The sequence below is a fragment of the Oryctolagus cuniculus genome, chromosome 2, assembly GCF_964237555.1.
Source record: "Oryctolagus cuniculus chromosome 2, mOryCun1.1, whole genome shotgun sequence".
Taxonomy (NCBI): Eukaryota; Metazoa; Chordata; class Mammalia; order Lagomorpha; family Leporidae; genus Oryctolagus; species Oryctolagus cuniculus.
In genome coordinates, this window is record NC_091433.1 from 91,676,557 (window position 1) to 91,746,915 (window position 70,359).

General features: G+C 57.0%; 1 protein-coding gene across 1 annotated transcript; it reads right to left on the bottom strand.

Annotated features, from left to right (window-relative positions):
• Positions 1 to 16,376: 16,376 nt before the first annotated feature.
• SFRP1 (secreted frizzled related protein 1) lies at positions 16,377 to 49,463 on the bottom strand. The gene is made up of 3 exons (XM_008273926.4): positions 48,611 to 49,463; positions 44,459 to 44,536; positions 16,377 to 19,453 (listed from the first exon to the last, which is right to left on the bottom strand). The coding sequence occupies exons 1-3, from the start codon at positions 49,134 to 49,136 to the stop codon at positions 19,131 to 19,133; spliced, it is 927 nt and encodes a 308-aa protein (XP_008272148.3). The 5' UTR covers positions 49,137 to 49,463; the 3' UTR covers positions 16,377 to 19,130.
• Between the last annotated feature and the right edge of the window lie 20,896 nt (positions 49,464 to 70,359).

Sequence of the window (70,359 nt, forward strand, 5' to 3'; positions counted from 1 at the left end):
GTCGGCACACCGGGTTCTAGTCCCGGTCGGGGCACCGGATTCTGTCCCGGTCGCCCCTCTTCCAGGCCAGCTCTCTGCTGTGGCCAGGGAGTGCAGTGGAGGATGGCCCAAGTGCTTGGGCCCTGCACCCCATGGGAGACCAGGAGAAGCACCTGGCTCCTGCCATCGGATCAGCGCGGTGTGCCGGCCGCGGCGGCCATTGGAGGGTGAACCAACGGCAAAGGAAGACCTTTCTCTCTGTCTCTCTCTCACTGTCCACTCTGCCTGTCAAAATAATAATAATAATAATAATAATGAAATCCCATCACTTCCAGCAATGTGGAAGCAACTAGAAGCCATTATGCTAAGTGAAGTGAGCCACACATGGACAGACAAATGTCGCACGATCTCCTGCATGTACAAGACCAAAAGATACTGAGGGGCAGGGAGAGACTGGTGAGCAGGTGCATGGTGCTTTATGACACAGGAGGGTGAATCTGCTCAACAGCGCAACAATGCTGCATTAAATATTTCAGAACAGAGGAATTTTGAATGTTCTCACCACAAAGGAATGATAAACGTATGAGGTGGTGTGTTTCTATGACTTAGTGTAGGCATGTGTTGTAACATCACACGGCAGCCCATGAAAATGTACAATTATTGCAAATCAATTAAAAGTCTTTTTTGAATTTTTTAAAAATACATGTCTTTAGCATAACAATCAAACCATGTCAATTAGCAGTCAACAGCATGAGGGCAAAAAAAAAAAAAAAAGACAAATCTACATGGAAGGGGTCGGTGCTGTGACGTAGCTGGTAAAGCCACCACCTGCAGTGCCGGCATCCTATATGGGTGCCGGTTCAAGTCCTGGCTGCTCCACTTCTGATTCAGCTCTCTGCTATGGCCTGGGAAACAGTAGAAGATGGACCAAGTCCTTGTAGGAGACCCAGAAGAAGTTCCTGGCTCCTGGCTTCGGATCAGCACAGCTCCAGCCATTGCGGCCAATTGGGGAGTGAACTAGCAGATTGAAGACCTCTCTCTTTCTCTCTCTCTCTGCCTCTCCTTCTCTGTGTGTAACTCTGACTTTCAAATAAATAAATAAATCTTCAAAAATAAATAAATAAACATCACAATGCACTAATTTTAAACATTCAATAACCTTTTGAAGAAATTAAAAAATGAAATTGAAGATGCCTTTTTTATTAAATCATACAAAAAAAAGTCTTCCCAAAGGTCATAGTAATGCACACTCTGAAAAAAGTGCATGGATTTCAGACGTATCTTGTGCTGAATTAAGCTTATCTTTTCATCTCATATTGCTGCCAACTTTAGCTTTTGGAACTACCATTGTGTGCTTTGCATTTCTGGAACCACTCATTCCCTCTGGGGAAATCAAAGTCTCACTTTTCAGATGGTGCAGTTCTCCTGGATAGAAATCCCCTTGGCCTCTGTTGGACTGTGAAGTCTTGATTTTTCTTACTCTGGAAGATATTCTTACTGGGAGTACAATTCTAGATTGAGTTCTTCCCCCCCCCCCCCCATTTTAAAGATGTTGCTCCATTGTCATCTGACTTCCAGTAAAGATTTTATTTATTCATTTGAGAGGTAGAGTTACAGACAGTGAGAGGAAGAGACAGAGAGAAAGGTCTTCTATCTGCTGGTTCACTCCCAAGTTGGCCACAGTGGCCAGAGCTGAGTCAATGAGAAGCCAGGAGCCCCTGTGTGTCTCCCACGCAGGTGCAGGGACTGCAGTGCGAGGGCCATCTTCCACCGCTTTCCCAGGCCATAGCAGAGAGCTGGATTGGAAGAGGAGCAGCTGGGACTCCAATGAGCGCCCATACGGGATGCCGGCACTGCAGGCAGAGGATTAACCTACTGCTACTGTGCCACAGCGCTGGCCCAGCCTTAATCTTATATTTGCTCCTGGGTTCTTAATGCAAATGATTGTTGAGGGGGGTGAGGGTCATGGCTGCTTTTCATTTTCTTGTTTACTTTCGGAAATTTCTTTATGATATGCTCTGCTGTGTTTCTCTTTGCGCTTTCCTGCTCGGCGTTCCCAGATGGGTACCGTGAGCTCCTAGAGATAGGAGTCGCCTCTGACTGGGTCTCCCTGGAGATGTCACTGAACTTCCAGCCACCAACCGTCCATTACAGATTCCTGCACCCTGGCGCTGACCTCCACAGCCCAGCTGCCTCGCCTGGTGAGCTGTGATTCTCAAAGCAGGACAGAGTGGTTTGCCCTAGGATCTCACATGTCTCCTGCATCTGAGATTTGTTGACTTTTCCAGGTTTTTTTCTAGCTCTTTGCTTGCTGTCATTGTTACTTATTTATATATTTATTTGTAAAGCAGTTTCAGAGAGAGAGGGGGGGGGGATCTTCCATCTGCTGGTTCACTCCCCAAACAGCAGCAAGGACACAGACTGGACCAAGCATAAACCAGGATCCTGGATCTACATCCTGGCCTCCCACATGGGTGGCGGGGACCTGAGAACGTGGGCCATCTGCTGCTGCTCTCCCAGGAGCTTTAGCAGGGAGCTGAACTGGAAGCAGAACTGCCGGGACTGCAACTGACTCTCCAATAGGGGACTCCGGGGTGCGAGGCGACGGCTTAACCGGCCCCAGCACACCGGTCCAGAGTGGCAACGTCTGAACTCCCTGCATGCAAACCAGAAGCCAGAAGTTGCATTTTTCATGTCAGATTTTTTTCAGCCCAGGATACTTTGTTTCTTTTTGCGTCTTCCATTTTTGTATGCACAATCTCAAGACTTTCCACTAGATTTTTGAACACATCAATGATGCGTAGATTTTTTTTAATAATTTTACATCTGCAGAAAAAGTGGCAAAGCTAGTTCCAGTTTCTGTACACCACTCCCCTAGTGTTCCTTCCAGAGGCCATCTTGCATAACTACAAGTTTTGTGGCATGCTTTTCTTCATATTTGGACTCCCCAAAAGAAGGTAAGTTAAAGTCCTAACTCCTGGTACCCATACATATGATCGTATTTGGAAATAGAATGGGCATTTGGCTTAGCAACTGGGACACTCATGCCCCACTCAGTGGCTTGATTCCTCACTAGCTATCTGCCGCAGTGAGGGCTCAAGTAGTTGGGGCTCCTGCTCCCCTGGTGGGAGACCTGCGTTGAGTTCCCAGCTCGTGGCTTCAGCTCCAGCCCCGCCCCGGGCCACTGCAGGCAGCTGAGGGGAATCAGCCTATGGGCGCTCTCGCGGAGGCCGGAGGGAGCCGCAGAGGTGTGAGGTTTGCGAGTGAGCAGCAGCAGGTGGGAGGAGGCGCTATCATTTCTCCCCGAGAGCCTTCGGAGAGAGAGTGCGTCCTGCCAACATCTGACTTCCAGATTCCAGTTCCGAGAACCGTGCAAGAGTAAGTGTCTGGTTGGAAGCCCCCCGTTGGTGACCCTGTGTTACAGCAGCTGTAGATCGGGTCGTTACCATGAACTAAACACCAGCCTTCTGCAGATTCTCCCGCCCTTCCACCCTCGTCCATTTCCTATTCCAGAGCCCGTTCCAGAACACCACCCCGCAGCCAGACGTGTTTCTCCCTGGTCTCCCTTGGCGGCAGGGAGGACTCCCAAGCTTGCTCTGCTTTTCGTGTCTTCAAAGTGCTAGCCTGCATTTTGAAAATGTCCCTCAATTAGGGTTTGCTAATATTTTTCCTGACGTTACACTGGGTCTGTATGGATTTCCTGGGAGACTGCTACAGAGGTGAAATACTTCTGCTAAAATCATAACAGGAGATAAGTAACAATCATAAGATATCACAGCAGGCCGGCGCCGCGGCTCACTAGGCTAATCCTCCACCTTGCGGCGCTGGCACGCCGGGTTCTAGTCCCGGTCCGGGCGCCAGATTCTGTCCCAGTTGCCCCTCTTCCAGGCCAGCTCTCTGCTGTGGCCCAGGAGTGCAGTGGAGGATGGCCCAAGCACTTGGGCCCTGCACCCCATGGGAGACCAGGAGGAAGCACCTGGCTCCTGGCTTCAGATCGGCACAGCAGGCCGGCCGTAGTGGCCATTTGGGGGGTGAACCAACGGAAGGAAGACCTTTCTCTCTGTCTCTCTCTCTCACTGTCTAACTCTGCCTGTCAAAAAAAAAAAAAAAAAAGACTGGACCAGCCATGGAAACTGTAGCCATTTGGGTTGTGAACCAGAGGATGGAAGATCTCTTTCTGTGTCTCCTCTGTGTGTCACTTTGCCTTTCAAAAATAAAACAAATTTTGTTCAAAAAAAAACCTCTCAGCTAATCCCATCACGTCTGCTATTTCTGGGTATGTTTTGTTGCTGTAATCTTATTCTCCTGGTGCAAATCTATAGTTGTGAATTTTGCATTCTTGAAATGCAATTGTGATCCATTTCTTTTTTTTTAAAGACTTATTTATTTTATTTGAAAGTCAGAGTTACATAGAGAGGGAGAGGCAGAGAGAGAGAGAGAGAGAGAGGTCTTCCATCCGCTGGTTCACTCCCCAACTGGCTGCAACGGCCAGAGCTGCGCTGATCTGAAGCCAGGAGCCAGGAGCTTCTTCTGGGTCTCCAAAGTGGGTGCAGGGGCCCAAGGACTTGGGCCATCTTCTACTGCTTTCCCAGGCCACAGCAGAGAGCTGGAGTGGAAGTGGAGCAGCCGGGACTAGAACCAGCGCCCATATGGGATGCCGGCACTGCAGGCGGTGGCTTTACCTGCTATGCCACAGCGCCGGCCCACAGTATACATTTCTCTAAATAGCATCGGACTTCCTTCTGTCATCCAGGTAGGTTACTTGCACCTCAGTTCAATCCTTGGGACTGTTGTTTCATCTTTGAAGACGTCTAGAGAAGTTTCTCCTGGGCTAATTCAGTTCCAGTGCTACTGTACCTTCTGGCCTTCAGTGTAGTGACCAGGGTTTCTCCACTCCGCTGGAATCCAAAGCCCCTGCTCCTGTGTGGGCTCTGGGAACAGCTTGTGCAACGGCTTGAATGATTGCTGGGTCCTTTTGTGAACTCCTGGAACGGTTTGTCCAGTGGCTCCTCAGCAGGTGTTCTCTCCACGGCCCCTCGTCTTTGCCCAGAATTGCCATCTTCTTGATTAGCCAAAGCCCCGAGGGGAGCCCTGCGCGCCTTTGTGGGTCCCTTCCTTGCACAGCGCCTCCATCTCCAGTGCTCTGCCTCCTAACCCTTGCCAGCTCGGCCTCCGGCACGGGTCTCCCTCCTGAGCCGTGTCTGCTTGCCCAGCTTCTGGGGTCTAAATGAGGCCCCCGGGTCCTGGGATCAGCCGACAAGCAGCGACGGTGACGAGGTGGGACACAGACACCGGGTCGTTTCCCTAGTCACAGCCCAAGTGTAGTTCATCCAGCACGCCATTTACAGCGTCCAAACAGCGTTCAGAGAAGCTGACGGGACCCCAGAGGTCACAGACAGAGAGCAGGCTGCAGCTTGGCCTGGCCGGAGCCCCCACAGTGCGTGCCTTTCCTGCAGGCTTAAGGCAGGCCTGGGGTCCCCCATCACCCTCCTCCACACCGGAGGTGTCCTCATGACACCAGCCCCTATTCTCACAGCTACCTGGAGACTGCCACCCCTGCCCCACACCCGGGACCCCGACACAGGTGTGCAGAGGTAGCCTGAGCCACGCATGCTCCTTCTGGAGAGAGAACTTCCCGACGTCACCGATGCTGTGTGGCTGGAGGCTGGCCCAGGCGGAACGGCTTCTCAAACTGCCTGGTGTGAAAGACCAGGTACTACGTTTCACTTTCCAACCTGCCACAGCTCTGGGTTTTGTAAAAGAGCGATTGAAGCAAAGTGACTAGGGAACCGGCATTTGGCCGAGTGATTAACACACCTGCTTCCCATGCGGGAGTGCCTGGGTTCGAGTCCCAATTCTGGGTCCTGATGCAAGCCTCCTGAGAATTCAGACGCTGGGAGGCAGTGACGATGGCCCAAATGACAGGGTCCCTGCCACCCACGGGGGGGACCCCAATTGAGTTTCCAGCTCCTGGTCTCCACCTGGTGCAGCTTTGTCCATTATGGGCATTTGCAGGAGTGACCATTCTCTCTCTCTCTCTCTCTTTCTCTCTCTGTTTTGACTCCACATCTACATAGATATCTCCTTAGATATAAATATATCCATAGATATAGATGTATAGGTGTAGCCATATCTCCATCACCTCTTTCTCTTTCTATCTCTTCTCCTCACCGCTGTTTCTCTGCCTCAAATAAATAAAAAAATGGTTTTAACAATTAAATAATGAAAACTAGAAATAGTTGAAAATAAATAAAGCCTACAGACCACACACTCGAAATCCGCATGAGTAGATGGGACAGACATAAAATCAAATGGCAATTTCCGCACTTACTCCTCGGAGGACGGGTGATGAGCAGCCCAGTGACCACACCATGAGCAGCGCTCACACAGCCGGGGACGCTTGCAGCAGCCACGCACAGCCACTGCACTTCCAGGCACCTGTCACTAAACTGGCAGGACGCTCCGCTGATTGTGCCCAGCCTTTCTGCTGCTCCCTGCCGGCCTCCCAGTCCCCGGGAAGCACTTCTGCTGAGGCAGTGGTTCCCCCACGTCGGCTCCCAGCCCGGACACTCCCTGCTCCCTCTGCCTGCGGTACGCTCTCCCAGCAGTGGCACAGCGCTGCTGTCTGGAAAGCACTTGGCCCCAAGCTCACACACGCACTTATAGCTGAAACCCCAGGGCCTGGGCTGGTGCTTTGGCGCAGCAGGTTAAGGCACTTTCTGTGACACCCATATCCCATATGGGCGCCTGTTCGAGTCCCAGCTGCTCCACTTCTGATCCGGCTCCCTGCTAAGGCACCTGGGAAAGCAGTGGAAGATGGCCCAGGTGCCTGGGACCTGTTCCTTATGTGAGAGACCCAGTGGAGCTCCTGGCTTGGACCTGGACCAGCCCAGGGCCATTGGGCCCATATTTGGGAAGTGACCCAGTAAATGGAAGATCGCTTTCTCTGTATATCTCTCCCTCTCTTTCTGTTACTCTGCCATTCAAATACATAAAGTACATCTTTTTAAAAAGAAAAGTTTCAGGGCTGGCACTGTGGCATAGTAGGTTAAGCCTCTGCCCTTGGCACTGGCATCCCATATAGGCACTGGTTCGAGTCCCAGCTGCTCCACTCCCATCCAGCTCCCTGCTAATGCACCTGCGAAAGCAGCAGAAGATGGCCCAAGTCCCTGGGCCCCTGCACCCACAGGATGGAGTTCCAGGGCCCTGGCTTCAGATTGACCCAGCTCAGGTCCTTGCAGCCATTTGAGGAGTGAATCAGCATTTGGAAGATCTCTCTCTCTCTCTCTCTCTCTCTCTCTCTCTCTCCCCCTCTCTCATCTTTCTCTCTCCCTCTCTCTCTGTCTCTCCCTCTCTCTGTCTGTAACTCTGCCTCTCAAATAAATAAATTTTTTTAAAAAATAAAATTAAGAATAAAGTTTAAATCCCAAGTCTTAACACTAATGGCACTAAGAGGGTGGAAATGCAGTCCTACTACATGGTGTCAGAGGTGGACCTTAAGACCCTGGGGGCGTGCCCTTGGGAGGCAGCGCCTTGCCAGGGCCAGCCCTGCGTTCTCTCTCCTCCTCACCACGGGAGACCCGTCCACACCAGGCTGTCAGCAATGGGGCCCGCCCGATCTGGCCCAGGAACCTACAAGGTCATGAGCTCAAACCAACCTCTTTCCTTCCCAAGTCACTGTTGTCTGGTGTCTGGTTACCGCGATGACTGGGGAAACAGGTCCCCAGGCCCTGCAGCCTTGCCTCCTGCTGCAGAGGGCCCCACACCGCTCCTACCATACCTTCCACGTCCCACCCGCCATGGGGGCTGACCTTCCTAGGAGACTGTGGGACACCTGGGGGCAGGGCTCACTTCCCTCTTATCTTTACCTCCTTTGCAGCAGCTGGGACAATGGCTGTCAGCCTGACTTTACCAATAACTTGAGGCCGTCCGTGGGGCTAGGGGTCTGTGGGCCCCGCAGACGGAGCTGGGATGTCCCTGCACAAGCAGGTTGCAAACTATGGCTGGGAAGCTTTTATCCAGGCCGGCCGGCCGGCGTCCCCCCAACTACAGCCTCCTCTTCGGTATGTGTAAGCCTATTTGTGTGTGTGTGTGTGTGTGTGTTTTGTTTTTTGACAGGCAGAGTGGACAGTGAGAGAGAGAGACAGAGAGAAAGGTCTTCCTTTGCCATTGGTTCACCCTCCAATGGCCGCCGCGGCCGGCGCACTGCGCTGATCCGATGGCAGGAGCCAGGTACTTCTCCTGGTCTCCCATGGGGTGCAGGGCCCAAGCACCTGGACCATCCTCCACTGCACTACCGGGCCATAGCAGAGAGCTGGCCTGGAAGAGGGGCAACCGGGACAGAATCCAGTGCCCCGACTGGGACTAGAACCCGGTGTGCCGGCACCACAAAGTGGAGGATTAGCCTAGTGAGCTAACCACAGCTTCAACCAAGTTGCAATCTTCCACCTAGAAGCCAGCAGAGGAAGGGGCTGAGCCCCTAAGGGGAGTCGGGGCTGTCTCCAAGAGACCCCCAGCTGTCTCCAAGCGTATGTAACATAGCGTATTCAACCCCGCTCCCTGTCCAAAGGGCACCCCCATAGAACGACCCAATGAAAAGACAGCAATGCCTTAAAAACCCCAGGCACTGCCTCAAAGCCAGAGTCCCGATCTGGGCTCTCCATCTGGTCTCCTCTCAGACTGGATGTTTCATTATTGCTTTGCAAATCAAGATAAAGTTTTTGCTTCCTTTTTTGCAAAGTGTTTCCCGGCTTCTTATCTCTATACAAAGCAGAAGCAAAGAACCCACGAAACTTGCTCTGGCAACCACTCTCCTTTCTGCGACCTGTGACATAACCAACTGTGCTATGGGCTGGATGGAGCAGGCTTGTCTATTCCTCTTCCCTCCAGTGCCTAAAGCTCCAGGATCCAGGGAACCCCATCAGTACTGGGGGGCAGGGGTGGTTGCTAAGTGGGCACTTTGGAAAGGACCCCATGCCTCGCCAAGCTCTCCAGGAAACAGGGACACCAGCTGTCTCCTGTCCCAGTCCTGTAGGACAGATCCTTCCAGCCCGCAGGGTGTCTGAGCCCAGTGTCAGCTGTGCCAAAAACCAGGAAACAGACTTGACAGATGGAAGACGGACTGGAGACCCCTTTGGTGCAAACCCCCTGGTGCATGGGGCACAGAGGCGTGACTGCAGAGCCCTGGGCTGGGGAGAGAATGCTATGCCCAGCAGGAGAGTGATTGGGGCTTCCTTTGGTTCCTGCATCTGAGAACACACAGGAGTGGTGGCAGCCAGCAGGCCCAAGAAGCCACATTGTATCCCTACAGGAGCCAGGCGGGGCTCCCTCCCACCTCTCTGCCTGGGATTCAGCCTGAACCGCCCTGTTGTAGATCAGAGGAGCCTGACAGTCTGAAGGAGCCTTTGGGTAGGAGGCTGCCCTTCCTGCCAGGGCAGGGCCAGGGGACCCCAGCCTGCCACCCCTCAATGCTAGGAAGGCTGGAGCGAGAGGAAAGAGAAGGCTGAGGCTGCAAGCAGGGGAGAGCCCGAGGAAGCAGCAGGAAGAGATGGCGGCCTTTCCCTGCAGGGACAGACAGTGGCACAGTGCTCACGACACTGGTTAAGACACCTGCACCCCGCTTTGGAGTCCCTAGGTGTGATCCCTACTCTGACTCCTGACTCCAGCTTCCTGCTAGCGCACACCCTGAGAGGCAAGGTGATGGCTCAAAGGATCGGATTCCACCAGTGTGTTACAGGCACCTGGGGCGCGGACCAGTGGGCCACGTGGTTCGGAGCTCTCCATCTCTCTGTATGTATTCTGCATATTAATCCATTGTCAGATACATGATTTGCAAGTATTTTTTAAAGAATTATTTTATTTATTTGAAAGTCAGAGTCACACAAGAGAGAAGGAGAGGGGGAGAGAGAGAGAGAGAGAGCGCGCACTTCCATTCCGCTGGTTTACTCCTCAAATGACCGCAATGGCCAGAGCTGAGCTCATCCAAAGCCAGAAGCCAGGAGCTTCCTCCAGGTCTCCCACACAGGTGCAGGGACCCAAAGACTTGGGCCATCTTCCACTGCTTTCCCAGAGCATAGCAGAGAGCTGGATTGGAAGAGGAGCAGCTGGGACTTGAACCGGCACCCATACGGGATGCCAGTGCTGCAGACTGGGGCCTTAACCTGTTGTGCCACAGTGCTGGCCCTGATTTGAGAGTATTTTCTCCCATTCTATGGGTCACCTTTATGTTCCGGTGGTTGAACAGGAACTTTGAATGCTGACATAACCAAATTGATTTATCAGTATTTCATTTCTTTCATGTGTCAGTATTTCATTCCTTTAATTTTTATTTATTCATTAGAGAGAGAGAGATAAACAGAGAAAGAGAGCTGCCATCGGTTGGCTCACTCCCCAAATGCCAGCAGTAGCCAGGGCTGGATGAGGCAAAACGCGGGAGCCAGGAACGCAATCCAGGTCTCCCAAGAGAGTGGCAGGGGCCCAACCAGTTGGGCCATCACTGTTACCTCCAGGGTCTGAATAAGCAGGAAGCTGGAATTCGTAGCAGGAGCTGGGAATCAGACCCTTGTGCTCCAGCATGGGACGTGGACATCTTAACCATTAGGCCAAGTACCCGCGGCAGGAACCGTGTCTGAAGCCAACTCCAGTAGAATAGCTCTTCTCAGGATGCCACTCGGCGAGAGAAAGAGCGAGACAAAATCATGGACCGTGTGTGCCCTGGGGATTCGGAGCAACCCCAGGGGAGCAGGCACTGACCAGCCTTGGAGCCACCCTTGCACCCAGCTTCCTTCTCTCCAGAGTTTGTGCCTGAAGCCATCCGGAAGCCTTTCTGTCTGGCCCCCATGCAACACAGGGGCTGCACCCCTTGGCCATGTTGCTCTGACACTGGGGGCGTTTTCCTCCTGCTTTCTGAATCTGGCTTTTCAGGCCCTACTGCGAGGAACCTTGAAGGATTCACTTCACATAAAAGGCCCCCAAGGAAATGTTTCAGAGATGCAAGCCAGCTGGTGTCTTGGCTCCCTGCACTGGGGGGAGGGGAGCCGAGCGCAGGCACTAAACTGGCCTGGAAGATGAGGGGATGAAAACACCCTGCAGGAAGGGACTCGGCATTCCGGACCCTGGCTCTGTGCTTTAGGAGCCCTGATTCCGATCCAGCGTTCACCCCTGAAGCCTCTGACAAAGACATGCTGGAGGGTCCGGCGCTGTGGTGTAGCGGGTAAAGCCGCTGCCTGCAGTGCCGGCATCCCTTATGGACGTCGGTTCAAGTCCCGGCTGCTCCACTTCCGATCCAGCTCCCAACTTATGTGCCTGGGAAAGCAGCAGAAGAGGGTCCAAGTGCTTGGATCCCTGCACCTGCATGGGAGACCTGGAGGAGGCTCCTGGTTCCTGGCTTTGGGTCGTCCCAGCTCCAGCCATTGCAGCCACTTAGGGAGTGAACCAGCAGATGGAAGATTCTCTCTCTAACTCTGCCTTTCAAACAAATAAGTAAATCTTAAAAAAGATAGATAGATAGATAGATAGATAGATAGATAGATAGATAGATATAGATAGATAGATAGACAGACAGACAGATGATAGATATAGAGAGGAAGGGGCCGGCGCCGTGGCTCACTAGGCTAATCCTCCGCCTGTGGTGCCGGCACACCAGGTTCTAGTCCCAGCTGGGGCGCCGGATTCTGTCCCGGTTGCCCCCCTTCCAGGCCAGCTCTCTGCTGTGGCCCGGGAGTGCAGTGGAGGATGGCCTGAGTCCTTGGGCCCTGCACCCCATGGGAGACCAGGAGAAGCATCTGCTCCTGCCTTCGGATCAGTGCAATGCCCTCGGCAGCCATTGGGAGGTGAACCAACGGCAAAGGAAGACCTTTCTCTCCGTCTCTCTCTCTCTCTCTCACTGTTCACTCTGCCTGTCAAAAAATAAAAAAAAAATCAAAAAGAAGGAAGGAAGGAAGGAAGGAATATTGGAAACCAATTCTCCCCTAATGTCACTGCAGTGGCAACAGCTGACACATATCACCTGGGTAAGCCAGGTCAAACTTCAAAACATTTGTTTAAGATTTATTTATTTATTTGAAAATCAGAGCTACAAAGAGAGAGGGAGAGACAGAGCTTCCATCCACTGGTTCATTCCCCAAATCTCAGTAATGGCCAGGGCCAGGCCAAGCCAAAGCAAGGAGCTTCCTCCAGGTCTCCCACATAGGTGGCTGGGTCCCCAAGGACTTGGGCCATCTTCTGCTACTTTCCCCAGGCCATTAGCAGGGAAGCGATCAGAAGAGGAGCATCCGGGACTTGAACCGGTGACCAAATAGGATGCTGCCATGGTAAGCAGCAGTGTTGCAGCCGGCGGCTTCACCCGCTACCAAACGACATGGGCCCTGGGATGGATTTTTTTTGAAGAGGAGTAAGTTAGCATTCATGGGAGGCAGGTTCTAGAATTTCGTGTGGAGAGGAGCCAGACGTGGCCCATGAGCTGCAGGCTCCTCCAGAGCTCTGTGCACACACACTGATTGCTGTCCGTGGATTCTGGTCTTCCTTTCATGTGTCCTGGCTCATTCTCAGCACAGGTCAAGGTCAAATGCTTCGTGCAGCCTGGACAGTAACCGGGCTTGAGGCAGCCCAGGTGGTTCTGATTAGGTCTGGAAGCATCAGACTCGTCCAATCCTCCCCCAAGCTCTGGGTCCCTGTCCTTGCCTGCTGGTGCCAAGCGTCCCTCCCCACGAGACCTAACTAGCCAGTTCCAAGATGAATCCTTTGATTCCGGCTCTCCACCTACCCTCCCCACAAAGAGTCGTCAAGAAAAAAAAAAAAAGAGAGAGAGAGAAAGAAAAAAAGAGAAAAAAGTTTGGCTTGGGATAGAGCCCCAGAGATTGGGTTGGCCAGCCTGCATGCTTTGTAGATCAACATTTTAATGAGTTAAGTGCACAGGAATCAGAAAGACAAGGGTCACATTTCCCCCGACATACTTGGGGGTGGGAGTGCAGAACGCACTCTGATTTTGGCCTAATCCCAAATCAGGAGGGCTGCCAGGTGCTTGTCTGTCTTGATGTTTGGTCCAGCAGCTGGGCCAGTTCCCTGCCCCCTCCCCGCACACATACACACACTCAAGGGCTTCAGCCTGTGAGGGACAAGCACATGCAACACAGGGCCCTGAACGCCTGTGGAGACAGGACAGGGACATCCAAGGGCCAGGCAGAAATGGAGGCAGGTGACAGTGCGCGCACCACGAAAGGGTCTGCCATGGAAAAAGTCAGGAAGACACTGACCATTACACTCCCAAACACCTCTCACAGCCATCTGCGCACACAACAGGGATGATAAAACGACAGCAACAAAGACCCGGAGCACTGTGCTCCCTGGGCACAGGGGCGACCCTGTGCCGGGCACGCGTGCGTTCTCCCTTTTAAGGCACCGTGAAATTTTTTTTTTTTTTTTTGCCTTGATTTAGAAGTTGATCTCGGGGCCGGCCGCTGTAGCATAGCGGGTAAAGCCACCGCCTGCAGTGCCGGCATCCCATATGGGCACTGGTTTGAGTCCTGGCTGATCCACTTCTGATCCAGCTCTCTGCTATGGCCTGGGATAGCAGTAGAAGATGGCCCAAGTCCTTGGACCCCTGCACCCATGTGGGAGACCTAGAAGAAGCTCCTGGCTCCTGACTTCGGATCGGTGCAGCTCCAGCCGTTGTGGCCAATGGGGGAGTGAACCAGCAGATGGAAGACCTCTCTCTCTCTCTCTCTGCCTCTCCTTCTCTCTCTGTATAACTCTGATTTTCAAATAAATAAAATAACTCTTTTAAAAAAAGATGATGAAGTTGATAACTTTCTCCTGCAGTTGAAGCCATTTCCTTTAAAAAAAAAAATTATCTACAGGCAAACAGGGAAGGAGGAGGAGAGAGAGAGAGAGAGATCTCATCTGTTGGTTCACTCCCCCAGATGGCTGCAATAGCTAGTGCTGGGCTAGGCCAAAGCCAGGAGCCAGGATCTTCTTCTGAGTCTCCTACATGGCTGCAGGGATGCAAGGGCTTGGCCATCTTCTGCTGCTTTTCCCAGGTGCATTAGCAAGGAGCTGGATCGGAAGTGGAGCAGCTGGAACAGGAACAGATGCCCATGTGGGATGCCAGCACTGCAGGCAGTGGCTTTATCTGCTACGCCACAGCGTGGGCCCCGAAACCACCTCTTTTTTTTTTTTTTTTACAGGCGGAGTGGACAGAGAGAAAGGTCTTCCTTTGTTGTTGGTTCACCCTCCAATGGCCACCGCGGCCTGCGCACTGCGCTGATCTGATAGGAGGAGCCAGGTGCTTCTCCTGGTCTCCCATGGGGTGCAGGGCCCAAGCACTTGGGCCATCCTCCACTGCACTCCCGGGCCACAGCAGAGAGCTGGCCTGGAAGGGGGGCAACCGGGACAGAATCCGGCGCCCCAGCTGGGACTAGAACCTGGTGTGCCGGCACCACAGGCGGAGGACTAGCCTAGTGAGCCATAGCGCCGGTTACCAAAACCACTTCTAAATAAAAACGATTGCCTGGTGGTGAGGAAGCATGCTTCAGGAGAGAGAGGCTTTTCTCTGGACCATGGACTCAGCGAGGGGTCGGGGGTGTTCTGGAACTGTGCTGCACCGGAGCTGTGCTGCCCAGCTCGGGGCAGAGGCAGGGTCACCAGGAAGACGTGGAGGAAGGGGAGGTTTCGCTAGGAGCCCAAGTGGGCAGAACACACCAGCTGTCACTTTGCTTCCTGTGAGGGCCCAGCCAAGCCAGCGCAGAGTGGGTGCTTTCCCTGTGGCCAGCTGACTGCACAGAAACGCGTCTCTGGGTCCAGGGGACACCTAACCTGTCCCTCCTCCGTCTCCATCAGGGGAACACCTCCGTCCCCTATCTCCAGCCTCTGTGGCAGGAACAGCTGCCAGTCTGGCAGTGCGAGGGCAGGCACCCAAACAGGAGGCAGCAGTGTGCTTGGAGAGGATGCAGGATCTGCGTGCGGTCTGCGCTCGGGGACACACACGCTGCCATTAACTACCATGATGCTCCAGTCCTCTCTAGCTCCTGGCTTCCTGCCACCTCCTCCCACCCTCCTCCTCCTTCTCTGCAGGAGCCTTGGGGCCTTCCCCAAGCCTGGCCCAACACACGGCCTGATTTAACTATCATGGCCAGCTGCCAGCCTCGGGGGCAGGGGTGCTGACCCTATGCCACCCGCCTTTGGACCCTATGCCCCGGGCCTTCACTCCTTCAGATCGTGGGCCTCCTTGTTAGAGACAGAATTATCCAGATCTCCCTAAGAGTCACGGGAGAGTGAGGCAGCATGCCCCCGCCCCCACCCCCACCCCATGTATGGTTGACAGGGAGTTGGGCCAGACTCCCTGGTGGGTGGGGCCTCTGTGGCTCTGCCCATAACCCGAGTTTCAAACCGCCCAGATGGGAGCCAATGGAGCATGCAAGTCCCAATTCTGCCATCAAATCCCCTGAATTCCTCAGCCATCGGGCAGTTCCACCAGTTGGTTAACTATGCAGCAAGCCCCAGCCTGTCCAGGGCTGGGGTTTGGGGATGGCTGCAGCCCAGGGTCCTAGGAGGAAGCTGGAGACGAAATGCAGCTCCCAGGACCAGTGCTGGGCCTGGCAGATAAGACATGGGTGAAGACGCCCTTGACCTACGTGGGGAGCACCTGGGTTCCACACCCAGCCCTGGCTTCTGGCCCTGGCTTCCTGCTAATGCACCCGACAGGGAGGCAGCGGTGAAGAGAGATCAGGAGTTCCTGGCCCCCAGCTCAGGCTGTTGCAGGCATTTGGGAGTGAACTAGCAGCTGGGAACCCCGTCTCTTTGGTCTCCCTCGGTCTCTGGGCCTTAAGCAGTGTTTTAAATGGTGTCTCTGTGGCTGGGTGTGGTTTGGAGGTAGCAGGAATATTTGCACATTTCTACCTTGTGCTTGGAGGTGACTTATTAACCAGGGACCTACGTCAGTTGAAATCATCCCCCCATAATTGCTTAGAGTTCAAAGTCAGGCAGAAGCACTCCTCAGGCAAGAAGCTGAGAACCTAGCAGGAACCAGCTCGGGCTGGGCGGAGCTTCAACAGGTGTCACTCAGGCATGAGACCCACACACGGGAGACTCGGGAGCCCCGCATTCCCAAACCCCTGGCCACATCACACCCTAGAGTCTTCACTTGCCAGTCGAAGGGGTGGGCGCGGTCGGAAGTTCTCAGGCAGGTGCAATTCCCCTTGGGGAGCAGATGGTAACGGCCAAGGGGCTGGTGAGGGGAGGGCGGCCCGCGGTGCCCACCAGGCTCTCCTGTGGCCCACCCATGCCCAGACGCCATCTAGAAGCTGCGGAACTCAGGTGAGAAGGCACCACAGAGGACACCCGGGACGGAGCTGTGTGGCCACGGGAGGAGGCAGGGGGGAAATAAATCACCACTCACATGGTTGTTGATTAACTGAGTGATTTTAGTCATGTGATACTGATACATGGCAGGAAACAAAAAAAAAAAAAAAACAACAACAAAAGCATGAGGATAAAATGCACACATTTGGGAATGGCTATTAACATAAGCGATACCAAGCAGAACATCTGGGGGCGTGCAGTTTAAGAAAAAACACCGCAAATGAGATGGAATGGCAAACCTTTTCACAGTATTCAAAGCTTTCCTAACAAGGTCGGGGCTCCCAAAGGGGAGGGAGGGTGACAGGGAGGGAACCGGACGGAGCAGGCACTCCACCCGCGTCCTGGGCACCCGCAGGAGTCGCCACGGGGGCACTTTGAAAACAGACCGTGCGAGCCCTCCAGCTCTGGGCATGATGAGAAGACCGGATTCGAGGTTCAGGGGGTGGGGTGGCTGTAACCGCACGACTGGTGGACCCGAGTGAGAACGGGCGCTCTGGTCAGAACCTGCCTTGGGGAGCGGGGCTCCGTGTGCTCACCCTCAGACACAAGAGCCAAGGGCCACACGGGCTACTTCAGTAGCGAAACGTCCTTGGAATCCTCACCTCACCTTCTGCCTCCTAAACAGACTACCAGCATCCTCCACAGCCTGAGCCACGTGTTGCAAATCCCAGCGAGCTGTAACAACCTCCGTCCGGTTTGGAAACCGATGGCGACGGCGCCAACAAGCCTGCACGCTGGTTCTCTTACATCCTTTGTTGGGAGAAGCAGGGGCTCATGGCGCAGCTCTGGGCCCGACGGCAGCCTCCCTTTGGGTCCTGAACTGGCTGACGTGAGACAGAGAGAGCTGGTGTCCCCTCACCCCGGAGACTGCTAGCAGCCTGGACGACCCCTCCCCTAAGGCTCACTCTGGGGAGGGCGGGGCCCGCGGCTGCCCAAGGCACTTTGGCAGAAGGAGCAGGCAGCCCCAGCCCCCTGATCTCTGCACTCACCACCCCCCTCCCTGCCAGCCCGGCCCCAGGCACATGTGAGACTGCTCTGAGTTTCAGACCAATCAGAGAAGAGGAGAAAATGTCTACTTAGCTAATACGTATATACACGCACGCACACACCTGAAACCACAGGCCAACCAGGCATCCCCACCCCCGACGCTGTCTGATCCAAGGTCAAAGAACTAGACAAGGCTGCCGGTGCCTGCGAGCCGGTCACCACATCAGAATGGCCTGGGGGCAGGTGACCGAGTTGCTGTGCTGGTGTTCGGACTGCAGTCTCTGGGAGTGATTGGAAACATCGCCCACGTTCTGTGTGGGCCTGGGGCCGGGCGGGAGGGGGAGCTCCCGGGTGACACCTGGCAGCGCCCCTGCTGTGATCCGTGTCTCGGGGGCAAACGTACTGGGGACGGTCACTGAAGAATCTCAGGTGACAAATGTTCCTGGTTTGCACCGGCCAAGAGCAGCGAACCTAAGTGAGCTAGTCACTTGCCCCGCCCATTAATCAGGGAGCTCTGGGGAGCATCTTAGGGCACCTGGGGAAGGCTTGGCCTTTGATGCTGTCTCCTCGGATGGGGACTGGTGCCAGCTTTCCCACTGCAGAAATGAGAGAGAGGGAGGGAGAGAGACGGAGAGAGAGGGGGAGAGAGAGAGAGAGAGAGAGAGAGAGAGAGAGAGAGAGAGAGAGAGAGAGAAGGGCAGGAGGCAGGAAATCCCTTTGAGCCGTAGACAGTGGAATTGAAAGGAGTCCATTTCTTCCTGGCAGGAAAGGAAAGCACCCAACCAGGAAGACCCGAGGAGGGAGCAGCACAGCTGACCACACCTGGGTGCCCTCCCTCCCGTCGGGGCCCTGGACACCTTTCAGATGCTGAGTGTCGGCTTTTCCCGGAACCTTGATGAGGAAGTGGGCTTTGGGAGCTGGTGGGAGGGATGCCGAGACACGAGCAAACAGATGAGATAAGACAACGAAGCCGCACACCCAGGCTCACCACCCAGCCTGTCTTTTTGGAAAATCACTCTTCACTGCCTTCTCGGCCTGAGCAGCCCCATCTCCTTCGCCCCTGCCGCCTTTCTCGTCTCCCTGCGCAAGGGCAGGTTCTGGGGTCCCTCCACGGGTCTGAGGCAGGGCCGTGCCTCCTCCACCGTGTCCCCCAGGCCTCTGAGACTGGCTGAGTCAGAGCAGAAGATGGCCATGTGCAGAAAGCTGAGGGCAGAGCAGGCGGGGCCCTCGGCTTCCCCCATTACATCTTGTGCGTGTACCTTCTTCCATCCTGCACTCGTGACTACATCCCGCAACGGGGCTCGACTCCTCAGCGTGGGGTGAGTCCCCTTCTGTCCGGAGTGGGCAGACAGGGAAACCGCTCTGGAAGGGAAAGCGACGTGACTTGCCGATAGAATGTTCTAGTCCCAAAGGCACAGATCGGCCAGCAGAGCCACACGCGATTTGTGACGACACCAAGAAAGGCACAGCATTTCGTCTCCGATGCCAGCCCTCGCTCTTTTTTGTGTTTGTCTTCCCCAAACCCCTTTGCGAACTGGCCAAAAAAGAAATTTCTCTTAGGGACTCCATGCGTCTCTGGTTATGCACGGGGACTGCTGTTCCCTTGTGCGGGTCTGAGGGCCTTTCCTAGTCTAAAGGGCACTCACTCGACCTGGACGTGGCTGGACTAGGGGGTGTGAGCCTGGCTACTGTGGGGGCAGGGAGCGAGGAGGCAGCAAGAACAAAGCCAGCTGGGTTTCAGGGCTCAGTGAGAGAACCTCCCACCCCAGCATCCTGGGCCGGCCGCGCCCCAGCCCGCCCCGCGAGCGTCACTTGAAGACCGACTGAAAAGTGGGGCACTCGTGGTTTTTCATGCGCTTCATGAAGTTCTTGAACTCCTTGTTCCTCTTGTCCCACTTGTGAATGGCGGTGAGCAGGTACTGGCTCTTCACCTTGCGGCCCATGATGAGGAAGTGGTGGCTCAGGTTGTCCAGCTGGTGGCAGGGGCAGTCCGCCCCGTTCTTCAGGTACAGGACCAGCTTCTTCAGTTCCTTCTTCTTGATGGGGCCCAGCTTCAGCGGCTTCTTCTTCTTGGGGACGATCTTCTTGTCGCCGTTTTCTTTCTTCACCTCCTTGATTTTCATCCTCAGTGCTAGACAGGAGCGGGACAGGGAGAGGAGACGTTAGGACCCAGAACATCAGCCACAGCCACAGCCCAACCCATGCACCCAGAACCTGAACCACATCACACAACCTGTGTACCCCAGTGTCTCAATTACAACCACAGCCCAACCCGTGTGCCTGGCACCTCAGCCACAACCACAGCCCAACCCATGCACTCAGAACCTCAGCTACCACATCAGCCCAACCTGTGTACCCTGAACCTCAACTACAACCACAGCCCAACCCATGCACCCAGCACCTCAACCACAAAATCAGCCCAACCTGTGCACCTGGCACCTCAACTACAACATCAGCCCAACCTGTGTACCCAGCACCTCAACTACAACATCAGGACAACCTGTGTACCCAGCACCTCAGCTACAACATCAGCCCAACCCATGCACCCAATGTCTCAGCCAGAACTACAGCCTAACCCATGCACCCAGCACCTCAGCTACAACTACAGCCCAACCTGTGCACCCAGCACCTCAGCTACAACCTCAGCCCAACCTGTGCACCCAACTACAACCTCAGCTCAACTCATGCCCCCAGCATCTCAGCTAGAACCACAGCCCAACCTGTGCATCTGGTACCTCAGCTACAACCTCAGCCCAACCGTGCACCCAGCATCTCAGCTACAACTACAGCCCAACCTGTGCACCCAGCATCTCAGCTACAACTACAGCCCAACCTGTGCACCCAGCACCTCAGCTACAACTACAGCCCAACCTGTGTACCCAGCATCTCAGCTACAACCTCAGCACAACCTGTGCACCGAGCATTCTAAGACAACAACCCAACCATGTGGCAGCATGAGAGGGTAAAATGAAAAGGCAAAAATCCAGTGACAGAAGGTACTTCCTGTGTGAAGTCCAAGGCTTTTCCCCAGGGGCGAACCCTGCTCCTGGTCCTGCCCCGAGTTTGTGGTGCTGAGTGCTGTCTCAATCCTTGCTGGAGGCAGCTGTGAGATTCTCTGCTTCCCAAAATCGACTCACACAGGGGGCTTCCACACGCATACGCACAGACAATGCCTGCGATCTCTTCATCACACTTCTCCACCCACGTTTTTGATGCCCCCTTGTATTTGTCTCTTTTTATTGTTTCCTTTTTCAGATTAAAATGAGGTCTATTGATGTTCTGAGTCCAGTATAGGGATTGTGAAATGCTTCAGCTACAGCTAGTGGATGCTTCTAATTTATTATCAGAATTACTTCCCCGGGGGCCAGCGCTGTGCAGCAGTGGGTTAACACCCTGGCCTGAAGCGCCAGCATCCCATATGGGTGCCAGTTCGAGACCCAGCAACTCCACTTCTGATCCAGCTCTCTGCTACGGCCTGGGAAAGCAGTAGAAGATGGCCCAAGTCCTTGGGCCCCTGCACCTACATGGGAGACCTGGAAGAAGCTCCTGGCTTCTGGCTTCGGGTCAGCACAGCTCTGACCATTGCGGCCAATTGGGGAGTGAACCAGTGGATGGAAGACCTCTCTCTCTCTTTCTCTGCCTTTCCTCTCTGTGTAACTCTGCCTTTCAAATAAATAAATAAATATTTGTTAAAAGATTTGAAAGACAGAGTGTCATAGACACTGAGAGACTCTTCCACCCAACAGTTCACTCCCTAAATAGGCCACAGTGGTTCAGGCATGGCCAGACTAAAGCCAGGAGCCTGGAACTCCATCCAGGTCTCCCATGTGGGTGCAGGGGCCAAGCACTTAGGCCATCCTCCGCTGCTTTCCAGGCGCATTAGCAGGGAGCTGGATCAGAAGTGGAGCAGCCAGGACAGGAACTGGTGCCTATACAGGATGTCGGCCTCACAGACGGTGGCTTAATCCATTGCACCACAACCCAGCCCCAAGAAGACTTTATTATTTGCTATTTAGTTGACTGGAGAAGCACAGCCTTGGCTAATCCATGAATAACCAGGAGGAAGCGCTCAGAACAAACCTCTAACGAAAGCATCAACATCAGCCAGTGAAAGACTCTCTCACTGCCTGCTTTTTCTTACAGCGCTCCAGACCCTGGCGCCTCCTTAACTCAGACCCCCAGTTCCACCCTCGGCCTGAGACAGGCCTCACCCCCACCTGGGGCAGAAGAGAGCTGGGCCCTACTGACCAGAAGGCTCCAGGCACCCCGGGATCAGCCCTGGCCCCCAGGCTGGCTCAAGCTGCCCAGCGAGTTCCTTCCTTCAAACTCTTTCCCCTACCCTACGCGTGCACTGGCCCCTGCTTCTGGGTGCACTTGACTCTCCCCTCACATTGCACTGGGGCACGGTGAGGCCAGCAGGTGCACGTGCAGTGAACGCAACACAGCAGAGTCCGCTGCTGGACAGGCACAGCCACGGGTTCCACGTCTATGGTGTACCCAGCTGTTCAGTGGGGGGTCACGATCACACCTGCTCCACTGCACAGCTCATTAAGCGTCTGCTCCCTGCCTGCCCCTTGCAAAACACACACATGGGAGTGGGAGAAAGCACTTGTCACAAGCAGGCCACAGGCAAAGGAGTGAGGACCTCCAAGGGGTAGCCTTGGCTTGTGCACTAAGTCTCAAAGGCTCAGGCCGGGAGTCCTCCCTGCTGTCGGATGGCTACGTCTCTCCTGCAGGGACGCGGGCCCCCACCGACAGCAGCTGGGAGAGCTGCTCCATTGGTGCCTCCCTGGCTGCTGCCCACAGCAGTCCTGTTCAGAAGGCATCGCGGGGCAGGTGTTTAGCCTGGCAGTTTGGGCGCTGGCTAGGATGCCCCCACCCCCTGCTGGAAGGCCCCGATCCAATCCCCAGCTCTGCTGTGCACTCTGAGAGGCAGCAGATGATGGCCCAAGTACTTGGGTCCCTACTACTCATGTGGGAGACCTGGGTTAAATTCCAGGATCCAAGCTTTGGCCTGGCCCTGCTCTGGCCATTGTGGGCATTTGAGGAGTGAACCAGTGGATGGGCGCTCTCCCACTGTCTCTCTCATAAACACACAAAAATAAACTCTGAAAAATGTTCTGAAAACAAGCCACCATCATTCTATTCCGGGTCAGTAGAAGGACTCAGGGTAAGTAAGAACAGCACAAGAGAATTGGGATTAGAACCCACACCTAACCCCAGACACCATGCTCTCTCACCCACACCATGACTCAGTTTAAAAAGACATGGCTGGGACCACGGTGGTGGCATAGCAGGTAAAGCCTCCGCCTGCAACACCAGCATCCCTCATGGGCGCAGGTTCAAGTCCCGGCTGCTCCACTTCCAATCCAGCTCCCTGCTAATGCACCTGGGAAAGCAGAAGATGGCCCAAGTGCTTGGCTCCCTGCACCCACGTGGGAGACCCGGATGAGGCTCTTCGCTCCTGGCTTCAACCCGGCCCAGCTCTGGCTGTTGTGGCCATCTGGGGAGTGAACCAATAGATGGAAGATTCCCTCCCCCATCCTCCTCTCCCTCCCTCTCCCCATCCTCCTCCCCCTCCTCCTCTCCTCCCCTCTCCCCCTCCCCTTCCCTCTTCTCCCCCTCCCTTTCTCTGTCTGTAAGTGTGCCTTTCAAATAAACAAGTGAATCTTTTTTAAAGAAAACATGATCTTGCTTCAGTGGAAATTACTTCACTCTTCTGATTGTGTAGCTTTTAATCACAACTCGAATCACAACTCACTGCTCTTTCCCATGACCGTGTATAAGGAATGCGACGAACATGGATGGGGTGGGGGAGGGAGATCCGGGGAGGGAAAAACGTGTTCTGCATTAGACTCTCTCTTCCTCGCTCTTTCCTGAGCTGGGGAACACTCGCTCTGCCTTTCAAAGCTCTATTTGGGGATGCAGACCCCAGCAAGGCTTGGTCAGGCTGACTTCCCGTGCCTTCAGGATGTGTGTGCAATGCTTCACCCAGGGCCTGTGGAACAGCCTGGCCCAGGAACAGCCTGGAACTGACCACTTTGTTCCTGATTCGCCCTCGGCAAGGGCCAGGACCCCAGTGTTTCCCCCACCATGGGCTGAGTCCGCAGTGCAGCAGCTGGGGCAGGAGCTGCACGGAGCACCAGGTCCTGGCACCCAACTGTGTGACCTCGAATCCTGGCTTCGGAAGTCCCAGGCCGCAGGGTGCTACGTACGGAGTGTACAGGGCATCTGAGCGCCAGCCTGGGGCCACACCCGGCTGACCAGGGGCCCGCTGAGTCCTTTGGAGGCATGAGGGCCCCCCTCCCGCCCCACCACGCTCCCCGCTCCCACTTACCCTGCGGCAGATCCGGAGAAGCTTCCTCTGCCCAGGGCCAAGTGGACATCCATTAGGACATCATCCGGCGACCACACCAAATGATCAATTCAAAAATCAGCCTGATGCAGGTGCACGGAATCCCGAGACCCCCCGCAGCTGCCTTGGCAGGGCCGGCCCGATGCTCCAGGGACTCATCCAGCCCCCAGACTGGCTTCCCCCACCCCAGCTGGGGGTTGAGGGGGACAAAGAGACAGCTCAGCTCCCCACTCTGGCCCTGAACTGAAACAGAAGCCTTTCTTTGAGCAGCAAGGGCGGGCCATTTCTCTCCACTCTGCATCACCACCACCAAGAATTCGGAGACCCGGGATCTCTGACCAATCAGAAACCTGAGGCAGCAACTGGGGGCCGTCTCGGTCTCTCTCAGCAATCTTAAATAATCCCCCACAGTCGACGAGCGTGTTAGTACAGTTTCGCTCCATGACAGCCACCCAAACCTTATTTTTTCTGCTCACAAACGACACTCCTTGGCGCCTCCTGCAAAGCCTTATTTTTGAGGCTGAAATGAGACTACAATGGTGAATCCAAACTGTCTTGGAAACCATCCATTCCTGGGTGCGGGCGCTGTGTGGCGCAGCAGGTTAAGGTACCACCCACAACACAGGCATCCAGCATGGGCGCCCCCTCCCCCCGCCCCCTGGGGAAATACCAGTTCTCAGACACAGGACGAACACAGGCCGCAGACACCCAAAGGAAACAAGAGCCCAGCAGGAAGCAGGTGGCTGGCGGAAGCTGATTTGACCAAAAGGAGAGGTTGAGCAGGCTGCTGGCAGACGGGGACCCCAGGAAGACACAGGTCGAGCCACACCGCAGGACCCAGCCACGCCCCCCGAAGCCCACTGTCCGGGTGCTATCAGGTGTGGGGATTGGTGTGAAGTCCGCACAGTGACGCTCAGATCCACTCCCCCCGCCACAAACCCTTGTGACACCACCAGCGGCAACCGAGACGCCTCTCTGGGGGTGCCCCGGCTGCACGGGCAACAGCTTGGGGAGGGGCCGCAGACATGAGGGTTCTCAGAGCGAGCCCCCCGGGGGTCTCCAACTCCTTTTACCAGCTCTGGTCACAGGGCCCGGTGGTTTCTGCCTACAAAGACAGCAGCTCCAAGGACCAGAGCAGTGAGCCCCCAGCGACTCAAACATGAGCTCCGACAAGCCAGAGTGCTGCCCGAGTACACGGGCTCCCCAGGCCGTGCCTCTCCGCAATTCAAGTGGACACTCGAAGCGTTGGCAGGCTTTCAGGAAAGTCTCCACATATGAATGACAGAAGCCAAACCACATAAAACAAGCAGAAAATACTCACAAATCAGAGATAATAGAGACAGCGCAGGGAACGGAAGAAAACGTTTTAGGGGCCGGCGCTGTGGTGTAGTGGGTAAAGCCCCGGTCTGCAGCACCAGCATCCCATATGGGCACCGGTTCAAGTCCCAGCTGCTCCACTTCTGATCCAGCTCTCTGCTATGGTCTGGGAAAGCAGTGGAAGATGGCCCAAGTTCTTGGGCTCCTGCACCTGTATGGGAGACCCGGAAGAAGCTCCTGGCTCCTGGCTTCAGTTTGGCCCCGAGTTGGCCATTTGGTGGATGAGCCAGTGGATGGAAGATCTTTTTCCCTGTCTTGTTCTCTCTGTCATTCTACCTTTCAAATAAATATATTTTTAATTGAATATTAAAATAAAAGTGTGATATAAAGATACAAGGGCACCTCAAAAAGTTTGTGGGGAACGGAAAGAAAAGTTGATTTAGAAATAATATCTAAACCCATGCATCTGAAAAAGCTTCAAAAAGCTTGTGAAAAAAAATTATGGCTGGGCTTTATTTCTTTGGTACGGAAATAAATTTATCTTTTCATTGCAATTTTCACAAACTTTAAAGTATACTCAGATGAGAAAGACAGTGTGAGAGACCTTTTAACTTCCATAACAGAATGTCGATAAATAATATCTAAGCATCAAAATTAAGACGCCAAGTTACAAGTATCACAAGTTTGCAAGTATCACGAGAAAAAGCCGAAAACATTGAAAATCACTTTTAGTGGGTGGTAGAAATTAGGAGCGGGAAGGCACGGACCAGGGCATTGAAAGTTTTTTGTTAAAGTTCTTTTATTGCTTTCACTCTTTTAAATGATTTATTTATTTATTTACAGAGAGAGAGAGTGAAAGACCGAGAGAGATCTTCCATCTGCTGGTTCACTTCTCCAGTGGGTACAACAGTAGGGGCTGAGCCGGTCAGAAGCCAGGAGCCAGCCAGGAGCTTCTTTCGGGTCCCCCACATGGATGCAGGGGCCCAAGGACTTCAGCCATCTTCTACTGCTTTCCCAGGTGCATTAGCAGGGAACTGGATTAGAAGTGGAGCAGCCAAGACTCAAACTGGTGCCCATATGGGATGCCAGGGCCACAGGTGGCAGCTTTTCCTCAATGACTCTTTCAGAAAGTGTTGGAGTTGGTCCGCTGCCAGCCGGCTTCATCCAGCCACTCTGAGCCGGCCAGGGCAGCACATCAGGCCGTGGCCCCTCCTCTGCCTGGGGGCGGGGGTGGGAGGGTGGGGGGAGGAGTCTTTGGGTGATGAGGCCCCCAGAAGTCCAAGACAGGGATCATCTTCCCACTTCCCTCACTCCCTCGAGTGGGCAGGAAGCTCCAGGTCCAGATCCAGCCGTGCAAAGGAGACGGTGACCCTGGCAGCTCCGGGCCCTTGGCTTGGAGAGATGGCGGCCTCTGTCCAGCACTCTCAGAAGCCTGGGCGCCCTGGGGAGCTGGCTGAGTGCTCTCCAACAAAGGCCTGGCAGTGGCCGCTTTACAACCGCTCTGTTCCCAGCAGGAGCCGGTGTTTGGGCATCGTTAACTCACTTAGCAAAGAAAAGCGCTTATGCTTTGTCACAGAAACTCAAGACTCTCTGGAGCACAAAACCACAGACGGCAGGCAGCACACACAGGAGAAAGGCACTCCACAAGCGGGGCGGGAAGCAGCTGGCCCCCTCGCCTACAGAAAGTTACGTGTGCAGAAGACCGCAGCATTGCATCTGCAGCAAATGGTCACACTGACCTTGACCTGCATTCCAAACCCCAGACACGGGCAAAGGAGGAGAGTTTGCAACATTAGGGGCACCTGCCCAGCTCGCTCATGCTTGCCCACTCTCTCTCATGCACACACGCGTGCATACAAACGCACACACCAGCAACATCCATGCCACTCAGGCGGCATCCCGCTAATTGCTTGGTTTCATGGATTGTGTTCAACCCCCACTGACTGAAGCTGATGGTGCGAGATGAACTTTGCAAGCACAGCACGGCCTGCTGGAGTTTGACCGCAGCGGGGCGAAGGCGTGCGTGCGTGGGCGGCTCTGGCAGCCAGCGCCCTGGGTCTCAGAGGAAGGCAGAGAATTGCTGTGGCCAGTCCCCTGCCTTCGCCCCCTCGGCCAGCTGTTCACAACCCCGCAGGAGGCAGTGAGAACAGCAGAATCACTTCCTAAAGTCAATCGCAGCAGAGACTGGAGCTTGGCTTCCAGCTCCGGCAAACCTGCCAAGGCCAACAGCTGCTCCCAGCACGGGCTCCCTGGCCCCCAGCTCCTCTCCATTACCCACCAGTGTTCACCCCAATGGCAGGCTGGAGTGTGCAGTGGTCTCTTGGAAGCAAAAAGATGGGAGGGGAGGAAGGGATTGGGGGTAGGGGTTGAGCTTCTAAAGCCACAGACTGGAGCAGCCCTGAGCCCGCCCCGGATCTGAGATATTTATCTAGAGCTCAGTTCTCAAAGGCTGGCAGTGCAGAGGCTGCTGACTCCACCCCCCCACCCCTCCTCCCCCCAAACCCCCCAAACCCCCCCACCCCCGGCCAGAGAGGTTGTGACTCAGTAGCAACAGGGCCAGGGTAGGCTCAGGAATGTGTACCTCTAACAACTGCCCAAGCAGGCTGATACTGCCTGGCAGCTGGGGACCACAGGTGGGCGTGGCTTGGTATGGCTGTATCTCCCCACCTCACCCCCGCCCCCGCAAGCCTCCCCGGACTCTCCTGGCTGACCCTGGCTGACCGATGGCTTTGCATGAAAATCCCCTATTGGGTCCCTGTGGCTCATGGTGGGAGACCCAGGCCAGCAGCAGCCGGTGTCCTGGGAGGCCCTTCTGATGCCCCGGACAGGCTGTTTGGCAGGCTGGGGTCAGAGAAGATTCTCAGCCAGTTCCCTCCCTCTCAAGGACACACTGGGCATAAAAGCATGCAGGGTAGGGAGCACAAATGCCCCTGCCCATATCCTGCACTGGATCCACCGCCCAGGCTCTCCCCAGGGCAGCAGCAGCAGCAACAGCAGGGTGGGGGTCACAGCCACACCCTCAGGATCCTCGCACGCATTTGCAGTCCTGACCCTACCTCCACACCTGGACTTACTCTGCAGCCCTTCTGGGGCCTGAGACCAATAAAGCCTCACGGGGCACGCCACTGCCAGCTGGAATCCAATGTCCATCACACAGATGGAGCACTCACACCCGGCCTCCTTGGGAAGCCACGTCTTAGAAAGAAGCAAGCGTGGGATACACTCCCTGTGGCGGGGGGTTGCCAAGGAGACCCTCCTAGAGTCGGGTGGACCACAAGGGAAGTCCTGGGAGTCACCAAGCGGACAGCACAGGTGTGCAGCCCACACCCAGAGGCACCTGCCCAGGCCCCAGCCCCCCACTCCACCACTCCCAAGACAGGTGCAGGCTGGGGGATATTTTCCAGCTCCTGGCTCCACACTCACAGCTTCTCTGTTAATGCATCATGAACCTCTCCATCTGCACGGCTTCTCTTCCTACTGAGAGCACACGAAGTCCCAGCGTTGGGCCGGGTGTGGGGGGCATGGCGGCGGGTCTCACAGGACAGTCCCATGAGCCCCCATCTCCCCCAGCAGGTGCACCCATCACAGATGCGTGCAGCTGGCCCTCGGAGCTCCCTGTCCCACCCTGAGCCCCTTTCCCTCCTCATGCAGTGCGCCTACCTCTCATTCCTGGGCTTCTCCCTGGTGCAACACATGAGGGGTCCCTTCCCTACTGTCCTCTCCAGCGCCCTGGGGGGCTCACCACACCACACCCCTGCAGCCTCAGCAAGCGAGTCTCACCATGCTACAAAGCCGGAGACCCCACAGGGATCTGCCAGAGGGACCCCCACTTTCTCAATGGGGCACGGCCAGGTGGAAGAAGGACAATGAATTTCACTCCCACTGAGCTCTGTGAGGCACCAACAAAGGCCCACATGACGCATGCACCGGTGGCAGGCACTGGGTAACACATCTGTAGATACACACGCCCATCGGCCACAGAGTGTGGGGTCTGGAGACCACCCTTCCCATGCCACACGCGCCGTGGAACACTGTGACTCCTATATGCACAGGGTCCAGGGGAACCCACCACGGGCAGCTCCCTGGGAAACATCCAACCTTCCCGATCCAAGCTCCCTTCTTGGGCCTGCTGCCTGCTCTGTGGTGCTAATCTTCGCTGGCTGTGACCCCCACCAAGGGCCCCTCAGGAAGACACCTATTTAACCTGTTGGTAACAAATACACAGCTGTCAGAGGGCCTGTATCTGTCTCAAGAGCTTAAAATGAACGGCAGGGGCAATCCCAGAGCGCTGGAGCCCCTCACGGCACACAGTGTCAGGTGCACAGAGGGGGGTCCCCGGTACAGCCTGGCTCCCACCTGGGCATCTGTCCATCACTATTGCCCAGCTTGGGGGCACGGCAGATACCACCTTGTCCCGACTACTGGGACACAGGTATCTCATGGCTGCATCCCCAAAGCAACACCCCAGTCTCCAGCTAAACAGCAGTAGAGACACTGGCTAAGTGCAGAGCGGTTCTCGGCTCCCAGCAGCAGCTGACCACAGCAGCATCCTGGGGTCACCACTCGGGACCATACGTGCTTCCCTCATTGGCCACCAGCGGCGTGGCCACGTGCTGGCTGTGTGAACAGCAGAGAGCTCACCACCCCGCCCCGGGAGATCACCAGCCCCTGCCCACACTGGCCCAGGCTGCCCCTGGGACCCCCACCACTGAGGCCCTGCCCCATTTCACCCTCACGACTAGGTTAAGCAGGCACTACCACCTCCCAAGCTTTTACAACTGCTGGATCTAGGCATGTCTCCCCGAGACAGCAGCTAGCAAGAGACAGAGGCAGGATTCAATCTGAGACCTGGGATAAGCTCAACACTGCTCCTTTAAAAAAAAAAAAAAAAAAAAAAAAAAGTATGCACTTGGAACCTCAGAGTAGGACCATTTGGAAACAGGGCCTTTTGCAGATAGAATCAATTAAATTATGGTGGGGTCCAGACCAGCGTTGTGCTGTGGAGAGCTAAGCTGCAGCACCAGCATCCGAGATCTGAGCGCCAGCCTGAGTCCTGGCTGCTCTGCTTCCAATCCAGCTCCCTGCTAATGCGCCCGGGGAAAACATGAGATCGCCCAAGTGCTTGGGCCCCTGCACCCGCGTGGGAGACCCAGATGAGGCTCCTGGCTCCTGGCTTCAATCTGGCCCAGCCCTGACCAGGGAAACAGCGGGTGAGGGCTCAAGTAGGTGACTCCCTGCCACCCACGCAGGAGACCTGGATGGAGTTCCTGGCTCCTGGCTTCAGTTAGGGCTCCAGCGGGTCACGGCCGACATCCGGGGAGTAAACCAGCAGATGGGAGATGTCTCTCTGTGTGGAGTGCTTCTTCCCCTCGCCCCTGTCTCTCTCCCTCTCTCTCTCTCTCTCTCTGTGTGTGTGTAGACATCTGGATCCACTTCCCCCTCGTTTCTCAAGATGCTCTCTACAAACGGTCTCCTTCCCCTATCATCCCACTCCCAGGGGCGAGACTCCAGACTCCGGCTCTCGCAAAGGGAAGCACCACTTGGTGTTCCAGACCCCAGTTCTCGCAAAGGGAAGCACCACTTGGTGTAGACGCTGGCCTGGGGTAACGTTCCCTCCCCACCCTAGTCCTCCCTTTCCTCCTAGTAAGGAGAACTCAGGATCTTTATGCGCAGAACATGAGGATACAGTCACATCTTTGCTACACAAAGCAATAGTCCTCTCCTCCCCTCCCCCTCCCTGTCCTCTTGCCTTCTCCCCCCTCCCCTTTTCCTTCTCCTCCCCCCCCCTTCTCCCCCTCCTTCTCCACGCTGCCCTGCAAAGCTCACAGACCCTCCCTTTGAGATCGGATGGGGACACTCCTCGTTAAGACGACAGTAGGCACCAGACTGCTGTTCTCAGCCATCGCCAAGATTTACCCAAAGACACCCGGGAGGCCTCGCAGAGGCACCTCGCTCAATCAGTAGCTGAGCCAGTCCAATATGACTTTTTGTAGAAGTTTAAAAAAAAAAAGGGCCATTCCTCTGATTCGCTTGTGTGTGCCGATGCACTCAGCGAACACGCAGAGTGGACTGGAGCTCGCTCCCCGGCTCCACCAGCGCCCTGCCACCCACACGGCGTCCTGTGTGCACGTGCTAGGAGCAGGTGGGCAGCCTCCTCCCTGCCCGCCACCTGTGGCCGACTGACCGGCTCCGCGTGCGCAGAAGGGTCTCCTGGCGAAGACGGTCAATGAGTGCAGGCACACCCAGAGGCACTGAGCATGGACCTGGAGCTGCAGGAGAGACCAGGAGGAGCCTGGCCCCGTGCCCCGGTGCAGAGGCAGGACCGACAGCCAGGAGCCCGTGGCCAACTCCCCAAATGTTGCTTTCTCTGCTTGCAGAGGGGACAGTGTCAGAGGGTGACCCCCGGGCTCCCCCCACGCCACCCCGCCTGCCCTTCTGCGCCCTCCTAACTCCAGTGCCAGAACACAACACCAACCCTGCAGAAAACCACGCCCCACCTGCAGCCCAGGCCCTGGGTCGGCACAGCCTCCCTGCCTGTCCATTGCTGAGCGCCCCTTGCCCGGGGCCTGGCCCTGGGAGTCCCTGGCCACCTCTCCTTTGTGAGCATTGCGGGCTCAAACCCTGCAGCAGGAAGGCCCAGGGGGAAACCAGGGACCCCTCGTGGCGGCCTCAGAAGCTGCCCCTCCTGTGCCAGGGTTGTGGGGGTGGAGCACTTGCAAGCTGAGCCTTCCTCTGCCCAGGTTTTGCATCCAAAGGAACCCGGAAGGCAAGAGGACGGGGTGGGGGGGAAGGCAGAGTTTGCAGCAGGGCCAGGCTAGACACCTCCCTCCACCCTACCCCCCAAAGAGCAGGGACAGTGGGCGGGCGTAGGGTTGGGGGTGGGGTGCAGCGGGAGGCAAAGGAAGGCGGCGCCTGGTGCTTTCCTCCGCCTGCCTGCTTCGGGGGGCCCTGGGCCATCACTCAAAGGCAGGAAACCTGCCAGAGGATACATTAAGTCTGCAAGAAAGGCCGGCGCAGGGCCAAGCGCTGTCACTCACCGAGGAGAGCCAACACAGTCTATTGATTCCACCCAGGGCAGCTTCTCTCCCCCCACCACTCGCACACAACTGTGCAGGCAGAATGGGGTGGGGGTTGGGGGAGCTTTTGCCCAGCGGAGGGAGCTGGGAGCAGGGCAGGGGAGGGGGGCCTGGATCCAGGTTCCCCTGGGGCCCCTCCTGGCTGTGGTCACCAGTGCTCCAAGGCCTCTGGTTTTCATTGCCAGGTAACCACATCTGCAGGGTGAGGCTCCTGCATGGCCAGGGGACCCCACTCTGCCCTGCTGTCCTGTGTGTGTGTGTGTGTGTGTGTGTGTGTGTGTGTGTGTGGCAGGGCTGCTTCCCCCGTGGAGTCTCCGGTTCGTACTCACTCCCCTTGTGAGGCCACAGAGATGGCTGGGGTGGGCCAGGTGGGCCTGCATTGTCAGAACCCCTAGGACTCCTTCCCTTCGGCACCACCATCAACGCTGCAGACTCCGTGTATCCCTCAGGTGCTCCCCCTGCGTTCTTCCTCGCACCCCTGCTTGAACGAGAAGCCCTCCCTGGGGGACTTGGTGCAGAGCTGGTGGCCGGCACTCGGGACTGGTGTCGCAGGGGAGTGACACGTGGGGTGCGAATACTTGCAGACTCCAGGACTCCTGGCCGCCCTGTCACAGGATCCACACAGCTGCCCTGCGGAGCCTGCACGGCTCGCCCTGCTTGGTGCGCGAGAAAACCGTGCCTCTGAGCCCTGCTCCTGTGCAAAGCCAGGTGGCTGGCACGTCACTGGGGGACAGGCACGCAGACCCGCTCCGAGTCTGAGAAAGCAGTTGCTTAGAGAGGACCTGCAGCCGGCGCCGCGGCTCAATAGACTAATCCTCCACCTAGCGGCGCCGGCACACCAGGTTCTAGTCCCGGTCGGGGCACCGGATTCTGTCCCGGTTGCCCTTCTTCCAGGCCAGCTCTCTGCTGTGGCCAGGGAGTGCAGTGGAGGACGGCCCAAGTGCTTGGGCCCTGCACCCCATGGGAGACCAGGAGAAGCACCTGGCTCCTGGCTTCGGATCAGTGCGGTGCTCCGGCCGCAGCGGCCATTGGAGGGTGAACCAACGGCAAAAGGAAGACCTTTCTCTCTGTCTCTCTCTCTCACTGTCCACTCTGCCTGTCAAAAATAAAAAATAAAAGAAAGGACCTGCTCCACACCGCCCAGCCTCTTGCCTCACCCATGGCCAGGGGCTGCTGCACACCGTCCACCTCTGCATTTCTGATCAAGTCCAGAGCAGCCCGGGGGGGACAGAGATGGAGAGCAGCCCAGGGGAAGGGGGCTGAGGCAGGACATCCGGCAGCCACCAGCTCTGGGTCTGGAGCACATGGAGCTACACAATTCACCACCCTGTGCCGTGGTCCCAAAGACCCCCACTCCACTTCACCTACGGCGTCAACTCACTGCCCCTCTGTTCCAGCCTCTTCTACACTGCCTAAGAGGAAGGCCAAGTGCACCCGGCGGCCGTGCATGGGGAGCAAGGCAGTGCCTAGCCATGCTCTGCCCTGGGCTCTGCCCTTGGCTCTGCCCTTGGCTGACAGTCCCTGCTAACTGCCGTGGAATCTCAGCTCAGACCGGCCTGGCCAGGCTCACCGTGACGACGCATTGTGCACACACAAACACACGGACTCACACAGACGTGTCTACACCTGTGCCTCCCACACCTGCCATGCCCACAGAGGTGCACACACACATGGCCCCGGGTCTCACACAGTGGTCTCGCAGACACACACACACACACACACAGTGGTGCAAACACACACGGGCACCCCCCTGCCTGCCCTGCCCCTTGCCCCTGACTGTGGCTGCACAGCCGCCCCCTCCCAGCCGCCCCTGCCCTGGGCCCTCACTCCCAGTCTCACGATCACCAGCCCGGCTCCACCAGCACAGCATCTGCTGCCCGCCTGGGCCGCTAACGAGGTCTGGGGAGAAACGCCGGGGCCGTTTATGACAGCTGCTAATGACGACTGCTCTCAGTAATGACCAGCTCTGCGGTGACCCAGGCATGAGCAAATTACAGGCCCCTGGCTCCCATTCAGCACACCCAGAAGGAGGTTTCCTGGGGGCACTGACCACACCACATGGTCCCTCCCCCGGCCCACTGGGACGGCCAGGCCAAGCCAACTTCATCAAGCCGAGGGCTGCTCCCAGTGGGTGGCCCTGAGTTGGCCCAGCCCCAGCCAGCTCTGCCCTGAGCCACACTCTCCCTCCTGCCTCTAAGTTAGCACAGAGCTACCTTCTGGCCAACAGCAGGTGGCCGAGGGGCTCGGCCGCGGAACTCTGAAGCAAAAGCCCCTTCTTGGCTGCTTTGCTGGGCTTTTCCTATAGACAGCCTCTCGTGCCAGGCCCAGGGAAGAAAAGCTTCAAACCCCCTGCCTGCAGCTCAAACCTCGCAGGAGGATAACTCCAGAGTCAGTCTCTGCCTTGTGGGGACCAAGCAGGACTCAGGGCTCAGCGGAAGCCCAAGAACTCTCTGCTGAATGCAGTCTACAGGAGTGTACACCTGCCATGCATGGCCAGCGTCTCTCACACACACACACACACACACACACACACAACAGTCAGGAGGCTCCCCGGCCAGTGCAGTCCCCCTGGGGAGCAGTGGCTGCAGACTCAGCCCCCAGTGGAATGAACACACCTGTTCACCTCAACTGCCGTGCCACAACTGGGGGCACAGAGGGGACCCCAAAGCTCCACTCCCTTCTGCCACACCGCAAATCAGCCTGCAAGGCCCCAGGCCTTGGCTGCTGCTACCAGAGACAAATGCCCAACAAATGGCAGACGTCTTTATCTGTACAAGGGGACTTTAAAAAGTTCACATAAAATGGAATGCAAAGATAAGGTCGTGCAGAGGGCATTCCATATCAGAGCCCCAGTTCGAGTCCCGGCTGCCACACTTCCGATCCAGCTCTCTGCTATGGCCTGGAAAAGCAGCAGAGGATGGCCTAAGTGCTTGGGCCCCTGCACCCATGTGGGAGACCCAGATGGAATTTCACTTGGGTTTGGGCCAGCCCTGGGTCACTGGGGCCATTTGGGGAGTGAAATAGTGAATGGAAGATCTTTTTCTGTCTCTGTCTCTGTTTCTGTCTCTCTCTGCCTTTCAAATAAATCTTATTTTAAAAAATAAATAAATTCCTTTTGCTGAAAAACATCTTTGAAATTTGTGCATATAAATAAAGGATTTTCCAAAACTTCCTGGACAGCACCTATTAAGAAAAAAAGAACCACGCACAAGTTTCTAATTCTTTTGTTCCCAAACTCATCTGCGATTCTATCTTCTGTGAGCTTTTTCAAGTCTGTTCGTACCTACGTACCTGAGCCAGGTGCTGTCACTTTAAGAACTGCTCCTCCTGGTTTGGGTCTTGCCTCCCCTTTCCCGCCTTTCTTGACCCTGGAGCCTGGACACTCTCCCCAGCCCCCACGGAAGAGCCGACCCTCCCTCAGGCCTGAGAGCGGGCACCGTCCGGCACATTTGAGATGAGCCGGGACCCCCAAAGCTTCAGCCAGGCCCAGGTGCAGGGCTGGGTGCTGAGGAGGCGGGACATGCTCCGGGAGGTTTCTAGAACTCAGCCAGGCCTCTCTCGGGTGCAGCCACCAGCCACAGAAGCACACGCCGCGGCTTCCCCTCCATGGACGACCTGCCGTGAAGGGAGGATACCACACACACACACACACACACACCACCCCCACACACACACACCACACACACCAGACATGCAAACATACACACACCACACACACCCCCCAGATGTGCACACACACACACCCCAGATGGGTGCACACACACACCCCAGATGTGCACACACATACACACACATATCACACATACCACACACCACACGCACACCCCAGACATGCACATACACACACACCACAAACACACCAGATGTGCACACACACACCACACACCCCAGACTTGCACACACATATACTACACACAGACCACACACACACACACCAGACATGCACACACACAGACTATACACACATACCAGACATGCACACACATACACACACTACACACACACCCCAGACATGCACATATGCACTACACACTCATACCAAATGTGCCCACATACACACACACCACACACCCCCCAGATGTGCACACATACACACACCCCAGATGGGTGCACACACACACCCCCCCAGATGTGCACACACATACACACACATATCACACATACCACACACCACACGCACACCCCAGACGTGCACACACACACACCACAAACACACCAGATGTGCACACATACACCACACACCCCAGACTTGCACACACATACACTACACACAGACCACACACACACACATGCACACACACAGACTACACACACATACCAGATGAGCACACATATACACACCACACACACAGCTCAGACTTGCACACACATACACTACACACACAGACCACACACACCAGACATGCACACACACAGACTGTACACACATACCAGACATGCACACAGACTGTACACACATACCAGACATGCACACACATACACACACCCCAGACATGCACATATGCACTACACACTCATACCAAATGTGCCCTCATACACACACACCACACACACACATATACTATACACACACACCCCACACATGCACACACACCCCACACATACACATAAACTCCAGACACACATAAACACACACCTCCGACATGCACACACACCAAACACAAACACACACCAGACACAAACACACACCCAGGTTTATGTCCAAACAGCCAACAAAGGAGGAGGCGTCGGAGGTGTTCCCTAAAGGGAGCTTCCTGCAGGAGAGCTGACGGCCAGGCAGAGAGAACCGGAGGGAGAGAGCCCCCGGCCCCACCCGAGTGGGAGGATGCTTCCCCACCACCGGCCTGCCCCCGAGCTAACAGGCACAGCCTCGCTTCAGCCCCGTCCTAAAGCAAGATCCAACAGGAGCCCGGCCCCCAAGCCCAGGAGGTCAGAGCGAGAGCACCGGGCGTGGGGGCCGGGTGAGGGGGTGCAGGTGCCAGCTCAGCCGTCCCTCCCAGGAAAGCCGCTCTCACCACCAGCACGGAATCTCCCCTGGAAAGATCTAGAAGGCCCTGCACTCCATGGCCACTCACTCCATGCCTTGCACCTGTCGTGAGCACCTCCTCTGCCTTCCCTAGTGGGAGCTCTCTTGGCCAAGGGTCAAGGGAAGCCCCAGGCAGCGTCCCCCCACCAGCACTCCCCTGAATAATTCAAAATCAGTACAAGCCACAAGGTAACTTCAACCCTGCTCGCCTTCCCCTCTGCCCTGGCCCCAGCCCCCTGCCTGTTTGAGTCAACTGGTTCCCAGGAAACCCAGCAGCCGGCTCTGGCAGGTCCCGCAAACCCAACGCTCCAAGTCCCAGTCCTTCCTCGGGGTCACCCAGCCACTCGGAACCAGGTCCTCCCAGGCACAGCACGTGAGTGGACAGCACTAGCACCCGGGCTGGGTCTCTTTCGCAGCCATGCTGTCATTTGAATATTTATCGTGTGCGTCTGGCTTTCACATGGGATTTGCAACCTACCAGCTACCCGTGTATAACCTCGGTAGAAACGCACAGGCACTCTCCATCAGAACGGGCCCAGGGTTTATTTTCCTGCCAGATAAACACTTGCTTTGATAAATCATCCGTGCGACAGTGTCCCTAAGGGAGTAAACAAAGGTTGCAAGCAGGATCTACCGGCCTTTGAGACGCCTTCCAACGCTAATGCAGGTTTAATTGGCTGCGCTAAGCAGGCTGGGGCAGGACAAGGGTCTGACATTTCTTTGGCCATTTGTTCTCCTTTAAGGGGAAAAAAATAGATTGCAGCTTCTGGCTCGTTTCTGCCCAACTGGATGAAATCTACCCACATTTAAATACCGCTTTGCTTCTGCATCAGCCCTGTTTTTTTGATTAAAGGGAGCGGAATATCACAAGGAGGCTATTTGGAAAGGAAAAAGCCAAGTGCCCGCTGGACCAAAAAGCCAAAGAGCTACTGATTCTCTCTTGGGCAAACCTCAATAAATGATGTGCACCACACAGTAAGTGCACCGTTTCTAAAAAGCATACACACACACACACACACACACACACGGGAGGGGGGGAGAGGAGTGAGCGCTCTGGTGGGACGTCCCAGCTCTGTGTACCCCGCAGTCTCGAACAACATCTGAAACTAAAACTCAGCTCTCCGGACTGCTAGACCCGCCAACGTTCTTGCTCGCTTTTGTTAACTACGGCACCTTGAAGCCACATATTGCATACACATCCCCAGCCCTACTTGGTAAAGGAGGAACCAGGCTCAGGGTGAGCGCCGCTCCAGGAAGGAAGCCAGCAATCGCTGACTCCTGTGTGCTGGGCACAGACACTGGCCCAGTCCCACCCCACAGAGGGAGTAAAGGCGCACCTCACCGCCACAGCCCAGGGAGCGCCTCCTGCACGGGAATGCGCAGAGCACAAGATGGACAAGAGCGAGCGAGGCTATGAGCTCTGGGCTGGGACTCGCTGGCAGGAAGGAAAGCGCCATTTCCAAGGGGAGCAGTCCTGGTCTATACAAGGACTAACCACAATAAAGGCGAACCAGAAAGCAGGTGCCTCCTCGCCCTGCTTCCCTCCTCCCCAAGGGTTTACGCATGCCACAGATAAGGAGGGCAGGGTGCTGAGTAAATCCAGCCAGACACAGAGAGGAAAACTCTGCTAGCTCCCTGGGGAGCCAAGTTCACAGACAGGAGGGTCGGGGTGGGGAGAACATTTAAACTGCAGACATTTTCAGTTTGGATGATGAGAAATCCAGAGATGCATGGTGGGGACGGTCGCATGGCCACGTGGATGTCATTCGTGCCACTGGCTGAACACTTAGAAAGGGTTAAAATGGTAAAGGTTAGGGCCCGCCTCTGCCTGCATCACCAGCATCCCATAGGGGCGCCAGTTCACATCCCGGCTGCTCCACTTCCAATCCAGCTCCCTGCTGATGCACCTGGGAAAGCAGTGGAGGATGGCCCAAGTGCTTGGGCCCCTGCACCCGAGTGATAGACCCAGAAGAAGATCCTGGCTCCTGGCTTCCTGATCGGCTCAGTTCCTGCCATTGCAGCCATTTGGGGAATGAATGAGCAAATTAAAGACCCCCCCCTCTAACTCTACCTCTCAAATAAGTAAATAAATCTTTTTAAAAGATGGTAAAGGGTATGCATACATGGAGTCTTCAAAAAGTCACTAGAAAAATGCAATGCTAAGACAAATTTATTCAGGTGCAGAGATTTTCAATCCATGCATGGTTTTCGTAAGAAGCACTTTCCATGAACTTTTCGAAGGCACCTCACATATATTACTTCAAGCTTTTAAAACATTGATAAGGAAGGGCAGTGCAGCAGGGTAACCCACCACCTGAGACACATCAGCCCCCTATGAGCACCAGCTGAAGTCCCAGCTGCTCCACTTCCAATCCAGCTCCCTGCTAATGCGCCCAGGAAAGCAGCAGAGGATGGCCCAAGTGCCTGGGCTCCTGCACCCACATGGGGGATGTCAGGTGTCAGGCAATCCTGACCCAATCATGACCAGACCTAAGCCACACCAGCAGGATGCAAGGGACAGGGAAGCCGGTATGGGAAAGATATCAGGCACATGCAGAGGACAGCAGGGCGTCTGAGGACCCCTGGAAAGAGCTCCACGCCGAGCACCCACCAAGGATGCCCACAGGGGGGGCCCGGGCCTGCCTTCCTTGCTGACACCATTCCACCACTCCACACCGACACCTGCACCTGGTACCGTCTGCCATCTCACCGAGCAGAACTATTTCGAGCTGTACCCGGGGCTGCCCGGCACCCCTGCAGTGGGCGATCAAGGACTGGAAGGCAATGCCCCCACCCTGGCTTCTGCTTCCTTCCTCAATCTTCAGCTCACTTTCACTGCTTGCAAAGGAGATTCCCAAGGCAGTATGCTTTACGTGAGTCTCAGCCCGCCAGCCGGCCGCAGGTGTAGCCAGCAGAGAATCAGCGATGGAGGTAGGCTGCTCCTTGCTCACAACATCACGTCCTCACGCTTCCTCCACATCTAACCTCAGCCCAAATTCCTGGGGACGGGTTTAGCAGCACTCGGGGGTCCCCAAACCCAGCGGGTGGAGGAGCAGGTGACATCACACACAACCCACCCACCCCAGGCATCAGGTAGAGGCAGAGACCGGAAGGAGACCAGGGCTGCAGCTGAGACCCCACGAGGTTCCTGGATGTTATGGCAATTTTATATTTTAAGGGGTACATTCGGTCACGCAAAACAGGGCACGCACTTTTTCTCGAACTTACTAAACAAGCTGCCCACACTGGTAGAAAGGAGCTTCCTCCCGGATCAACAAGGAGCCCACGGAGCCAGCCCTTGTCACACGCACGCTCACCTGACTCGCTGGTATTTTACACCTGCCACGTGGGAGCCGCTGTCCCCACCCCGCGGAGCCAATGGAGTACAAGTGGGCCTTGGACGTGCGTTCTGAGACACAGCTCAGCACAGACTCTGCCCGCTTTGTCAGGTGCATACATGGGAACAGCTCATCTCACCAGGAACACAGGACACCAGCAAGCACAAAAGGAAAGGAACCTCCCAACCCGCTGAGGAAGCCCAAACCCAGGGGACTGCAACAAACTCCCGGCAAAAGGGAATGAAATTGTGAAATGAAACAGTTAAGTTTACTTTGTTGCAAAAAAAAAAAAAAAAAAAAAAAAACTTTGACCTCCACTGCACCGTTTCCTGTTTTTATCTCTAATATGCATCCTCCAAGATCTTCCTGGAGGCTTTGCTCAAAGTCTCTCAGGTTTCGAAATTTTCGGCTCCAAAATGAACTTACTTACAGGTTAATTCCCTTTTCCAGGAACTTTGTGAAGCGCACATATATTGTCATGCAAATATATGCCAGAGGAGCTTAAGGATTTTACAGATACAGAGAGGAAGCTGGAGAATGGATGAAGTGTCCAGAGAGGGAGGTTGGGTGGGGGGGGGGTCGAAGGGGGCTGCAGGCACTGGTGTTACCAATAAGACTGGTAGTGGGGCAGCTGCCGAGAGGATGCGGGCCTGATTCCTCAGGCCAGGGCAGCCAGAGCGGACCACCGCATCCTCACTCAGGTGTGGCTGGCAGGCTGGGCGCCGTGCTGAGTCGGGACACCGTGCCAGCTAACTTCTGGTTTCCTGCATCGGTTTCGTGGTCCAGGGCTGCACCAGCAGGAGGCCGAGGGTGCAGAGCCGAGCGCTAACCCTGCCCAGCTCCCAGGGGCACTGCAGGAGCCGAGCGTGCCTGCTGACCCGGAAGGAATGCACCCCTTATCCCTGGAGCTCACAGAGCGCCCAGAAGCAGCGCGATGTCTTCCCACCAGGGATGTCAGGCCCAGTGAATGCGAAGTTTGATCCCTGGAGTAGGGGAGTCAAACGTGCCTTTTCTTCTCCGTGGCATGTCAGCCCGCATTGTGGCACGGCTTTGTTTCCGAGCGGAATCCCATCAGCGTGGCTGACTGCCTCACTTACTTGAAGTGAACTGAGCTAGGAAACAAGTTTCTCAACAAGGCTGCATTCTGCAGAGTGCGAGGAAGGGCAGAGTTAAGCTCAGCCCCTGCAGAGAGAGAGGACAGCAGTAAAAAAATCCCATTTACTGTGTTCTAAGAACATTACCAAAAAAAAAAAAAAAAAAAAAAAAAAAACACCAATAGGGCGCTCCTGCATTCAGATCAAGGAAGCCTGGCCCAGCCCGCGTCTGTGCCCAGGAAGTCAGAGCAGCTCCAGGCAGCCTGCAGGTTGTCCGTCACCTCCTGGGGGAGGTGGGCAGCACGGTGGCGTGCAAAAGCGTCCAGCCCTGGCCGGGAAAGTCGGAATCCCTCCTTACCAAACAAGATGTCCTCCGAGGTTTAGGAGGAACTCAAAACCTCTGTGAACCCCAAAAGAAAATCAGACCATATCGCACAAGCTAAGATGCCGCCTGCTGTGCTGACTTTCCATTTCAGAGGCGCCGGTTCGAGTCCCAGCTACTCCACTTCCCATCCAGCTCTCTGTTGTGGCCTGGGAAAGCAGTGAGGGATGGCCCAAGTGCTTGGGCCCCTGCACCCCTGTGGGAAACCCGGAGGAAGCTCCTGGATCCTGGCTTTGGATCAGCCCAGCTCCGGCCACTGTGGCCATTTGAGGAGTGAACCAGCGGATGGAAGACCTATCTCTCTTTCTCTCTAACTCTAGCTCTCAAATGAATAAATAAATCTTAGAGAAATAAAAGAAAGGAAGAAAACCATCTCAAGGCTAAGGGGACACAGGCCCAACTGGCTAATTTCTCAGACTCACTGAGGCCTGATTGGATATTAACATGAGACCCCTCTCCTATATGCAAGCAGTACCTGGTGGCTTGCTAAACCTATAAGTACTGGGCATGGCGCTGGGCATAGTGGGCTAAGCTGCGGCCTGCAGTGCCCGCATCCCATGTGGGTGCCGGTTCGAGTCCCGGCTGCTCCATTTCTGATCCAGCTCCTTGCTAAAGCGCCTGGGCTCCCTACATCGAGGCCACACCTCCAGTTTAACCAGCTGCCACAGATACGGTCAGGAAGCATAATCTGGCCCAGCCACGGGGTCACAGCAGGGAGGAGGCCTGGTGGTGACTTCCCAACAAAGAGCCTGAGCGTCCAGACCTAAATGCGCTTCTTACAGTGCCTCGGTGTCCACCTGGGCCCCCGGGCCGCAAGCCTCTGCCTTAGAAAATGAGGCCGTGACTCCGCGAAATCATCACGCTGAAACCCAGGGATTTCTGGATCGCAGAGCGCACTGCTATACTTTGTGCCTTTGTGCGCAATGCATGCGCAATGCATGCCGAAGGTGCGGGGCGCCTGTGTCCAGGAGTGGTGAGTTCAGTTCCCCACACATGCACAAGAAGGCCCCGCCTGCCCGTCACCTCCACGCGTCCAGTCCCAGGGTTTCCCATCGCTCCTCGCCGTGGCGCGGGAATACACGCCAAGGGGGCCCCTGGACTTGCTCAAGTGCCCAGGGAGTATCGCGACTCAGGCAGCTCCCTCCGCTCCTCCCCTCACCCCCCCCCCAAGGTCCGGTGGGATGGCAGGCACATCTGAGCACACACGCCCCCCTGGCCACGCAACAAAAGGCTTTTTGTCAAGGTTTCTGAGATGGCGCTTTCACGTCCCGTCCCCCCTTAGGTCCAAAGGCATGTTTGCAAAGGAACCTGATTCCCGGATGAAGAGCTGGCTGCCGGGCAGTGGTGGGGGGAGGGGGGCGCGCACCCACAGATTTTTTTTAGGAGCCCCAGGTCGGGGGGGGGGCGCACCTCTGCCCAAGCCGGATCGCTCATATCCAGAAAGCAAACAGCCGCCACCTAGGAAGACGCCGCCGGGGCTACTGAGTCTGCGCGCGCCCTCCTATGCAGCTGCATCTGAGTTCATCAAACATGGCAAGGAGCAAAAATGGCTGTGACTCGAATCCCAGCTGCCGAGCAGAGCGTCTGAGACCCGTGGCGTACCCCCACGCCGCGCAGGTCACACCCTAGGACTGCACCTTAGCCGGAACACGTAATTTGCTTGGTGCACCACGCGCCCAGCAGTGGCCTTTGCTGCAGCAATAGCCCCCCACCCCCACCCCCGTGCACCTGACTGCGCCCCGTGAATGCAAACCCGGAGCAGCGGTTCTGACTCACATCACCTACCTTCATGCTTTTCCCCGGCAAGAAATCCAACGTGTGAGCTACAAGCAGCATGCTGTTCAGTACGCAGGGGGCCTGGCCTGAGCCACTCGCCCCTCCGCACAGGCAGGGGAGAGGCGAGGAGCTGCGTCTCTCTCAGTCTCCTCTCCCAGCTCCAGGCTGGGGCGGGGGTGGGGTTAGTCTAGGTCTCCTCTGCCATTCTAAGTGCCACTCCCCAGCCATTCTAAGTGCTGATTCCAGAATTCTCTTTTCCCCTCCGAGTGATTTGACAAGAAGGGAGAGAATGCATGCTTTCTGCAGGAGAGGGGGCCCTCCTCTGAACACCCCCCACCCCCCCCACCCCCACCTCCACCCCTGCAACAAGGCACCAGCCATTTAAATTCTGGGCAGAGTAGCGCTGACACCTAGGGGTGGATGTCAAAAGGGCAGGACCAGGAGGAGCCCAGCCCAAGCTCCCCCTGGAGCAGGGGAGAGAGGACCCTCCCTCCTGGAGGCTCCCAGGGACTTGCTGCTCTCCCCTCATCCAGCCCCTAAGTCCACCTCCCTCCACGTGGATGCCCTGTGTGGAAGGGCAGAAGGGCGGAAGCGTTAACAACCACCCAGTTCTGCACCCCACCATGTCCTCTCTCGGCCACTGGGAGAGGACGGAGGCAGGGTCCCAAGACTCCCAAGCAGATGCAGCCCAGGATCTGGGAACACAGACCGGGAAGGAGGGGCTGGGGAGTCCCCACCCCGGGGTGGGGGGCGGCCGGGAACATTCTCTCACCAAACTCGCTGGCGCACAGATGTTCGATGATGGCCTCAGATTTCAACTCGTTGTCACACGGAGGACACACCGTGGTGCCTGGAGAGAGAAGCGGGCACAGAGAGCATTAGACGCGGGGGAGGGGACCTCTGGGGGGGGGGAGCCCCTCTGCTGGGCTCCTGAGGACGGCCCCCAGAGACCCGGCTGTGAAGGCACCCACAAACCCAGCATCCGTCTCTGTAAGTGGTGGCTGGCCAGGGTGCCACGGGTCCCTGGGGACACGGCAGGCTGGTTACCCTCCAAAAAGATCCGCATTCTGGCTGTTCCTTTCCTGCTGCTTCTCCTCCCTCCTTGAAATGACGCCACCGTGTATCCCAGAGACCTGCCCCTTCCAACTTGCAAACTCCCAAGAAGACAGATCAAGCTGAGCAGCCCTCAGTCGCCCCCAGCACCCCCCCGCTCCCCCATGCAGGGGCTACAGCAGGGTCTCTGGCGGGGCAGCTGCAAAGGGGCGGGAAAGTGCCAGCCAAATGGGAGGACGAGCAGGATGGAGACAGCTCCGCGAAGGCTCTTTCATGAGCAACTGTGAAGCACTTTGAAGAGGAGCGGCGGGGCGGGGAGGGGGCTGGGGCGGCAAGCCCCTGGAAGGCTTCTCCAGGCCACGGGGTGCTGTCCAGGCCTCCAGGAGGCGGCTGTGGGGTAGAACCCGCCCAAGGCGGAGGTAGCTCGTCACCATCCTCACCCTGCATCAGGCTGAGAGGTGAGAGAACAACCAGGCGGAACCCAAGGGCTCCACACCCACCTTCGCTGGACTGCAGCTGAAGCCCCCGAAGACCAGCCTGGAGCCGGAGGGTGCAGTTGAGAAGGGGGTGGGGGGGCGGTCGGTACACTGAGCGCCCCCTGCTCTCAGTCCTCACCCCTCACCCCTACCCAGCCTCTTGCGGCAGCATCTCCCACCCCGCCGGGTGACGGGGAACTGAGCAAAGCCTTCCACGGTGGAAGAGCAGGAGGGCGCTGGCCCTCCCCCCTCCCCATCTTCTCCCCAGCTCCACGCAGGGTGCCGAGTGGCCCACAGACACCCCCGTCCCGTCTGCATTGGAATGTCAGGAAGTTCAGGGAACACAGAACTGAAAGGTGCTTGTGTGTGGTGCACACGTTCCTGAGATCTGCGCATGCACAGGCTCTGGTGTCGAAAGCATCTATCACGGGGAATAAAATAAAAATTGTGAATGGACTGCAAAAGTTCTGGCACCAAAATGAGCATATCTCCTCAGCCGATTTTCCATGAATCTTACTGACACGCTCCAGTATCTGCAGCCAGCACCAAACACTGTCCATATTGACAGCAGTGAGAACCACACGCCAGGGGCCAGGTAGCCACCCGTGACACCAGCATCCCACATCACAGCAGTCCCAGCTGCCCCACTTGCCATCCAGCTCCCTGCTAATGCGCCTGGGAAAGCAGCAGAGGATGGCCTAAGTGCTTGGGCCCCTGCACCCACGTGGGAGGAGACCCAGAGGAAGCTCTTGGATCCTGGCTTCGGATCAGCGCAGCTCCAGCTGTTGCAGCCATTTAGAGAGTAAACCAGTGGATGGAAGACTTTCTCTCTCTCTCTTTCTGCCTCTCTGTAACTCTGCCTTTCAAAGAAATACATCAATCTTTAAAACACACACACAGTGTGGAAGTCACCCCCTTACAAGGACCTAAGACTATAATCCTGGTACAACAAGTAGCAAGGTCCAGGCAGCCAAGAACCCAGAGGCCAGGGCTCCTCCAGTCGGCTCTGCGCAGGCTCCTTTAGGAGCTGAGATGAATCCAGGGCAGCCCGCTCTGCACTCACTTCAGTTCCATCTGGGCCTCAGCGCCTCTGCAGGCGGAGTGGCCCCAGCCCCTGCAGGTCCACAACAGGGCTCCCTCCATCCCAGCTCCGCTCCAGGCTGCCAGCAGAGCTGCTTGCTCGCTGCAGAGAGGTGAGAAGGAGTGCATAATGCGATAGTCATCCCTGCCTCCGCCTGCTCCTCCTCCTCCTCCTCCTCCTCCTCCTCCTCCTCCTCCTCCTCCGTGGGTCAGCAGGGCCCCTCAGCTACCCAGCAGGACAAATCCCCCTAGTCATCCAACCGAAAGGTAGAACAAAATCACTACTTTAGGGTTGAAAGCGAGTGAGCGAAAAACCAAAAGGTTTTGTTTTGTTACTGTTGAACGGAAGCTTGCACGCTGGCTGCAAGCAGGATTAAGTGAACTTTTAAAAATCCACACACACACCAGTGCTCGCTCTCACGCGCTCTCTCTCGCTCTCACACACTCAGAAGCCCATGTGGCTTAGACACCCCCTTAGGGTGTGGGAGGGAAGGTTCATTTCTCATGATGAGGTTTATGCTTAATAGCACACGGCTTAGCCAATACCCCAGCACCAACCGTGTGCGAGCAGGAACCCGAAAGACATCAAGTGAAGTACGCAAAGCTGGGCCATTGCTCCGGAAATAAAGTTTTCACTGCAAGAATGACCGAGTAGAAGACTGGGGGTGCGATTATTCTCACCCCAAAGTGCCCGCACCTATCCTGGAGCCACCACCCGCTGGGTTTCCATGATCAGAGTGTCACCTGCCCCTGCACGCGTGCACACACACACACACAGTGCTCAGCTGCCCCGGACAAAGTTACATGGGGCTCCCGACCCCAAGGGGGCTCCTCCACGGGGAGACCCAGCCCCAAGTCCCACGCATAGCTTCTTCGGCTTTGCTCAGCAAAGAACCAAGAGGGACAAGAGGGACGAGGGAGAGGCACAAGCTGCATCCAGGAGATGGCAATGGTGGAGCCCCACCACCACCAACTCCATCCTGTGGGAGTGCTGGGCTGGGAGTGATGCCCCCTGGTGAGCCGTGTCTCCCCCCCCGCCCCCCCCCCCCCCGCTTTCCCTCAGACTGGCCACTTCCCCTGCAAGCTGTCCCCACTGAGATCGCTGAGTCTGGTCCACCCCCAACCTGGCAGGAGGAGCAGCGGCCACTCAACCTCCCCGGGCAGGGCCAGGCTAGTTCCCAGCGCTAGAGGAAGCGAAAGCTCAGCTCCACAACTCGGTGCACTGCTGTGGTCGGTTACACCTCACAACAGCACACAAAGTGCTCTCAGGTAGAGATGCTGGGACCCCGGGACCCCACCACCACCATCCAGCAGCCTCTGCCTCTCCCACCCACCTTGGAGCCAACAGCCTTCCAAGCTCAGGGCGTCCCTTGCCCTACACCTAATTTCGGGGCGCCTGTGCACCCCCTCTTCTTGGCACCAGCAGCCGAGGGGAAAGACGCTCACCCTTGAGCATGCAAGCCCCACCCAGTCACCCATCCCCAGCCTGGGGTGGGGAAGTCTGGCCTGGCCCAGCCCAGCCTCTGAGCCTACACACTGCTCCCCACGAAGCTGCTCCCCAAGAACTGCAGGGCTGGCTGAATTCACGCTGGGTTTTAGTTTTGGTTTTGCTCTTCTGCCTCCCCAAGATTTCTGTTCTTCTTGTTCTCGCGAAAAAAGTGACTTTTTTAAACAGGAGAGGCTGGGGAGCCGGGAGCTTGGCAGCCTGCAAAGTTTTACTCCAGCGGCTAATGACATTTTTATATTTCTAATGACCTGCGGGTTTGCGCACATGAGCGAGACGTGCGGCCGTGCGGGAGGACCCGAGAAGCGAGTTTCCGACCCGCTTACATCCCGCCGGCGATCCAGGGCTGCGACCCGCCAGCTCTCCGCCCTGCGCTCTGCCGGGTCCGCGGCGGGCCCGGGGGGCCGCGCCGCTAGCTGAACGGCCGGCTAGGGGAGCAGGGTCCCGTCAGCGGGAAAAAGACAGGAGTCACGAACAAAACTCGCCTCCGAATCTACTCGACCGAGCTCGGGCCGGCGGCTTCCCACCCCCTTCCCTGCCCCGCACCGCACCACCTTCGTTGTGGGCTAGGGGTTGGGGGTGCCCGAGACGCGAGGAGAGGAGCTCTCCGCTTCGATCGCCAGCGCGGGGCTTTGTTCCAGGTGCGCAAAAACGCGACCCTGGGTCCCGCCGAGAGCCAAGGCGCGCAAGCCCCGCGGGGCGCTTGGCAAGCGCGCGCGCGCTCCGCCCGGCCCAGCCCGGCCCGGTCCAGGGGCCGCCGCTGGAGCCCAGTCCAGCCCAGCCCGGTCCAGCCCGGCCGCGCTGGCCTCACCTTGCGGCTTGGCGGCCTCGGTGGCGTTGGGCGGCGTCATGGCGATGCAGACGTCCCCCTCCGGGAACTTGTCGCACCTCAGCATCTCGGGCCAGTGGAAGCCGAAGAACTGCATGACCGGCTCGCACGCGTCGCGCACGGCCTCGCAGAGCCAGCGGCACGGGTGCACGGGCCGGTCGAGGCACACGGGCGCGAAGAGGGCGCACAGGAAGACCTGCGTGCCTATGTGGCAGTTCTTGTTGAGCAGCGGCACCCAGCTGCTGGCCTGCTGCTTCACCTCGGCCATCGTCTCGTGCTCCAGCAGGTTGGGCAACACCATCTTCTTGTAGCCCACGGTGTGGCACAGCCGCAGGTCCGCCGGGATGTCCACGCACTGCGGCGGCTTGCTGTAGAAGCGCCCGCTCGGGTACGGGCCGACATCCGACTGGAAGCTCACGTAGTCATACTCGCTGGCCGAGCCCGCGGCCAGCAGCAGCCCGGCGGCCAGCGCCAGCAGCAGCGCGCCCGGGGCGGCCCCGCCGCCCATGCCGCCTCCCGCCACGTCGGGGCGGCCGCGCCCGCAAACTTGCAAGCGGCCCCGGGGGACAAAAGGCGCCGTGCCCACCCTGCCCGGCGGCGCAGCGGCCGCGCGCGCAGCTGCCCGGCCCCGGCGTGCGGCGTGGGGTTGGCGGGGGGGGGGGGGGGGGTTGGGGAGGTGGGCGGCCCCGGTGCTGGGCCTGCCGCGGCCGGGAGCTGGCGCGGGAGTCGGCGGCGCCGGGGACGCGAGGCCGCTGCGGGCTCCGAGGCGCGCGCGCGGCGGGCGGCGGGCGGCGGGCGGCGGGCGCGGCACCGACTCCCGCGGCTGCAGGGCCCCGAGTGCGCCGCGCTCCTGCGGCCGGGCCCGCGGAGCCTCGCGCGCAGCCAATCAGCTCCCGGCTGCCGCGGGCCGCGCGCCTCGCCCAGCCGCTCGGCGGCGGGAGGGGCCAATGGCTGCCCTCGCCGGAGGGCTCGGTTCGCAGGGACCGGACGCGGGGCAGCCCCCTCCTCTCCGCCCCCCTGCACGATCGAGCCCTGCCAGTGCGAGAAGCGGCAAGGGACGCGCCCCGGGGAGCAGAGGCGCAGCGGGCGGGAGCGACGTGCGGGGCGCGCTCTCGTGCGCGGGCGGAGGAGCCGGGCCTGCCTGCCCTCCACACTTCTGGCCTGGCTCCGAGAGCCCGCGCTGCGCTCCCCGCAAAGGCTGAGCCTGCCCTCGTCCCGGCCGCTTGGGGGACCTGCGAGGGCCGCCCCGCGGCAGGGCTGCTGGGCTCCTGGCCAGGGCGCGCAGGAGGTGCGTTCAGAACGCAACAGCCTCCCAGGTCGGATAGCGGGACAGGTGGCCCGCAGCGACGCGCAGGGCCGCTGGCTGGAAATACGCTTCCCCGAGGTGTCCGCTTAACTAAATGCATAAGTAGGCACCCCAGCTCAAGCCCCAGCCCAGCCGCCGGCGCGTCTGTGTGTGCAGGAGGGTAGGCATGGACGTGTTGGCAACGCAGAAAGCCAAAGCATTCCAAGCACACGTGTGCACTTACGGGCCTGGAGTGCGTCAATTACGAGGCGGTGGCTCGGGCACAGATGCTGCCGTCAGACCCGCTCCAGGCACCGCGAGGGTCCCGGTCAGGCAGGATGATGGTGGCAGGGACGCAGCTGCCAGCTCAGCCTTCCGGGGTCCAGCTCCCGGGGCGTCAGGAGGAGTGGGTGAGCAGGACTGATGCCAGGGGCAGGGGGCAGCAGTGTGTGTGTGGACCGAGGCCAAGATGCTGAAAAGCAGTGTTGCATGGCGCAGTGCCGTGGCTGTGTGGCCAGGGGACCGCGTGTTCGTGACGCTCGGGGGCCGCAAGCTTCGCGCTCTCGCACACCTATTTCTTTTGAAGGACGGCATCCAAGGCAGACCACTGACGCCGTGTTCTTAAAGCCATCGAGCCCACGCGGCAGTGACGCGTCCGGCGCACGCTCCGGAAGCACCGTGGATGGGGCAGCAGGGTGGGGAGGGACGGAGAAGCTAGAGCGGGACTTTGGCCAGGGGCTAAATCTGAAACAAGCCGTGATGTCCAGACCCAGGAGCCAGGGGAGACATTCCTTACAGAAAAGAGACCCCAGTAAACCCCAGGAGGCAAAGGTGCCTCCATCCAAGGGATACTTAGAGAAGATGTTGCTGCGGGGGGTCCCGTTCTGGTCATCCCAGGCTCTTCGTTCCAAGCACAAGTGTGTGTGTGTGTGTGTGTGTGTGCACCACTGGAAAGTGACTTCCTCCTCTCACCTCCGACTCAGGACAAACCGCTGCTGCCTCCAGTCTGCTGTTGTCCCCAGGAACAGGTGGGACTTTGGTCAGATCGCAGCTGCAGTTCAGGAAGTTAGTCCAGGGCCCCGCACCTCCAGCAGCCCTAGAAATCCATCCTCCCACCCCACCCCTGCACCCCGAGGACCCAGCCTATGCCTGGTCACTGCACCTCCATTTTGGCCACCCCTTGCCCCCTTCCCACCACCGGACTCTCAGTGGCCTTCCAGCTTTAGATAGAATCTTCCTGGCCCCAGGCTGGAGGCTGGATTGTCTTCAGATCCAACAGGGTGTGATAGTAACAGTAGGACCCCAGACCCCTTGTGGCTGCTCCTGAGACCCTAGGGGGACACTCCCAGTCCCCGTTCTGCTCCACCCTGCCAGGACACAGCACCGCGGCTGCGCAATAGATTTGGGCAGTGTGGAGACAGGCCGCCTGGGCTTTGCAAATGTCAGGGAAGAATCTTCCAGACCTGGAGTTGAGGCATCTTTTAGTCCAGCATCTTGTCAGAGTGAGGGTCCCTCGGTAAGGCAGCTGCCCCCGCTGGCCCCCTTCCCTTCCCTGGGACACAGCCTCCACGTCCAGGCACGCCACTAGAATGTTCTTCCTCCTTCTAGAATGTTCTTCCTTCTTGGAAGAAACTCTGCTCCGGGTAATTTCCACTCACGGGCACCAACTCCTGCCCATCGGTCACCCCGGGAAAATGCAGCAGGCAGACCCTGAGGGGTGCAGCTGGGGCCACAGCACTGTTCCTCTGCTCAGATGGACACTACCTGCCCCCGCGCACACCCCACCACCATGGCCCAGGAGTGGCTTTGTGAGCTGGGCTTGGCAGGTTCTATCCATTGCTGATTATGTGAGTGTGCTCAGAAGCACATGAACTGTGGGTTCGTACAGCACCATCTGGAAAAGAGGGGCTCACCAGGCTAATCCTCCACCTTGCGGCGCTGGCACTCCGGGTTCTAGTCCCGGTTGCTCCTCTTCCAGTCCAGCTCTCTGCTGTGGCCCTGGAAGGCAGTGGAGGATGGCCCAGGTCCTTGGGCCCTGCACCCACATGGGAGACCAGGAGGAAGCACCTGGCTCCTGGCTTCGGATCAGTGCGGTGAGCCGGCTGCAACATGCCAGCCATAGCGGCCACTTGGGGGGTGAACCAACGGAAAAAGGAAGACCTTTCTCTCTGTCTCTCTCTCTCACTGTCTAACTCTGCCTATCAGAAAAAAAAAAAAAGGAAGAAAGAAAAGAAAAAAGAAAAGAGGGAACCAGAAATCAAAGGCTGGGTTTTACTACGAGTTTCAGAAGAGAGCAATTAAGACGCCACTTGGCACAGCCGGGTCGAGGTTTCAGCCCCAGCTTCCTGCTAATGGAACTCCCCGGAGGCAGCAGGGGGTGGCAGTGCAAGTGACCAAGTGACTGGATCCCTGCCACTCCTGTGGGAGTCCTAGAATGAGTTCTTTGTTCCTGGAATGAGTTCTTGCTCCCAGCCCCAAACTATTACAGATATTTAGGGAGAGTGAACCAGCATCTATCTCTCTCTCTCTCTCTCAACTTAATTAGTCATTTGTGTTTGAACAAAAGAAACATATTAGCATAAGTATGTATTAGCCCAACTATTACAAGCAACACATTGTATCTGATTTGCCACTTTGACTGGTCATCCTATATTTTATCTGGCAAACCCACCTTCTCACCCGGCTAGTATGGCCTCCTCCTCCTCCATCACTTCCCTCCTGCACCCCATCACACCGACCAGGCTCTCCGCCCATGGCAGAGAGCCCACACGTCATACCTGCATTTTCTAAGTGTGTGTTTCTGGGCTGCCTCGAATCCTACATCCAGGCCAGCTCACACCCAGCGCCTAGCACCCCGCACCCCGCACGGTGCCACCTCTACATGGAGGTGCTCAGGAAGCCCCTCCCCTCCAGAAGTGACTGCACACACCGTAGCCCAAGGCAGGTATGGATTGAGCATGGATTTTGCACTGTTTCCCGAGAGCTAAGGCAAGTAAGCACGGATCGCTCGCATAGCTCTCCTCCTTTGAGGAAAGGCACAAAAAAAAATTTTTTTCCAGATCTGAATTGCTGGGCCGCCCACCAGGTCCCTCCCTAGAGAGTGCAGCGTGTGTCTGTTGCCTCTCTCCCCACCCCAGAGCCGCCGGATGCACAGGGCTTTGTCCCAAACCTGCGCCCTGCAGGGCCTGTGGGAGGGGAGTTCCAGGCGATGAACAGAACTTTGTGGAAATCTCACATGGGCACTCTTCCCACAGGCGGTGGCAGGGACCCGTTTCCCGATGGATCCTATGGTTCCCTCCCTAATCCTCCCGGGCAGCCCAGGGCCAAGGGCTCAGAGGCAGAGCAACCGGGGAAACAAGCAGGATGCCGGCTGGGGGAGGGGCAGGCCCCGCTGCTCGCCCCTTCCCGCGCAGGGGTCCTTGTGGCTGTGGCAGTGCTCACTCAGGGGACCAGGCCTCCTCCCCCCACCACGCTTCTTCCTGCGGGCTGATGCTTATGTCCTGGGAAGCAGAGTGGGGTGCAGAGCCCGACACTCCCACAAGGCAGCATGCCTGGCTCTGTCCCAAGTTCCAGTAGGAGGTACACACAGTACTGTGTACAGGCGGCTGCCCAGGAGTCCTGTGTAGCTGTCCCACCATGGCCTGGGTGCCCAGAAGCAGCCTTCTAAAGCAGGACTTATCCAGATGTGATACCAGGAGCTACAGCAGCCATCTTGCAACCATGAGTCACAAACACAGGGACCAGAAAGAAAGGGCTGGGTTGTGAGGAATGACTACATCAGCCCACAGTGCTTATCCCAGAATTCCTGTTAGGCGAGACCTACAATTCCTCTCCTTCGTCTGTTTAAATCCAAAGTCACTTGGGGTTTCCCTTCTTGGCAGCCACAGCCGAACCTAAACCGCCACAGATTTGGAAGGAGGGACTCTTGTAGCTGGCAAGAAACTCAAAGGCTGCAGGCTTTGTTTTATTCTACTTTTACTGTGTCTAGGACTTTGGGACTCAAAGTATTGTCCCTGGAACAGCAGCATGGGCACCTCTGAAGCAGGATCTCAGGCCCCACGCTCAGAATCTGCATAGTAGCAAAATTCTCGGGCCAGCTTAGTGGCAAAAAGGTTTAAGTAATCGGCATCTCGTATCCATGCACCCATTCGAGTCCTGGCTGCTCCACTTCCCATCCAGCTCCCTGCTGATGCTCCTGGGGAAGCAGTAGAAGACGGCCCACGTGCTTGGACCCCTGCACCCACGTGGCAGACCTGGATGGAGTTCCTGGCTCCTGGCTTCAATCCTTCCCAGCCCTGGCTGCTGTGGGGGAGTGAACCAGTGGATCGAAGTTCTCTCTCTCTCTCTCTCTCTCTCTCTCTCTCTCTCTCTCCTTGCTCTCTCAATTCCTATTTCCATCACCAGCTTTGTCACACTCACACACTCACATTACCCCAGGGCCCACTGTGCCGCACCTGCCTGGAAGTTTCCCCCTGGACCCCAGTGTTCAGAGGGGTCCACCAACCACGCGAGTTCAGAGCATCCCAACAACTCTGCAAACACGACCGTGGCCAGGAAACTCTCCTCCAGGAAGTGGCACGGCAGGGCCAGGGTCCCAAAGCAAGGTGGACATGCTGCTGCCACACCTTGGCCAGCAGCTAGCCCCACCCCCGGGAGCCCTCCCCCAAACACACACACACACACACACACACACACACAGCTGCTCTGCATCTGGAGACGCCTGGAGGCGCCAACCGTCTCCTCCGTAGCGTTCGATGTCTGGCACGCCCCGAGCATTGCCTGCTGTCCGGTGCTCCTGACTCACAGCATCACAAGACAGCAGAGCAGGATTCGCCCCTCCTTGGGCGGGCTTTCGTTCTCTATTTGTCAAAGCTGTCGTCTAGCCCACCAGATTGCTAAACACACAGTAGAAAGCCCCATGAATAATGTCCCCAGCAGAGCCGCTCGGCCTGGGAGCACACTCCAAGTCCTGGACATAAACATCCAACGTGCCGCATCCTAAATCGGTGTGTGAGTCTCGCTGCCATGAGTCAGGTGTTTCCTTTTATTGCCATGACCACAGGGGCCTTGACGTGCTTACCACTGGAGACCTGCTCTACATCCTGCACAGTTCTAACCCGGCCGGAGCCCTGGCTCTGGGAAGGGCAGGGGGAGGGGGAGGGGTCATTTCCACCCGCCTAGTCCCAGGAAGTCGCCTCCTTGCAATGATTAAGGTGGATTTCATCCTCTCTGTCCTCCTGATGCGACCTTGGCCTCTGGCATGCGCTCTCTGAGCTGTGGTCTCCGGATTCCAGGAGCTGGCGAATCTTGGTGTTGTGTGTGCTGGGTGTCCATGGTGCACCTGCTCCATGGCTGGGTCAGGGCCAGGAAAGGGTGAGGAAAGCTGCAGAGCCAGGAGGCCCAGGGCAGGCAGCGCGTGCAGAGCCAAGGGTTGGGAGGGTTCTCTCACATGGCAGAATGGACCCACGGATGAGGGATCCGCAGGCTGTTCAAATAAAACAAGTCCCTTGCTGGTGCTGTGGCGTAGCGGATAAAGCCGCTGTCTGCAGTGCCGGCATCCCATATGGGTACGGTTCGAGTCCCGGCTGCTCCTCTTCTGATCCAGCGCTCTGCTGTGGCCTGGGACAGCAGTGGAGGACGGCCCACGTGCTTGGGCCCCTGCACCCACATGGGAGACCTGGAGGAAGCTCCTGGTTCCTGGCTTCGGATCGGCGCAGTTCCTGGAATCCAGAGACCAGATCGGGGCAGCTCTGATCATTGCGGCCAATTGAGGAGTGAACCAGCGGATGGAAGACTTTCTCTCTCTCTCTCTCTCTCTCTCTCTAACTCTACCTTTCAAATAAAATAAATAAATCTAAAAGAAAAAAAGTACTTGGACGCTGGTGCTGTGGTGCTGAGAGTTAAGCTGCTGCCCACATGAGTCCCCGCCCCACCCCCCACCCCCGGCTGCTCCTCTTCCGATCCAGCTCTCTGCTGTGGCCTGGGAAAGCAGTGGAAGATGGCCAAGTCCTTGGGCCCCTGCACCCATGTGGGAGACCCTAATGGAGCTCCTGACTCCTGGCTTTGGCATGGCTTAGCCCTGGCCATCATGACCATTTGGGGAGTGAACCAAGGGATGGAAGATTCTCTTGCTCTCGCTCTCTCTTCCTTTCAAATAAATAAAGAAATCTTTAAGGAAAAAGACAAATCCGGTGAACCTGGGTCCCGTGGAGCAGGAATGTCCCTGCCGAGAAAAGGACGGCAGAGGAGAGGCCAGGTGCCTGTCCCACGGACGCCACCAGCCACCTCCTGGACTCCTTGTCTGCCCCCCCGCAGGGGCTCCAGGTGGGGCCCCCTTCCCACAGCAATGTCCTGGAGCCACCCCCATTCTCACTGGGCTCCCCCTGAGCTGCGCCCCTAGGGGCTGGGCCAGGGCTGGAGAGCAGAGTGCTGGGCTGGAGGGGGCTGGGGGAGGAGTGGAATGCGGCCCTCCCCTACCACGCCAGAGCCAGGACGGAATACATTAGCCCGCAGCCCATTCAGCTCTGCCTCCTTGAGAACAATGGCAGCCACTGAGCTGACTTTTGCCAAACGACTGGCTGCCGTCCACTCGGGGCAGAGGGGAGCCCGCCACCCCCAGTGCACACAGGAAGGCTTCAGAGGGGTGTGGCGAAAGCAGCCCTGGGAGCTGACAGCAGACCCCCAGGCCAGTCCTGGGGCTGGGGAGGAGCCTTGGCGCCCACCCCCCTATGGTGGAGTCCAGAAGATTCTGTGCTGTTGGGAGCTCTGGCAGGATCAGGCAAGCAGGCTGACCCAGTGTCAGCAGGAGGAGGCACCTGCTCTGGGGCCTCATCTTACAGCCTGCCGCCTTCGCCATCGCTTCCAAATGCTCGTTGGGCATTTACCAGGTGGGAGATTGAGCTGGATGCTCCAAACTCCAAAGCTCTTTGCTCTAAGCAAAGTCTGGCCGTACTGCCTGCACCCTCCCACACGGCGCTAGGAACTCAGAAAAATGACTCGCGAGACTACACAGCCCCAAGCGTACGCGAGGGACCCTCAGGACCTCTGGCGAAGAGCGATGCCAGCACTGACTGTGGATCTTTTCATCGCAGACACTCACCGGAGGCAAGTGTCGCTGAGCTGGCGAGCAGGTGCCTGCGGCTTCTCCCGGCGCTCGCTCGCTGGTTCTCGGCTCTGCTTCTGCTCACCCAGGTCGCGGGCGCCAGCTTCACGCGCTCTCCTTGTACGTTTCTGGCAGCTCACGGGCAGGAGAATTTCCCACAGAGGAAAGACACTGGCAGAAGACAAGGATGTGATGTAGAGAACGGAGGATCTTAGGAGAGAAACTGCCCAGCCCGGGCTGACTCAGACTCGCCGCTCAGGGAGAACTTTCCTGTTTAAACTTGCACCTGCCCTCTGCACCGTGCCCTGTTCCTCCCTACCTCCTGCTGGATTTCCGGACGTGCTTCTTAGCATCTTCCAACACACTATGGATTCTGTTCGCTTATTTTACTTATTTCTCCCAGATCACACAGAAGGGAAGGCGGCAGTGAGTGGGAGCTCTCTGGCCAAGTGTCAATCAACAAACACCAGAGGAGCCACTACTGTGTGCAGGCTTGTGGACACACTGTGCCTTCCCTCCCTGTCCTCACACCTCTCACCATCAACCTAGTTGGCTTCCCCCCAAGGCCTCCCACCCTCCTTCCTGGCCTCCATTCATTGAACAACGTGGCCCCCTCCAGAGAAGAAGTTCCAAGGTTCTTCATGGGACAGGGACGTGAAGGAGGGCTGCCCCGGGGGGCTTGGGGCGGGGCTCAGAAGCCAGTTTGAGGTCAGGGTGGACCCCAGGGAGGGGGAGCCCCTCTGGACTCCTTCCCACCAGGCGGCCCTGCCAGGAAGTAGCCTGGCAAGGTCACAGACAATCTGGACCTGTCATCCAGGAGCGCACAAGGCAAGTGCCCTTTGCCGGCTGCAGGAATCCATTCTGCAGAAATCTGCACGTGCAGAGCACAGCCTTTCCCACTGGAGCACGACCCTGTCCCAGGCCCGGAGGGGTGGGGAGAGGCTGGGATCCATGCAGAAGCCCCAGGGGCCCTGTGTTCTAGGATGATGGTGGGGAAAGAGGGAGAGGCAGACAGCCCCAGGGTTTACACGTGTACGTGGGCTCTCAGCTCGGGAGCTACAGGGAGTCTTCCTGGGAGCTTGGCTCGGCCCAGGCACCGGCGCACCCTCACCAGCACCTGCCCAGTGATGTGGCAAACACTCGTGACAGCCCCTCCAGCACGACCCTCTGGAAACTCACAGGGTGCTTCGCAGCCTTGCAGCTCTGGGCTCTGGCACCGGCCCTTGTGGCTCTGATTGGGAGACTTCCCTTCAAGTGTGCCACGTCTCTTCCATTCCTGCCTGTGTATCCTCCCCTGCAGGTGGAGGACATGGGCAGCCAGGAGCCAGACAGCAGGTGGCATGGCGGGGGCTCCCAGCTGGGCCTTGGGCAGGGAAGAAGCCCGGGCAGGGCCTCCAGAAGGGAGGACGATGGCCAACTTCAGGGAAGTGGCCAACACGATTATAAAGTCATTCTCCTGCCAGCATTTCTGCAGCTGGGTGCAGCGGAGTGAAGCAAACCCAGAGGGGTGCTCGTTGGCCATCCTTGGGCTGAGGAAGGAGCCAGGAAAGTTTGCAGAATAGCTACTCTGCCTCCAGCCCTTCCTACATGCATGGGGAAGGCAGAGACATGGTCTCGGCAGGTGCAATGGGGACCTGAGGGTGGGCACTGAGCAGGCTGCACAGAGAGAGACGGGAGAAAGCCGGGACTCACCGCTAAGCCAAAGGCACCCACCCTTTCCGGGCTCCCAAGCTGATGTCTCAGGCCCTGCACCAGCGCCAAGCAAGAGGATTGCACAGGCCGATGAGCCTCCACGCACCCAGCAAGCAAAGGCCCCGGCTGGGGTGGCTGCAGCTGCAACACCCTTGGCCTGCGGCAGGCAGCCACACCTGGCCAGCGGAGAGGCAGGGCAGCCCTGGGCGTGTCCCACAGGGCTGCGGCTGCACCTCGGGCGGGGGAAGAGGTGGGCGTTTGGAATTGAGCTCAGCTCTGTCGCTTCTTTCCTGCTTTGTAGAACGAAGGCGAGGTCTCCACTGTGCCCTACTGTGTGCGGGTTGCCCGGCCGCTGGCTTTCTTTGCCCTGTCTCGCTAAGATGGATGGGGCTCCAGTCTTATTAACTGGGAAGGGTCTTTTTTGTCCCCCTCTCGCTTCTCACTGACGATGCCTGCTCCAGTGGCCCCACAAAGAGCAGCGCAGACCCGGGGCCAGCCGGAGCCCCTCATCCGCACTCTGAGTAGCCGGTCCAGCCAGAGCACCTGCCTAGGGGGACGTCGCAGCATCCTCCCCTCCAGGCTCCGAGCTGTGTGGGAGAAAGAGCCGGAAATGACCAGAGATGGTTGCAAGCATCCTTAGGGGTCAAGGCTGAAGCACCTGCCCAAGGTCAACCAGCAGGTGGAGAGGAGAATCCCAAATCCTGTCCCAGATCTGCTCCTGGGCCCCCTCCACAGCCCACCCTTCCCTCTCCTCGCTGGGCTGCCTGGGAGCTATGTAACCAGCCCCTGAGCAAACCCACCCTGACCGCGTGCAGGGGACGGAGGATTCCCTGTTCATCCCTTTGTTTGAAACATGTATGGGAGCGCTTCTAAAAGTTCACAGCAAATGGAATCAAAAGATGAGCTTAGGGGGCGGCGCTGTGGCACAGCAGGTAAAGGCACTGCTTATGATCCCAGCATCCCATATGGGAGCTGGTTCGAATCCCGGCTGCTCCACTTCTGTTCCAGCTCCTTGCTATGGCCTGGGAGAACAACCAAGATGGCCCAAGTTTTTGGACACCCTGACACCACCCACGTGGGAGACCCAGAAGGAGCTCCTGGCACCTGGCTTTGGCCTGGACATTGCAGCCATTTGGGGAGTGAACCAGCAGATGAAGACCTCTCTCTCTCTGCAGTTCTGATTTTCAAATAAATAAGCAGTCTTAAAAAAAATATTAGGGGCCAGCACTGAGGCATAGCTGGTTAGGCCACCACCTGCAGCACCAGCATCCCGTGTGGGCACCAGTTCGAGTCCTGGCTGCTCCACTTCCAATCCAGCTCTCTTCTATGGCCTGGGAAAGCAGTAGAAGATGGCCCAAGTGCTTGGGCCTCTGCATCCACGTGGGAGACCCAGAAGAAGCTCCTGGCTTCGGATTGGCACAGCTCAGGCTGTTGCGGCCAATTGGGGAGTGAACCAGTGGATGGAAGACCTCTCTCTCTCTCTCTCTCTCTTTCTCTCTCTGCCTCTCCTCTCTCTGTGTAATTCTGACTTTCAAATAAATGAATAAATCTTCTAAAAAAAATCAGGAGGCCGGAATCAGAGCCAGGACTCAAACCCAGGCACTCTGATGTGGGATGTGCCACCCTTCAACGTACCTTTTAATTCTATTTTGCATGGGCCATGGTATTTGTGAGAGTCCAGCATGTGCTAAGTGCTGTATCTGGCCCTGGGGCCACAGCAGGAGGCAAGGGAGACTTCTCTTTCGGGATGGGCTTTCTGATAGAGGGAGGCAAGGGAAACCAGGCCCCATAAAGAGGAAGAAGAAGATGGAAGGAGAGGAGCCCAGCTGGGTGGGCACACCTGGAGGGCCTCCCTGAAGAAGTGACTTTCAACTGGGAGACAGGAACAGGGCGGATGGGACAGTGCCCTCGAGGACCGGGATGCCCGTGCACGGAGCCGCTGGGGACCGCACAGCACCAAGGTTTGTGCAATGGACACTTGGCATGCTTGGCTGGAGGCCGGAGGAGGAGGCAGGCAGGGTCTGAGACTGGCTGCATCAGAGCTGGCCAAAGAGGAGGCTGCTGGGTGTTTCCAGCAGGCCAAAGGCTAGACCTAGGCAAGGGGCAGGAGAAAGTGGCCTGCCCAGGGCTAGGCTCGGGGGTGACACCTGCTTGTCCTCTGTGTCTCTCATGGATGCAACCGGGCCCTGCCACGCCCTCTGCAGCTCTCCCCTCTGTTGCCATTCCAGTGACGGGGCAGTGGGGGGCAGGGGGGCAGGAAGAACCCCGTGTTCACCTGGCTTTCTGCACGGTACCTGTAAGACCCAGGTCAACAGAGGGACCGAGGCAGGCAGGAAGGTCCAGGCAAAGCAGCCCCCGTGAGGCCCCAAGGGCAAACCTGGCCAAGTTCACCTTCTCTGCAGCGTGAGCTGCCCCTCACCCCACCAGCCCTGCCCTCACCCCACCAGCCCTGCCACCCCTGCCATCCCTGGGTGCCCATTCTCAGGATCCCCGCCCCCCAGAGCAAGAACCCAACAAACCCAACGGAAAGGGAGACGCACAGCATTGGCGTTGGATGCTGATGACGCCACCTGGCTCCTTTAAGTCCACCTGAGTCATTTAGGGCCCTGGGCTTCTAGACTAAAGCTTACCCACACAACCAGTTAAGACAAAGGCCTCTCGGCTCACGGAGATGGCCCAGCGTGATGGATTCCAGCCCCCGGGCCCCTCCCCCACCACTACCACGTCAAGAAGATGAATGTCCTTTCTCTGATTGTGAATGGGAGGCCCGCTGTCCCTGGGCCTTCCAGGGAAAGATGTCCACGTTGGCAGGGGAGTGGGGGAGCTCGGTTGCCGGGAGCCTGTGTGTGCGCACACACACACACACACACACGCATGCACACAAACCAGCACAGGATCCACCCCGGGGGGGAGGATTCCATTTAGTGGCCCTGGGAGGAGGGTTGAAGTTGAACTTGTATTGTATCCTGGAGCTGGCAGGTGCCATCGGGAGGGGACCCAGCTTGAGTGTGGTTGACTTAACCCTGTGGATTCCGTAGGTTTCCAAAAGCATCCTGTGGTCCTGGCCCCTGACTTAACCGATGAGTGAAGAAGCACAAATTTAGCAACCATGTTGAGTGACCACCGTGCACATGGCACCAGGCTGGACATGGGTGCTGGGGGGAAGGGATGCAGTGCCTCCCTCCCACGGCCGTCCACTCTGCTCTGACCCCACGCCCAGGGTGTGCCCCCATTCCCATCTGCCTGGATCTCCTGCCTTGGGGTCCGGTTGCAACATGGTCCCACCCCGCTGTAACCCCACAGTTACGGATATGGGGCCCCCTCTCCAACACCTGCCCAGTCCCTAAATCCTCCTGCACTTGACTCAACACTATTTACCGTACACGTTTGCATGAGATAACCCCGGTAGCTGTCTTACGAGGAGGGACTCGGGTGCTGGAAGGAATCGAGCATTGAGAAGCTTAGCGACGCTCAACAAACAAGGCTCATCCCGTGCAAACCACTGGCCAGCTGCGGCGGCGATGCTGGACAGCAGCCACCGAGGCTCCTCCTCTGCGCGCAGCTCAGATCTTTGCACACGGCACGGCTCCTCCTTTGGGAGGTGCTTGGTAGAGTCTCCGTGTCCATCCAGTGGTGAGTGCTGATCTCGCAGGAGCTGGTAGCCTCAGGAACCCATTTGCACCAAGAGAGGAGGGCTCAAGGGTACTCAAAGTAGATACATTTGCATGCAGGAGGCTTTGTCGTGTGCAAACTGAAAGGATAGTTAACAGAAGCCACTGAAGACGCGGGGACAGAGGAGACCAATAATCGCAGGCTGCAAGACCTCCTGGGTGATGTCTGCCTTCCCTGACGATGCTCCATCACTAGCCCGCAGGCCGTGCTGGGGGCTGCTCGCTCACCAGATTGCCTCCTTAACGTGTGTGCACCGAGCGGCCGCCACCCCAGGTGCATGGTTGAGGGGGCAGGGGGACTGACCAGTGAGGACAGCAGCTTTCCAGAGGCCAGAGTGAGAGCGGGCACTGACCCACCCCCTGGGCCCCAGGACCAGCCCGGTGGTGTCCCTCCTGTCGCCGCAGCCTCTGCCAGCACGGGCATCCCAAAACCCTGCCGAGACACACCACCAGAAGCTGAGAGGGGCCTTGACCGCCCACCACTCCAGGATGCTCCACATCCTGACATCATGGTGCTGGGCAACTTGGCTCCCAACTCGCCCTCCCCCACCTGCCCACTGCTGCCTCCTCCGTGGCCAAATCCAACAAACCACCATCCCCCAACCCTGAGCAGCCTCAGCCCCCCGCTGTGCCTCTTCCCTGACCCACCCTGCCAGGTTCTACCCTGCTTCCCCCTCTTCCAGATGCACAGCCTTATCCTGCCAGAATTCCTGCTTTAGGAGGAAAGGAGGGAGGGAGGGAGGGAGGGAGGGAGGGAGGAGGGAAAATGATGGACCAATAAATGGATGGATCAATAGAGGGATGAATGGAGAGATGGATGGAGGGGTGGAAGGAAGGAGAGTGATGGATCAATAAATAGGTGGACTGATGGATAAATGGATGGAGGGAACAAGGGATGGATGGATGGATGGAGGGAAGGATGGATGGATGGATGGATGGGTGGGTGGATGATGATGGAGAGATGGAGAGATGGATGGATGGATGATGGATGGATGGATGGATGGATGGATGGATGATGATGGAGAGATGGGTGAATGGATGGATGGATGGATGGGTGGGTGGAAGGAGGGAAGGAAGGACGAGAGAAGTAGGAAATGGAGCAATAAACAAGGAATAAATGAGTAGACCAAAGACACTTTGCAGCAAGGTTCTGCCAGCTTCCTAGTTAGCACCAGAGAGACCTGGCTGGCCGCAGACAGGACATGAAAGAGCAGGCCCATCTCTGAATCTCTGAACGGCCTCCCCCTGCCCGCCCCTCACCAGGGCCCCCCTGCAGCAGAATTCGTCACACAGGGAAACACACACAAAGGCAGATCGGGGTGGCCCTGCTCCGTGAAATCCTCTTCTTCAAGGGCCACTGCCCCCACAGGAAATCAGCGAGGGACAGCTCAACCTGCTGGGCCCTTTATCCCAAGGCCCCGACACCCCGGAAGCTGACCGTGACCACACACAGCAGGCGACACACAAAATCCCCCTCGGCCAGGGCACTGCCTCCGTGCCGCATGGTCACACAAGAGGCCAGCAGTAGGAAAGAGAGACAGGTCCAGAGACCAGGCTGATGTTGGAGGGTGGGGGTGGGGGAAGCCGTGCCTTAGCACTGCTGGAGCTGCCGGAGGTGCAGAGGAGAGAATCGGAGAAGCAGAGATGAGGGCTTAGCATCTGGAATCCCAGCAATGATCAGCTCATACATAGCGTGAGTGTCCTGCCCCTGACCCTCAGACACAGTAGCACTCTTGCTCATGCCCTGGTGGCCAGGGGGCCTCTGTCCACAGCCTGGAGGTTGCCTGCCTTTGATGATCCACTGACCCAGTTCACGAAACTCCACTGCAGAGTCCCGGGTACTCAGCAACCTCCATCGCATGTTTTACTCTCCCTGGTAACCGTGCCTAGGACAGCGGCTGAAGCCGCAGCAGGGCCCCTGCTCCTCCTGCTGCAGCACACAGACCCCCGACTGGGGATCCCAACATCTCCTTGCAGACGCGGCTGCAGCCAGGTACCCCATCTGCAAGGCAGGGTGCTGACACCCCCATCGTGGGGAGAGGGGCTGTGTGGACCAGATGCCACCCCTTGGAGAGAAGGGGCTCAGGAGGGCTTAGGAGGCACGGAGCAGCCAGGGACAGACCGCAAAGTCTCCCGCCCTCACCCAAGTGCCGCCTGGCCTCTCCCTGGGTCAGTGCCAGCCCCAACACATGCCTGAAATATCTCCCTTAATCCTCTTACCAACTCGTGATGGAGGGGCTATCGCTGTCCCCTGTGGATAAGGAAACTTGGGGGCCACAAAAATAACTTTCTCGCAGTCCCACTTCAAATACGGCATGGCGCCAGCCCCAGAGCCCAGGCCCTTCCCCCTGCGCCTTGGGGCCCCTGCGCTTTCTCTGCATCACCTCAAAGTGGTTTTTGAGAGGTCATGAGACCCCTCAGGTCCAAGCCAGACTCCAGCCTGAGGGTGGGGTGGGGAGCTCCTAGGGGAGGGCCCTGGGGCGGGGCTTAGGAGCCAACTGACAGGTCAGCAGCCAATCAACCAATGGAGCTCCTTAGCTGGGCTAGCCTGCTGCAGACGGCAGGGGCCATTAGCCGAAATGCATGTGCAACCAGTGGCTGCCGGTGATGGAGCTATCCCTGCAGGATGGGAACTATATGGCTGTGGTCCAAGCATGACCTGGTTCCCAAACTCAGGCAGAATCTAAACCCCGAAGTCCTCAGCCAATGGTCCCGAGACAGTGGAAAACCTCATCGGGCTGTGGTGTTTAGGACGTGAGCCCCATGGCAGGTCCTTAGATAACTGGGGACGTGCCCTGGGGATCCACACAGAGGCCTCGTGCCCTCCCTTGCTGCCCCCCACCCACTCCAGGCTCCAACCCAGTGGGGCTGCCCCAATCGTGGACTTGAAGCTGCAAAGCTATGAGGCAGTCATCTCCTCTTTACAAGGCTAGGTGCCTCAGGAGCGAAAAGCTAGCTCATCTTATCAATAATGATTTATCATCCACACTGCCTTGTCAGCACTGCCCCTCCATTCTCCAAGGTCAAGGTCAGCTCCCCTCCCCTCCCCTCCAGCTCTCTCCTGCACGGATACAGGAACCCACTGAGTCACAGAGACTCCAGCAGGCCCTGTGCTTCCCGGGGGAGCCCCCGTGAGTGCTGACCTCCGGCGTCCACTGGCCCCACCCGTAAGACTCAGGACTCCACTCACATCCCAAATCTCGCTGCTCTGAGCCTGGGCGCACCCTCCAGTACCTATGGTGGGCTTGACGCCCAGAGATTGTAAGAGAGCAAAGCGGATTTCAGAAAGCTGTGGAAAGCTGTGGCCCTGACCAACCAGAGCTGCCGCTGTCCCCTGCAAGATTCTCCGTGCCGCGAGCTCCAGGGACTACTGGGCTTGCAAGAGATTTCCGCTCTCGGCCTGGGTGACAGAGGTGGCTGGGACACAGCACCAAGGCTCCTACACTTGGTAGCAGTCATGGGAACCCAGAACAAGCCCCCTCACAGGTGCTCTCTGCCCCTGTTTGCACCACAGCGGCCAGAGCTGGGTCCCAGGATGCGGGACCCAGGATGCAGCAGATCTGTGGCCGCTTTTGCAAGGGTTACACGAGCCTCTGAGCCAGGCCAAAGCTTAGAGAGCCAGGAGCTTCATCCAGGTCTCCATGTGGGTAGCAGGAACCTAACAATTCAATGCATATTTTTTAAAAGATTTATTTGTTTATTTGAAACTCAGAACTACAGATAAAGGGAGAGACAGAAAGAAAGAGAGATCTTCCGTCCACTGGTTTACTCCCCAGATGGCTGCAATAGCCAGGACTAGGCAGGCCGAAACCAGGAGCCAGGAGCCTCATCTGGGTCTCCCATGTGGGTGCAAGGTCATCCCCCGCTACTGCTCCCAGGCCATCAGCAGGGAGCCAGATTGGAAGTGAAGCAGCCAGAACATGAACTGGTCCCTACATGGGATGCTAGCATTGCAGACGGCTGCTTTACCTGCTATGCCACAACAATTCATATTTATTTTAATGCACAAAAACATAATCAACAAGAGACAGGAGTGAGTTGATGCATAGGGGGTGAGTGAGACAGAGGGAGGGTAGATGTAGACTAACACTCAAAGGAACTACAAAATATTAGATGCTCAAGCTAGGAGAACATACTGGGATTTTTTTTTTTAAGACAAAGCGTTCGAAAGACACAAGGCTCTTAAAAAAAATCTGGGCCCAGTGCTATGGCGCAGTGGGTAAAGTCGCCACCTGCAGTGCCAGCATCTCTTATGGGCACCAGTTTGAGTCCCAGCTGCTCCACTTCTGATCCAGCTGTCTGCTAATGACCTGGCCATGAGAAGATGGCCCAAGTCCTTGGGCCCCTGCACCCACATGGGAGATCCGGAAGAAGCTTCTGGCTTCCTGGCTTCACCCTGGCCCAGCCCTGTTATGGCTATCAGGGGAATAAACAAGTGGATAGATGCGCTCCCTCTCTCTCTCTCTCTCTCTCTCTCTGTGTGTGTGTGTGTGTGTGTGTCCCCCTCTGTCTCTGTAACTCAAATTTTCAAATAAATAAACACAATATTAAAAGAAAAGGAAGGAAGATCATTCAGGAGCATGAAATTTGGAGAGAAAAGGCTTATGGGATGGTGAGAGAAACTGAATGGAATTAAAAGCCTAAATTCAGCCGGCGCCGCAGCTCACTTGGCTAACCCTCTGCCTGCAGCGCAGGCACCCCAGGTTCTAGTCCCGGTTGGGGTCCCAGATTCTGTCCCGGTTCCTCCTCTTCCAGTCCAGCTCTCTGCTGTGGCCGGGGAAGGCAGTGGAGGATGGCCCAAGTGCTTGGGCCCTGCACCCGCATGGGAGACCAGGAGGAAGCTTCTGGCTCCTGGCTTCAGATCAGCGCAGTACACCAGTCATAGCGGCCATTTGGCAGGGGAACCAACAGAAAGAAGACCTTCCTCTCTGTCTCTCTCTCTCTCTCACTGTCTAACTCTGCCTGTAAAAAAAAAAAAAAAAAAAAAAAAAAGCCCAAATCCTCCAACTTCACTCCTTCTCTCATCACAATGTAATTAACTTCCTCACTTTTTCACTCCAACAAACACAAGGGTATTCGAAAGGTTGTGGAAAATGGAATCAAAAGATAAATTTAGTTTAGTACAAAATACTTTGAAATCCATGCGTAGATTTTTTTTCATAATACGCATTTTTTCGTGCACTCTTTGAAGACCCCTTGTGTGTGTGGATTTTCATTTTTTCCACCAATATAAATTTGTTTTGCAATCATTTTCACAAACTTTGGAAGCAGCCTCATTCTAAGCAGCTAAGCCATAACAAGCTCTGGAGGACTCACTGGTGACCCTGCCTATCAGAGGGTGTGAGTGATGGCCCCAGGGGCCTCCCACAGGCACCCAGGCCCCACCCACCGCTCCCCGCACATCAGAGGTCTTCAGGCAGGGGGTAGAGAGAGGCTCAGTCCAGAGCTGGTTTTCTGGAGTGGCAGGTGGAAGGCCCCTGGCCAGGACCAAGCCAAGACCCTAGAACTCCTTCTGGGTCTCCCACGCAGGTGGCAGGGACCCAAGCACACAGACCGTCTTCCACTGCTTCCCCAGGCACGTCAGCAGGGAGCTGATGGGAAGTGGAGCAGTGGGGACTCCTAGGGCTCTCTCATGTGGGATGCCGGGCCTTGCAGGGAAAGTACAAGGGAAGCACATAGCCTTCCCCAGCCTGCACTGGGCCCCGCCCACCCATCAGCATCCCAGGGTCTGCTGGGGGGGGGGGGGAGGCACTTGGGGGAGGCCTCACCTGTCCTCCCCTCCCCCCCTCACCTGCCTCACTGAGGAAGCTCCGTGGCAGCTGTCTGCCTGCACTCACCTCTGCAGAAAGCACAGAGCCAGATTCCCGGGAGCAGCCCCTCAGGGCACCCCACCCCCACGCGGGGGACAGCAGAGAGCTGGAGCCCCTCCCCACCCTACCCCCAGCCCCTGCAGCCCTGCAGCCGGGGGAGGCCTCATTCACTTTCTAAATAGCTGCAGCCAAGGCTTAGCAAATATTATTTATGGCTTTGTGATAAATAAGCCTTTTACAGAAGTGAGTCCGGGCGTTCTGGGGAATCTCAAGGATAACTTTCAGCAGGCTTCAAGGGTCGGGCGGCCCGGAGGATTTGCTGTGCGCTGTCATCTGTTTTGAATTATGGGTCCTATCCAGCTTCGGCCACCTCCCTCAAGGGGGGGCTGTGGGGTTTCGCTCACTGCCTGGATTTTACTTCCATAGTGGGCAACCGGCTCACAGTGGAGAGGAAAAAGCGTAATGGTAATGAAATCTCAGCCCCAACAGAGGTCTAGGGGAGAAGGCCGTACCTGCCCAGCCACCCTGCCCACCCTCCCACGGCCAGGCAAGGCGAGAGTCCTCGCCACCATGTACAAGGCACCGTGCTGAACCTGTGACCCCCAGCCAGTTTGCAAAGGGTCTTGGTGAATGTCTGAACCAGGCCAGACCCTGCTACAAATGTGGCCTTGGGGGTCAGGGACCATCTCCCACTCACCCCACGTCCTCAGCATCTAACACTCTGCCGTATGCAGTAGGCACTCAATAGAGATTTATTACATTGGATTGAAGCAAATCGAATCAGACTCTGATTCTGCTCCATTCGGGCTGTGACTTCCTTCCACAGAAACTCTGTAAGAATTTCTTCTCTTGGGGCCTGGACTGTGGTGATTAAGCCCTCACCTGTGTCGCCGGCATCCCATATGGGTGCTGGTTCGAGTCCTGGATGCTCCACTTCCCATCCAGCTCCCTGCTAATGTGCCTGGGAAAGCAGTAGAAGATGGCCCAAGTGCTTGGGCCCCTGCACCCACGTGGGAGACCTGAATGGACCTCTTGGCTCCTGGCTTCAGACTGGCCCAGCACTGACCGTTGTTGCCCTCTGGGGAGCGAACCAGCAAATGGGCGTTGGAAGAAGTCCTCCCCGCCTCCCCAGCTCTGCCCTTCAAATAAATAAACACATCTTTCAAAAGTGTTTGTTCTCGATCATTCGCTTTTGTTGGTGGTGGTTCCTTTTGGTTTGGCTTGTTTTCTGAGGAGTTTGACTATCTTGGTTGATGTGTTTGATGATGATTTACCCTGGAGCAGCTGTGTTTGGGGCAGACCCTTCACTTCGATGTTTCTAGATGTTTCTAGGCATTTTTCCCTGGATGATCTGGCAAAGCTCAATCTCCACGCCTGAGACCTCAAACTATCGGTCCACGAAGCTGGAAGTGGAGCGGGATAAAGGAAGAAAGAAGTCTGTGTCGTCTCCCGCTCTTTTCAAATACACGCATTTACAGTGAGCATTGACGCCAGTGGTTGGGGGCTGGCGCAGTTGCATAGCAGGTAAAGCAGCTGCCTGCAGTGCCAGCATCCCTTATGGGTGCCGGTTCGAATCCCAGCTGCTCCACTTCCTATCCAGCTCTCTGCTGTGGCCCGAGAAAGCAGTAGAAGATGGCCCAAGTCCTTGGGAGGCTCCGGGTTCCTGGCTTCGTATCAGCGCATCTCGGGCCGTTGTGGCCATCTGGGGACTGAACCAGCAGATGGAAGACCTCTACCTCTCTCTCTCTCTCTGCCTCGCCGTCTCTCTGTGTGTAATTTTGACTTTCAAATAAATAAATAAATCTTTATATAAAAACAAAAGACACCAGGGGGTAAGATCCCCGTAAGATGCCGCAGACCACATCAGAACAGCCGGTTCCATTCCCTGCTCCAGCTCCACCTGGATTAGCTCCTGGAGGCAACAAGGATGGCTCAAGTGACTGGGCCCTGCCATCCACGTAGGAGACCTGAACGCAGTTCCTGGCTCCGGGCTTCAGGCCCCAGTTCCAGCTCTCACCCCGGGGCTCTTGCAGGCCTGTGGAAAGGGAGCCACTGGATAGGAGCACTCTCTCTTTCTGTCAACCATTGCTCTCTTTCTCTCTCCCCCTGCCTCCCTCCCTCTTTTTTTTTTTTTTTTAAGATTTACTTATTTATTTGAAAGTCAGAATTAC

Excerpts from the sequence above, each read along its gene's own strand:
- SFRP1 (XM_008273926.4), bottom strand. The coding sequence starts at position 49,136 with ATGGGCGGCGGGGCCGCCCCGGGCGCGCTGCTGCTGGCGCTGGCCGCC. Across the intron at positions 44,537-48,610 it reads CGAGGCCGCCAAGCCGCAAG|GCACCACGGTGTGTCCTCCG; the intron begins GTGAGGCCAGCG and ends TTCTCTCTCCAG. Across the intron at positions 19,454-44,458 it reads TCTGTGCGCCAGCGAGTTTG|CACTGAGGATGAAAATCAAG; the intron begins GTGAGAGAATGT and ends GCTCCTGTCTAG.